This window comes from Cryptomeria japonica, unplaced genomic scaffold, assembly GCF_030272615.1.
Source record: "Cryptomeria japonica unplaced genomic scaffold, Sugi_1.0 HiC_scaffold_18, whole genome shotgun sequence".
Classification (NCBI taxonomy): domain Eukaryota; kingdom Viridiplantae; phylum Streptophyta; class Pinopsida; order Cupressales; family Cupressaceae; genus Cryptomeria; species Cryptomeria japonica.
In genome coordinates, this window is record NW_026728840.1 from 670,562 (window position 1) to 742,650 (window position 72,089).

The following is a 72,089-nucleotide window of genomic DNA, read 5'->3' on the forward strand; positions in this document are numbered from 1 at the left end:
GGAGGCCGATTAAGGACACCAGTATAGGAGGTCGACATCATTGGGAGATCTAGAAATTGGCAATTCATTTTGATTTTCATGTATATATGTAATTGAGCTGACATGTACATTCATTTTATAATTATATATGTAAGATGACATGAGTCATGAAAGATTGTAAGGGAATATAGCTCAGTTGATCAGATCATTTTGTATAATGAGATATATGTGAGGATATGATTGTAATGATTGTAATGAGAGGAATATTGTAATGCAAAGGTTATTCCGGTAAGGGTTTAGGGTTTCAAAACTAGAATAGTCATAACTTGAACTGAAACTCAATCAAGCATAGAAAATGTATTATATGAGTGCAATTTTATGTTTTCTTATTCAAAGTGACTGTAGTCAGTGAAACTCCTTTGTGTTGAGCAGTGTGCTCTAGGTTGTAAGCCTTCCTCCATGTGCAAGCCCCCATATTATGTAATATCTTTTCATATGGCCAGTGGATTAATATTGTGGGTCACAAATCCTACCGTGGTTTTTCCTCTTTGAGGTTTTCCACATATAATTCTATGTTATGGTATTCATTTGTGTGATTGGCTTATTGAATGCTTTATTTCTTTCAATTATATATGTACCGGTTTACTGGTTGGTGAATGCATGTTATAATAAGGTTAAAATTGAACATTCTAGTAGAACACTGATTCACCCCCCCTCTTAGTATTCTTGGACTCCAACATGGTGAATTTTTCATTGTAGACCTAATATTTTTTGTGGTTGAATCTTTGAGGTTTTGCAATAGTTAATCATTATCATTTTTCACCTCACACATTTTGGCACACTGAGTGGGACTCTTGTCTTGTTTTAACATCATTTTGTTATTCCCTTTAGTTTTGTTATCAAGTTGCATGATAAAGTTTTGAATTTCATGTCTGTGACATATTTTTCCACATCTATGTTTGGATCTTGCGTCTGGGTTCTTTGTTTCCACATCTGTGTTTCTGATTTGATTTTTTTGCAGTTTTTTATTTTGTTTTCGCGTTTGCAATCAAAATCCATGTGTGGGTTCTCTGTTTTTGCATTTTTTATTTTTGTCTTTTCATTTTGCAGGCTGTGATTCGGGATTTCGCGTCTATGTTTAGTATCTTTGTGTTTGCATTGGAATTTCATGTATGTGACTGGGTTAACCGCGTCTGTGTTTCTGCAATTAATTTTTGTTATCATCTTAGTTTTTTGCATTTAGATTCAATTTTCATTTGGATCTGGTTTTTTGTCCTAACCCCTTGCTTGGACAAACAAAGTAGTGCAGCTATTTAAAAAATCAAAAAATGTATTGTTGAAGCCCCGTTTTTCACATTTGGATTTGGATTTCCTATAATTAAACTAGCAAGTGTGCTTGCAGGTGGGGATGATTATCAGAAACTACTAATCATTTGTTGAAAGGGTAATTTTAGTGTGTGTCTTCGCATTTCAATTCTTATTCTAATTAGGCTCACACATTCATTGATCTTTTCTTTGTTGTTGAGGGTTAATTAACTTGCTTGAAGTGTATTGTGCCCTAGGAACATTTGTGTTTAGATTAGAACCCTAAAGGTGAAAACAAAATTTATCTTCTCCCCTCGCCTTCCATTGGACCATGGATGTAAGAGAAATTGTTATCTTTTTAGAGGGCATTCCTCCCATTTTAATTTTATTTATTGGCTTTTTGAGAATGTTGTTGGGTTACCATTCAAGAGATTTCGATTTGCATTTTGTTTTTTTTAAATTTGACTGGGAGATTGGTTGAAGATTGGACGGGTTGAAGTGTTGGATTGATGCTCTTCTTTGAATCTACCATTATTGGATTGTGATTTCCAGGTTGGCTTCTTCATCTTTCAAATTTGATTTTCAGAAAGAAATTTTTTGCATTGTGTTTGATCAAAGAGTGTCTCTTGGTTTTGTTAGGAATACTGTTTTGGGATTTGAATTGATATTTAAAGATTGAATTTGTTGTTGGGTAAAGATTTGGGAAAATTGATATTAGTATTGGATTAATTTGCAAAGTTTGGAAATGACGCTTGTTGTGAATGGTTCTCTATGTTTCTTCTTTCTCTATTAAATCCTACTTCCATCTTCCCATGATTTGGTTGAGTCTAATATTTGGATTGGTGTTTTGATTTCTCCTTTATTGTGCTTTTGCATCTTCCTTGTTATTAGGTCCAATCTGTGAATTTTGGGTCTCCTGTAGGTTGTCAGGAGTTTGGTTTGGTTCTCAGTGAATTATAGATTATGAATATCTCTTCCTTGTGAGAGTATTTATACATGTTAGAGGTTTGGAAAGCCTTTGTAATTATTCTTCTATCTTGTTATTGCATTGTTACAACTTCCTTTGTGATTTAGAAAACTAGATGTCTTACAGTGTACTTCTAAGTGCGTATACAATTGTGATTTGTGATTAAATTCTATTAGAGATTCTTTGAATACTTTATTAACTATTTTTATTATTATTCTCATCATTCCACACCTTTTGGGGGTGTTAGCAGATCAAATTGTAAGCCTAGGAACCAAACTGGGCTTTTTCATCAAGTTTTGAGTCCATTTTATGCTTGTTTTCTTCATTATTTAATATGAATTGTTTCAGAGGTCATATGTGCTTTTTTTGAGGTCATACATGCTAAAAAATTAATCATATGTGCAATTATGGGTTTCAGATGCACAATTATGCTTGCAGTTTACAAAATTTAGGGTTTCTAAGATCTGGGTTTTGTTAGTTTGATTTTGGGGTCCTTCTAGGGGATTTTTATGGTTTTTTTGAGTTTATCAGTGATGTGTATGAATTAATTTTTATTTTATTATGATTCTTTATGCTCCAGTGAGTGGTTTTGTGCCATACCATTGAGGCAGTTTCATAAGCGATGTATTGCTCCAACAAGCAGATGAATTCCCTTGTTGTTGAGGATTGATATTATGGCTCTAGTGGCATGTGTTTTGCCTAACTATTGAGGATTTGAAAAGGCTATGGATTAATCTTTGGATAATTTTATACTTTGACTCATTGATTTCTATGTGTTGGTGAAGGCTCTTGCCTTGTTTGTGGCTTTATGTATTCTATTATGATCAGTGTGTACTCAGTTATGTTATGAGTACTTAATGTTACTTGTGAGACTTCATTATGTGTTTATGATGTCATTTTTATTCATGTTGTACCCTAATTTCTTGGCATATGATAGGGGGAGTGGGATTTCATGTGATGATTGGGGTCAATTGAGATAGGTTACTTTGAACCTAGACTGGCAGGGCACATTGAAAGTTTTCCTTATAGAATCAAGTGATAACATTAACAATTAATTCATTGGGTTGGGATTAACATAATAAGATATTATTAATTGGTTTGAGGCCATTGAGATGGCAAACTAATCTCCCTTGTTCTTACATAGGTTGAGATGGCTCCACATGTCTATCGGGGATTAATTTTTTTACCCTTCTATGTGAGTAGCTTGTATGTATATCATGAGTAAGGATTACTCTTCTGTGTGAGGATTAATTTTTTTACCCTTCTATGTGAGTAGCTTGTATGAATACTATGGGTGTAGATTTACCTTCTTTGTGAGGATAGAACATAGTGGTGTGTCTATCATGGTTGTCAATGTTCCCTTCAATGTGAGGATAGCATATGATGACACTCCACTCCTACATATGACCATAATCCTTATACCTTTATTTGTGTTACACCTCTAGGAGAGAGTTTAATTTATTTATATTTATCCTTGTGAAGTGATTTGGTTATCTTACTCTTGTTTTTTACCCTTGTGATGTTATGTTAATTCCCTTGGTTGTAAGGTGTCAGCCTAGGTATTGAGTGAGAGTTGGAACCTCTTGTCATCTCCTAGCATGAGGGGTGGTTCCTATTTGGTTCCACATGGTTGGGTGGTTTGATGCCTTCTTCCATTGGGATGTTCTTCGTTGGTGTTAGCATGCGAGGGTTTGGATTCTATTGTTCTTAATTATGCGAGAATACTTGTAGCTGAATTCTATGTATTTGGAATAACTTTGTATTCATGATGGAATTGTAAATGTGAAAGAATATGGTGTACTCTTGTAATTATAATATCATGTAATATGATTTTGTAAGACTATGATTTGGAATGAAATAAGGGGATGTTACTTCATATGGTTTATGTTATGAAACATCTTTATGTATAGATTGACATGGACTTGTTATATGTAACCTAGATGGAGTCATGTGTTTAGAAATGTTAGTATTTGTTGTTATAATTCATGTACTTGCATATGATTAGTAATCTTGATGATATGTAATGTAATCCTTAGGAAATGATCTAATCCTATTTATGGAGATGTAGATGTGGATTCATATTGTGTTGCATGATTAGTGTAAAAAGAATAATTAGGAATATTTGGTTTGGTGCTATAAAATGAACTTAGAGATTGAGATGTTATTCATTAAGTAGTGACGTTGAGATACCCTAGAAGAATGGATGTTATGTTATCTTATTTCCTCTTGCATTATCATGTTATGATGTTGTATGCATTGTTGTAAATAGTAAATGATGTAATTGGTATGTATATATTAGATAATTATAGTTGCATATGTTGTTAGTATATGTTTTTTTTTTAAAAATCTCTCTATTACAGTTAGATTATGTTTATTTGTCTAGGGTATTTGGGCGGGCATTACATGTCCTTTCGTCAAGATTCATAATTTCCTTTTGTTAAGCTAATATTTGATAAATGAATAGAAAACCCAATGAAACCTTATAAAATAAACTAATTAGACCCTAAAAATATCAACAAATGTAAAATGCATCAAATACAACCCTCTCCAATAAATAGATCCATTCTAGGTGCCAAAACATCCAAGTAATTGACCAGATAGTGAAAACATTGAAATCTAAATTAATTCTACCTAGGAATTTTTTTGGAAAAAGGAACCTCAAATCTAGATAGAGAATTGAACCACCTTTCCAAAGATATCTTATTTACATAAAAAGAGTCCAATTGGTAAAGATATAGCCCCAGAAGCATGAAACAAATGATTTGACTTTTTAGACCTAGTATCAAAAATTAAAACTAAATCTAACAAAAAAACTAGAACCATTAGATTAGCGTTGTAACCAAAGTTTTTATGATATCTCATTTGCATGATTTCAACTTTGTTTTCCCATCTTATGGCCAAAAACCACATCTAGATTAACATAAGGCTAAGCCAGATCAAACGAAGCATGCTTCAAACCACAAGATAAAAGGGTGTACCCAAATTATATGGAACACACTTATTACCATTGGATAGAAAGTATTGAACTCTAATCAGATGTAGTATGCTTCAGACTATTGGATAAAAGGATGAACCCTATGAAATACCTTTTAGATTGCTAGATAAAAGGGTGAACCCTCTTCAAATAGAGGATGCTTCAGACTACTGGTCAAAAGGATGCACCCTCAAAAAAAGTTCATATGTTTCAATGATTTGAAAGACATTTTAGGGTTCTTGGACCTTCAAACTATAGTGGTAATGTTCATTTGAGCCTACTGTGCATATAAAAATCACTCAAGATTGGATTCCTTAAGAATATGGACATGAACTTGAAAGAATTGAAGCTTTGATTCTATGTAGAAGAATTGATGATACAACTACATGAGCCAAGAATCATATATAGAAAACACACGTCACACAAAAGAGAACAAGAAAAGATAATGTGCTCAATAAAAACCTAAGAATTATTATGTATTGCACAAAAGAATATATGATTACAATGAATGAATGTATCTTTATAAAAAGATGAATGAAAACCTAGATGCAAAACCTTACTGCAAGATTAAATTAGCTAGCGCCAAATGTCACAATCATAATGAATGGGACAACTTAAGCTATTATTAGCATTATTTAATAAAAGAAAAAGAACCTAAGTTTAGCTTAAGTGAGTAAAGTAATTAAATAAAATAATTAATTAAATTATTAGATAAAGTCTCGCACTCCAATAATCATCCCCTTCTTCTAATGTTAACTAAAGAATTTTTATTATTTAATTAATTTATCATTGTCGCCAATAATTCATGTAATTATTTAATTGATTGACACCCTTCTATGGATAAATAAATTATCTAATTTATTCAACTATTTACATTATCCCATTCTTCCAAGTAAATAAATAAAATGCATATTTTATTTATTTTCCAAGCTTTGCACACAAAATTAAATAATTTTATTTATTTAATTTTAATTTCTCACTACCAACCACTTGTCCACTTCTTTTTTTCACCACTTCTCCACTTTGCTTTCCATCTTTGGTCACTCATTTTCTCTAAGTGATCTTGACCATCAAATCTCTTCAAGGATGAATTCAAACTAGACTATTGATCAATCTCTGTCCATTTCTATAAATTTTAAATATTTCCATCACTTACTTAACCATAAATTATGAGATTTTCTTTTATCTTTCTAAAATTTATGCTTGCAATTTTGAGAGCAATATTCATCAATTTCAAAGAAGACTCATAAACAATTGAGAGAAGTATTATGGCATAGGAAATAACATAGCTTGTTTCTTGTTTTCTTATTTTCTTGCAATCTAGTTTTGTTATTCATTGGTAGACTAGATTTTGGCATAGATCTGAAGGTTTTGTGGTTGCCTTAGGATAGATCTGGGTAAGTGCACAAAGATGGTGGCCAAAAAGGGGGGTATAAGTGGACACTTTTTTTCTGAAATTGGGTGAACCTAAACTTGGAGGAAAAATTTGAAAGTCATCCACTCAAGATATGAAGATAATCAAAGAACAAATATTGTATTAATATGAATCTAGTTTCCAAACTACTAAACTTTTTCAAAATTGGATAAGATTAAGGGGGTCAAATCCTTTGCACACGAAAAATAGACCCTGATTTTTTTTAAAAACATAACATAGTGTCTGACGTGCGCATAAAAAAAGTCATAGTTAGATTTAGTATTTTGAAAAATCCTTTGGCAAAAAGATAGTTAAGAGTGAGCACTAGAAGATGTGTATTTTTTGTAATTTTTTGTTGAGGAATTTTTTTTTATGATTTTTCTAATTGAGTACATCTTGAAAATTAGGTACCTATTCATGTGTGAAACATAAGCTGCACTAAAAAAATTGAAAATACAATTTTTTTTTAAAATTGTAAATAATCAAGTGCACTACAATAAAATATAAAGTTTGCAAAATTTGGATAAGTATATCAAAAGTTATTAAAAAAATGGTGCACCTATGTCTGTGAGAACTATGGAGACACTAGTAAAAGAAATTCAATAATAATATTTATTGTTGTTCAAATTTAACAAAAATTATATGGTTAGAAAGCTTAGAAGATGGGTGAAAATATGGTGGAAATTTTAGAAATACCCACTTGATAAAGTGTAAACCTAATGATGACAAAGTTGAGAAACCAAGTTGATAAAATAAAACACGTCAAAAAGGAGGGAAATGGAGGGAAATCAAACTTTCAAACCATAGCTTTGTCATCCAGGCCTATTTCCAAGCCTAAACAGTCAAAAGCGTGTACGGGGTAGCTATGGTATAAAAAGCGCGTACGGGGGTACTTATGGTGTAAGAAGCGTGTATGCTCTATCTTAACTATAAACAACACGTATGCGCTATGTTTACTATAAAAAACGCGTACACGTTACATTTGTTTAAATTTTGGGAGTGTGTATGATATGATATTGTATATATAATTTGTGTATATACATATAATATATAATTTTTTTATATAATATATAAATATATAATATATAATATTTATATGTATATGTATATATATATATATAATATATTAAGTATTTATACATACATATGTGTGTAGGTAAGTGTATTGTCTCCCTCTCTCCCCTTCTCCCTTCCTCCATACCCCATCCCTCTCTCTCTTCTTCTCTCCCTCCCTTTCTCCATACCCCACTGCAACTGTGTCTGCACTTCTATAGAAGTAAGTGAATTTATTTCTTGTTTGCAACTTCCTCTTTGATTTTTACCATGTATGCTCTCCTAGGAAAAATGACTGATGGATTTGTGTGTGTATATTGAATAGGAGGAAGAAGGGTCTGAAATTGAACCACGGGTGCATTATCGTGACAAACAAAGAAACCTGCAGCAATATTCTTCTTGAATGTATTTTTAATGAGCAAAGAAGATGTGGAAAATAGTGTCAACAAATAAAAATGATGATTCATACTACCTGCAATATGTTTTTTAGAAGGAAACAACTGGTAGGAAGAGAAAGAGGGAGAGTAACACAAATGATGTCACAGAGAATGATAGTGGTGGGTATGTGAGAGTTTGCATACTGTTACACAATGCCTGTCATCTAAATAAATTGAAGTTTTTTGTAAGCATGAAAGTGGTAGTATATGATGATCATCACTTGTCAAAAGGCCTGGAAGGGTACATACCCATGAAAGAAATCAAGTGTGTAATTCCTATAGTCATAGTCGAGATCAGTCCTATAGCCTTGAAAATTTAAGAGCATCATATGTTTTAGAAAGATAGTACTCTTAGGGTTAGGTCAATCTCTTACACTTGCCTTTTAGCAAAGCCTCATTGTTTGTTCGCCTAGAGTCTCTCTTATGCTAACAATGGTCTAACTTAGCTATATCAAAACTAAACTACTGATGTCCTATTGTATGATGTTCTATTCATAACTTTAAATAATATATCATTTATTAATCAAGAAAATTGTATGACATAATTTATAAACAGTTATGGGGAGGCTCCTCCAATATATATTCATTTGTTTGCATATAGATGAGGTGATAAGAAGATTTACAAGGTGGTCAATTTTTATTTATTTTTTAATAAAGAAGATAGGATATAAAGTAGAACGTTTGAAGAAGATGAATGTATTGATTTATTTGGATTGTGTGGATATATTTGTTGGATAATCTTTATGGGTCATATGGTGTACTAAGGGGTCATATGGTGTCTTATAACTCCTTAGGACTCCATATGACCCCTTAGGACTCCATACGGTGTCGTTATGGGTCCTATGGTGTTATATGACCCCTTAGGTGTCATTAGAGGTCATATTGTTTCCTAAGAGGTCATATGGTGTCCTATGACCCCTTAGGACACCATATGACCCCTTAAGACATCATACGACCCATAATGACACCATATGGTGTCCTAAGGGGTCATGGGATGTCATATGCCCCTCAAGACACCATACAACCCATAACAACACCATATTGTGTTCTATGACCCCTTAGGACACTATTTAGTGTCATTATAGGTCCTATGGTGTGCTAAGGGATCATATAGTGTCCCATGACCCCTTAGGACACCCTATGACCCCTTAGATGTTGTTAGGGGTCATATTGTGTTGTAAGGGTCATATGGTGTCCTATGACCCCTTAGGACACCATATAGTGTCGTTATGTGTCTTATGGTGTCCTATGACCCCTAGAACACCTTATGACCCCTTAGGACACCATATGGTGTTGTTAGGGGTTATATGGTCTCCTACAACCCCTTAGGACACCATTTGACCCCTTAGGATTCTATATGGTGTCGTTATGGGTCGTATGATGTCCTAAGACGTCATATAGTATTTTATGACCCCTTAGGACACCATTTGGTGTCATTATGGGCCGTATAGTGTGCTAAGGGGTTATATGGTGTCCTATGACCCCTTAGGACTCCATATGACCTCTTATGTATCGTTATGGGTCATATGATGTCCTAAGGAGTCATATGGTGTCCTATGACCCCTTAGGACACATGAATGGATCCTTAGGATACCATATGACCCTTAAGAATACCATATGACCTTGGAGAGGGAGAGAAGGGGAGGAGAGGGATGGAATGGGAGAGAGATGCACCTAAGAGAGGAGAGTGAGAGAGATAGATAGAGATTGAGAGGGAGAGGAGGGAGAGGAAAGAGATAAATCAGAGAAAGAGAGATGGAGAGAGAGAGAGGGGGGAGACATAGAGATAGAGAAAGGGAAAGGGAGGGGGAGAGAGAGATGGAGAGAGAGAAGGAAATAGAGGAAGAGATAGAGATAGAGAGAGACATAGAGAAGAGGACTCAAAGAGAGAGAGAGAGAGAGAGAGAGAGAGAGAGAGAGAGAGAGAGAGAGAGAGAGAGAGAGAGAGAGAGATACCTATGAGAGGGGGAGAGAGAGAGACCTAAGAAGTGGAGGGAGGGAATGTGTGTGTGTGTGAGAGAGAGAGAGAGTCTAAGTGAGAGGGAGGAAGGGATGGAAGGAGAGTACAAGAGACTAGAGAGAGAGAGGTGTGAAGAGAGGGAGAGAGGGAGAGAGTGAGAAAGATAGGTAAGGAGAAAAGGAGAGAGGGAGGGGGAGGAGAGAGGAAGAGAATGAGAGAGAGATACAACTGAGATAAGGGGAGAGTGAGATAGAGAGGAAGAGAATGAGAGAGAGATACACCTGAGATAAGGGGAGAGTGAGATAGAGAGATAGAGGATGAGAGGGAGAGACTTCAAAGATAAAGAATGGGGGTGAGAGAGAGAGAGACTTAAGTGAAAAATAGAGACTTGATTCTCTCCCCTTCTCCCTTCCTCCCTTCCTCCATACCCCATCCCTCTCTCTCTCCCATCCCCTCTCTCTTCCTCTCCATCTCTCTCTCTCCCTCTACCTCTCTCTCCCTCTCTCCCCTTCTCTCTTCCTCCATACCCCTTCTTCTCTCCCTTGGCCCCCCTCTCTCTCTCTCTCTCTCCCTCCCTCTCTCTCTCTCCCTCTCTCCCTCCCTCTACCTCTCTCTCCTCTCTCTCTCCCTCCCTCTCTCTCTCTCTCCCTCTCTCCCTCTCTCTACCTCTCTCTACCCCTCTCCCCTTCTCCCTTCCTCCATACCCCTTCTTCTCTCCCTCCCTCCCTCCCCCCCCCTCTCCTCTCTCCCTCCCCCCTTCTCTCCCCCCTCTCCCTCTCCCTCTCTCTCCCTCCCTCCCTCTCTCCCTCTCTCTCTCTCCCTCTCTCTCTCTCTCCCTCTCTCCCTCCCTCCCTTTTCCTTCACATTTTCTTTACTACAAATAGCACGCATGGGTTACTGAGCCTATTAGTTTTCTACCTTGCCATAATATTTTTTAGGCATAGGAGCGCATACGCACTACTTATTACTTGTAAGCACATACAGGGTACTGATCCTATTAGTTCATTGCCCTTCCATAACATTTTTAAGGTGTAGGAGTGAGTACATACTAATTATTAGTACAGGGTGAAAAAAAATACCGTTGGGCTTGCCAACATTTTAGGGACTAACAACGCACATGTGGTTATTTATATAGCACGTACATGGTACTTAGACATAGTTTTATTTTCCCAAGAGCCTCAATAACCTCAAAAGAAGTTTTGAGGTCGTTGAAGGCCCCACTGCAACTGTGTATGCACTTCTATCATTGTTTTATACATAGAAGTAAGTGAATTTTTTGTTTTTGCATGATTTCAAATGATTGAATTGTTATTCTTATTAGTTTTGTCAATATTATTGTGATTGTTTAATAGTTTTGATTCAAAAAAATAATGATAAGATGCATATTTATAGTTATTTGTTTGTTTATGAACTTTTGTTTACATATATATGTAATATGATTCTATTTAGGAAAACTGATATCAACCATGAGAAAGAACAAGCGAGGAACAATGGAACTGTAGCGTCATAAATTGTACGCACTTGCTGGGGTGGTACAATTTCACACCTAGTTTAGCACCCGCCTTGGCGCATTTTGCATTTTGCATTGCATTTCCCCTTTGGCACTTAATTAATCAAATTAATTAGGTCTAAGGTTCTATTTTATCATTTCCCACATCATAAAGTTGGGCCCTTTCATTAAAGTGTGCCCCTTTCATTTTATTCCTCTAATACATCATTTAATCAAAAACCCTAATTAGGTCCTATTTTGAACTTGGGGGCTTGATTTCGGGGGTCAAAACATCTCGAAATCACCTGTAACTTCGGGATTCTCTCTAAAATCATCATATCTGACAGCCCTGAAAATTTGGTGAAAAGTTGTCGAGACCATGGCGCCCGGTGCACATGGTCCCCGACATTTTTCCCAAAATTTTGGGAGCACGATCCAATCATAAAATAAAGCTTAACCCCAAGAAATTGGTGGGATATTCAATCTCTAGGTTGGCCAAAATATGAATTTTTGATCTAGGGTTTCCTACATAAGAGCTCTCTTTCTTCATTTGAAAGGATCCGGATTTTGGCTTTCAAGGACCTTCTATGCAGCGAAAGAGCAGATCTTTGAAGACTTCAACAACATTCAACATCCTTCTATCAAGCATTTATCAATTTCATTCATTCATTTAGGGCTTGGAAGACATTGAAGAACAATAGGAGATTACCGACTGAAGATTGGCTTGTACCCCTCCCTTGAGGGTTGGGTATGATTTCATGTTGTTTTCATGTCTTTGCATAAGCTTCAATATATCCTTTATTCATGCTTTAGATCACTTTGCATCTTGATTTGGAGCATTTACATTATCATTTACAACCAATTAGGGTTTACTTTCTAGGTTGCTCTAGTTTGCTTTCCTGCATTTTAGGACCTTGCACACACACTAGGTCTGCACACACAATACATTTTACAATACAACTTGGCTATTCGTGGAGGTGGAAATCACCGAAGTGGGGGTTTGACTAAGGCAAAACCCTATATAGCCACCCACCACACCTTTTCAGATATAAGTGTAGGTTTCGGGACTCGGACGACGCCGCAAGTTGCAGATCCGGAAGAAGCAGGCCAAGACAGAACTCCATACCAAATTTCAGAGCAAAAGACTAGGACAAGGGCGTGGGGCACCCTGGTCCTGCCAGGACAGGGGTGCTGGGCGCCCTGGTCCCTGGGACAGGGGCGCTGGGCGCCCTGGTCCTCCTGACAGACAGCATTTTCAGCATTTTCGACAGCTTTCCAGGTTGCAAAACAGTAGTTTTCGGAGCAGTTTCAGGGGCAGAATCAGGACAGTGGCGCCCGCGCCCCCGTCCTGAACATTTTCAGTCAGATTTTAACTCCGGGTACGCATTTGCATTCTTGTCTTGTCCTTGTGTTTACAGCTTTCCATCATTTAAGTTCAATTCTGTAATCTTGTTATTAGTTCATACTTGCACTTTGGGGTTAGGGATTGAACTTGCATTATTTCATCTTTCAATTACAACAAAGGAATAGAAATCCTAATAGGTAGCCCGTGGCTCTCTCTTCCATGAAAAGAAGTAGCCAATTGTGTGATACCTCTAGGCTCTTTCGTATTCCACAAGTGTGTGGTTGAAAGTGAGATTAGGGCCTATTTGCTTAGTGTCACTTTTTCTCCCACACATTTTTGGTGAACCCGACGTGAGCTCCAATCTTCTCTAATTCTGATTTATGTTTTCAAATTTGAGTGTTTATGCTATTTCAAATTCAAATTTGTATTTACAAGTTTTAATTTCTTGCAAGATTCAAAAATCTAGAGGAAATTTTTGCTAAAACCCTAATTTTTCAATTCAAAGTTGAACTTGTGGATAGCTTAATTGGGATCAATAATTTTAAATCTGATTTAGGAACTCATTTGAATCATAAATTTCATTTTATAAATCTACATTCTAAGTGCTTGCATGTGTTATCATTTGAAAGAGGAAAATTGTTGTCATGATGCATTCATTCCATAGATGTGATAATGGGTTAGCTTCCCTTGTTTCAATTTTTCCTTCTTCTAAAGAACCTCCCCCTATCTATAACAACATTTTAGTGCCTAAAAGAGTTTCTACCAATCCCTTTGAGACTCTCCCATGCTCTAAGGATGAAGTCTTTAAGAGTGATCTTGATAATTCTCCTAAAATGTGCCCTTCCTATTTAGCTATCCTAGAGGAAGAGAATGATATCATAAACACCTTTCTTAATGTTACTTTACCTTCCCTACATGATGCCTCTTTAAGTGAAAAGGTATTGATGGACATTGAATTATTTTCTCCTAAAGTTGGTCCTTCCAATGGGGGCATGTTAGTGCAACAAGAGGTTATGAACACTTCTTTCAAAGATCTCCTTCCTAAGCATGAATCTTTGGAGAAATATGTTCATGTTCCTCCTAAAAAACACTCCCTTCATGAGGATCCTTTTGTGCAAGAAGATGACATTATCCCTACATTTCCTAGTGATGGCATTTCCTTTTCCAACAAAATTCCCACTAGAGATGATGAATTAATGATAAATGCTTACCCTTCTCCTAAAGTTTGTCTTACCCATAAGCATCCCTTAGAGAAGGAAGATGAAATAATAAGCAATTTCCTTAAATCTCTCTCCCATAAAGATCATATTGAAAATATTTTGAGGAAAGAGGATGAGTTTAACACATCTATTGATGCTCTCCCTCCTAAGGATGAGGAATTAATAAACAATGTTATCTCCTCTCCCGAAATTGACAATACTTCAAACATTCCTTTCAACAACCTCACTATTTGGGATGAACCATTAGAAGAAGGTGTAGATTATTCTCTCTCCCTTGATAGTTTCTCACCTTCCTTGAATATCAATTATTCTCCCTCTAAAAAAGCATCTCCCTCTCCTCAACTTGGTTCTACTCATAAGGATACCCTAGTTCAAAGCAAGATGGTTAACATCTCTTTCAAAGATCTCCCTCTCAAAAGTGAGACTTTAGAGAGTAATGTTGATCCTTCTCCTAGAGAGTTTATTCCCCATGTAGGTCATTTGATGATAGAGGATGATATGACCTTTCCTCTTCCTACTAGAATATCAATGCCTATCCCTTGTCTCTCTCCTAAAATTGATAAAATTTTAGTGCAAGAGAAGACTATCAAAAATTCTTCCAACACTTTTTTTCATTCCTCTAAACCATCCTCAATCAATTTGATACATGTGAATGAGACACCTAACAAACCTCTCTTCACTGTCCAAGGTGCTTGTCCTTCTCAAAATTCTCAACCTTTAAATAAGCCTATCTTAGTGGTTCAAGGTGGTTATGCTAATGATTCTTTTTGCACTCCTAAGAAACCTATTATTACTGTGCAAGGAGGTTATTCTTCTAAGAGCCCTTATGAGTATGCTAAGCAACTGACTAGAGAGAGTTATCATGCGGTTGCTCATACCTATAACACAAGAAACAATAGGCAACCTAATCCTCCTCCAGTTAGCCCAACTTCGCTTCCTCCTTCCCAACCTATTCTTCCTCAAGCTCCTCGTATTTCACAAGTTCTTTGTAAGGAATATGATCTCATAGAACAACTTAAAGCTACCCCTGCTAAGATATCCCTATGGGACTTGATTCAAACTTCTTCCGCTCATCATGGAATGTTACAAGATGCCTTGAAAGATTTGAATGTTCCTCCACCGAATATATCTAGTAATATAGCATCTTTAGTTAACTCTGTGATGAATCCTAAAGCTCAAATTGTGTTCACACAAGATGAGTTGCCTACTAGTGAAATTCAACATCAATATGATCCCTTGATGATTGTGGTTATCATAAATGACACTGCTATAAGACGAACACTAGTAGATAATGGCTCTGGCCTTAATGTATGTAGCATTAATCTATTGCATAAGATGAATGTGGATACATCCCTTATTGAGCCTGACTCTCGTCCCATTCGAGGCTTTGATAATGTGGCTAAGTCTTCATTAGGTATTATCACCTTACCCATCACAGTGGGACCTGTTACTTTGCCTACTCCTATCCATGTTATGTCGGGAAATCTAACATACAACTTGTTATTAGGGAGACCTTGGATTCACAGTATGCAAGCTGTCCCCTCTACATTGCATAAACAAGTTAAATTTATTTATAACAATAAGACATATACCTTGATAGGTGATACTAATCTTCAGGCTTGTTTGCAAACATCTACTTCCAAAGGGAGTTCTTCTAAATCTTCCTCTTCTAATGACAACTCTTTAAACAAGATACCTATGGATGAATCATCACCCTCTGATAATCAAAATTCTTTGGATGAGTCTAAAGCTCCTGAAGAAGATTCTTCTCGAATTGAATCTACACATGAAAAGGCTTTTGATCCTGAGAAGGTTCTCGCAGAAGATGATTGGGGATCTCTTGACTTTAATCCCACCTTTGTAGGTGAGTATAGGGTTCCTCCTAGAGATCTTAAAGGTAAAAAGAAGGAAGAAACTAGAGATCAATCAATCTTACCTGAACCTATGAGCAATAATTTTGTGGCCACCTCTCAAACTTCTTCTCCTCACACCTCTAATTATGAAGAGTTTGATTCTTTGTCTTATGAAAAACCACCCTCTCTTCCTGAAATGGCTGATCGTTATGGTCGTGGTTTTCGCATTTTTGCTAAGGATGGGTATCATGGAAATGGTTGTGGCGCTCATGAACAAGGGATGAAGGTTCCTCTAGAGACTAATTTTCACAATTATGCCTTTGGACTTGGCTACAATCCCTGCAAACACACTAAAGCATCTAAAAGACCATCTCTCAATGTGAATGCTATATTTAGTAGTGATGATGATCTCACTTCAACTAAATCATCTTCTACTTCTATCAACTCTCATTCCCCTCATAAGGAAATCTTGGCGATGAACAAATCTCTTTATGATTCCCCTCAAATTTCTAGATCCACTTATGAATCTTTATCTCCTATTCATCACAAAGTCCTTTCCTCTAGGGATAAGGCTCTAATAAATTACACTCATCTTTCTTCTAAGATTTCTCGTAACTGTCCTTCTTCAATTTTTATCATTTTATACATGTTTTTGATCTCACTTATAGTTGAGCATTTAGCATGTCATATTCAAATACCTCATTCAATCTATCATGTCTTTAAATAACATTAATGGCTATTATGTTGCTCATCATTATGTGACATTGGTAGCTCATTTACTGGGGGCTCATTGTCATTCATGATGGTACAATTTCAAGTGCAATCATATTTTTTTTGAAGCAACATAATAGCCTAATTTTCTTGTTCCTATGGGGACAAGAGTGATTTCATACATCTCTTCTTTTGCTTATGTCCAAATCTCTCCCTAGAAGATTGTATAAGCCCTTCTCATTATCCTTATCTTTGGGAGGCAATGATCTTTCCTTATTTTTATCTAAGGATCCACTTTTTTTTCCTATTTCGTGGATGGTGTGAACTTTATTACTTGATGTTATTCCTTGTATGCATTTGTTGTTGTTTGTTCAAGGATTCTCTCTTACAAGAGGTGTAAGTCCTTAACTACAACCTCTTTTGCACTTGGTAAAATACATCCATAATGAATTCACTCTCCTAATTGGGTTAAAAAGAGCGTCATCCTTCATTAAGAATCACTTTCACCTCGCAAAAGAAGGAAGTATTGCATTCTTATTCTCTTCTTTGTCTTATTCTAGAAGATGTTATATTTGTCTAAGACAATTCCTCTTGGGTATAGGTGTCTTTTGTACAAAGATCTCTTCTCCTCTAAGGATCTCCTTTGCACATACTACAAGATATCCCTTTTCAACTATCTTATCCTTGCTTAAAGAGTGCAAAAACTCCCTTGCTTGGATCTATGACATTGTTGCATTTTTTTGGGGTATCTTCTTTTGTGATGAAGGTAGGTATCCTTGTTCTACTTTGCTTATGACATAAACATTACACTTTTTGAGCAATGGGTCATTCTCGGAACCAGAGCACAGACTCTTAGAGCGAGATGTCTCCATTTTTCTTTTATCCAAGGTGATTATTCTCGGAACCAGAGCACAGACTCTTAGAGCGAGATGTCACGCTTTTGTACTATACATATACAGGTTGTAGCATACTCGGGCATAGACTCCTATGAGATGCTTCTAACCTCACTTACACACACATGCACGAGGTTGAGTGGAACTAGCAGCATAAGGCTAGACTTTCTCACTCTCCTCCCTTACATGGATCACCTAGACAGACTCTAGGGGCTAGTATTCCATGTCCTTTTCCCATGGATCACCTAGAAAAAATCTAGGGGCGAGAAGTCCATGTTTTCTCTCTCACTATCCTTCTCATGGATCACCAATGTGTGTATTCATGCTTTTTTCCTTTCTTTTCTTCTCTTTGCATTTTGTTTCCATTTACATCCTTCATCTTGTGTTAGAGAACTCTCAAATCCTCACACTCTTTGTTGTGTTGGAATTGAGATTTAGTACTCTTTCTTACCAAATGATTCTCCATTAGTTTTTGATCTCATATCAAATCTTCTTGTGAGCATTTGTCATCAATATTCTTTAACAATTCGAAGTGGTAAACATGATACCCTATTTCAACTCACTAAAATTAGCAAGCCGAAACAGGGGGGGCATATAGCTACCCTCGAATTTTCATCACCTTCCTTAGTAAGCATTAGGTGATTTTGTGATCTAACGTGTGTTTTGTAGGGTGCGGTTCCTAACTGTGTACTGTAGATACCGCTGGGGGCTTCGTTCGACAGACTTATGGATATATCCTTTTTCAAATAATGTTTACTTTTCTGTACTTTAGCTTGCATATGTACATAGTGTTCATATGACCGCTAAAGTGGGGGCTAAATGTAGCGTCGTAAATTGTACGCACTTGCTAGGGTGGTACAATTTCACACCTAGTTTAGCACCCGCCTTGGCGCATTTTGCATTTTGCATTGCATTTCCCCTTTGGCACTTAATTATTCAAATTAATTAGGTCTAAGGTTCTATTTTATCATTTCCCACATCATAAAGTTGGGCCCTTTCATTAAAGTGTGCCCCTTTCATTTTATTCCTCTAATACATCATTTAATCAAAAACCCTAATTAGGTCCTATTTTGAACTTGGGGGCTTGATTTCGGGGGTCAAAACATCTCGAAATCACCTGTAACTTTGAGATTCTCTCTAAAATCATCATATCTGACGGCCCTGAAAATTTGGTGAAAAGTTGTCGGGACCATGGCGCCCGGTGCACATGGTCCCAGACATTTTTCCCGAAATTTTGGGAGCACGATCCAATCATAAAATAAAGCTTAACCCCAAGAAGTTGGCGGGATATTCAATCTCTAGGTCGGCCAAAATATGAATTTTTGATCTAGGGTTTCCTACATAAGAGCTCTCTTTCTTCATTTGAAAGGATCCGGATTTTGGCTTTCAAGGACCTTCTATGCAGCGAAAGAGCAAATCTTTGAAGACTTCAACAACATTCAACATCCTTCTATCAAGCATTTATCAATTTCATTCATTCATTTAGGGCTTGGAAGACATTGAAGAACAATAGGAGATTACCGACTGAAGATTGGCTTGTACCCCTCCCTTGAGGGTTGGGTATGATTTCATGTTGTTTTCATGTCTTTGCATAAGCTTCAATATATCCTTTATTCATGCTTTAGATCACTTTGCATCTTGATTTGGAGCATTTACATTATCATTTACAACCAATTAGGGTTTACTTTCTAGGTTGCTCTAGTTTGCTTTCCTGCATTTTAGGACCTTGCACACACACTAGGTCTGCACACACAATACATTTTACAATACAACTTGGCTATTCGTGGAGGTGGAAATCAACGAAGCGGGGGTTTGACTAAGGCAAAACCCTATATAGCCGCCCACCACACCTTTTCAGATATAAGTGCAGGTTTCGGGACTCGGACGACGCTGCAAGTTGCAGATCCGGAAGAAGCAGGCCGAGACAGAACTCCATACCAAATTTCAGAGCAAAAGACCAGGACACGGGCGTGGGGCGCCCTGGTCCTGCCAGGACAGGGGCACTGGGTGCCCTGGTCCCTGGGACAGGGGCGCTGGGCGCCCTGGTCCTCCTGACAGACAACATTTTCAGCATTTTCGACAGCTTTCCAGGTTGCAAAAAAGCAGTTTCCGGAGCAGTTTCAGGGGCAGAATCAGGACAGTGGCGCCCGTGCCCCTGTCCCAAACATTTTCAGTCAGATTTACCTCTGGGTATGCATTTGCATTCTTGTCTTGTCCTTGTGTTTACAACTTTCCATCATTTAAGTTCAATTTTGTAATCTTGTTATTAGTTCATACTTGCACTTTGGGGTTAGGGATTGAACTTGCATTATTTCATATTTCAATTACAACAAAGGAATAGAAATCCTAATAGGTAGCCCGTGGCTCTCTCTTCCACGAAAAGAAGTAGCCAATTGTGTGATACCTCTAGGCTCTTTCGTATTCCACAAGTGTGTGGTTGAAAGTGAGATTAGGGCCTATTTTCTTAGTGTCACTTTTTCTCCCACACAGGAACAATGAGAGGCTGAAAATGAAAGACAAAGGCAGCGTATGAAGAAATTACGTGACATAAGAACAATGGGAGAAGAAGGTATGTCATCCTCAACATCTCAATTCGATTTACCAAATGAACATAATGCACCTAATGCAATTCAAGAAGAGACTTTTGATTTACCATATGAACCTAATGCAATTCAAGAAGATACCACATTGAATAATCAATTAAATGATGAACATACACCTTCTCTATTTGATGAATTGAATGTACACAATGCACCAATGTAAACACCTCCTAGAATCATTTGTAGGAATCCAAAGTATCTAATTGACATTGATGAGAATATATTGAAGCCAATGCTCGATAAAATGAATGAACGAACTTGTAGGAGAATGGTTAAAAGAATATGGTAAAACTATTTTGAAAACTTAAATCAAACTGTAAGATGTCAAAAAATTGTTCAAGTGATTAAAAATTTGAATTTAAGAGAGAATAAAAATTCTAGGCCTAAGATCATCTTAAAGTAACAATGAAAGAACTATTGTGAGAAATCTATTTGATGCATATCAATCTATTGGTTCAAAATCACGTACTAAAGATTCTAATGCTACTCGATGTGTTATTATATCAACCATAATGAGCAAGAAAATAAAAAAAGATCGTTTGATAAGAAAAACAAGTAAGTCATTAAATGTTAGTAGAACAACATTACGTAAAGCATTACAAAGGCAAGAAAAAATCGAGGAACCTAACAATAATTCTCTTTGGGAATTCTCGGGTAGACTACCACACAAAGACAAGGTTTTTGTTGATGCACTAAGAACATTAATTGAAAATTTTTGGCATGACAACACGAGTTTCGCCCAACCAAAGAGATGTTCTTAGAAGGAGAATCTGGTCTAAAAATCATGAGCCACATGCCAAACACTATTTGGATATGACTCAAACAAAATTTTATGAAAGTTTCCTCAAATAAGAAATTCTCAAAGATTTTTTGAAATGATAAAAACTTTTTATATTAAGATTAATCATGTACGCACCACATGTTGTAGGATGCATATTGAATTTTCCATGCACTATGATATTTTTTCATCATATTTGTTCTACTTTGCACACTAATGATGTTTTGCAGGAATGCAATATACAAGCACCTCCTAAGTCAGTAAGAGAATTTATTTCAAGTGTGCTATGTAATAGACATGATGGTTGCATTTATTATAAGATGCCTTGTTTGGAAGGTTTTTGTGCTATATGTGGTGGTTTGCAACATTTACCAAGATGTGTACATTTGGAGAGCACACATGAAATTCGTAGGAAACTAGTTTCTTTTGGAAAATACAAGACAACCACATATGGAGTTAAAGATGGAAAAGATTTGAAGAGATGTGAGCTAGTGAAAAATGATATGTGTAGCTGAATTTATGAAAATGTTTCAAGAGAAACTAGTTTATCAGTACATAATGCATACACATAGAGCTCGATGGTTAGATGAGAAATTCAAGTTATGTAAGGACACATTTCCTCTTGGCACCATTGTCTCTATCATTGATTTTGCTGAAAATTATACACTACAACCTCAAAATGAAGTGCAGTCTATGTATTATCATTCTACACAAGTTTCTATTTTTATACACATAACATTCATGCATGCAGATGATAGCACAAAGGAGGATAGAAAGGTTGTAAGAGAGTATCACTTCTACATAAGTGATGATCATATTCATTCATTGGAGTTTACACAAGGATGCTTTAAAGTTTTCTATTATAATTAAAAGGAAAGAAACATACAATACAACCGACACTTAATATGGTCAGATAATTGCACTGCACAATTCAAGAATGCAAGGATATTTTATTGGTTGACAAGGATGCATATGAAAAGTAGTGTACAACATTTTTAGAATTTCACTGAGGCTAGACATGGTAAGGGAGAGCACGATGGTGTAGTAGCATGTGTAAAAAGAGCCCTAGGTAGAGAAGAATTGAAGTATGAAGGTGGTGCTGAGTTGATAGATGCAGAAACAATCATGTGATGGTGTAAGTCTATGATGGGTCCAAGTAATCCAGGTACTTAAATGGTTCATAGATATTTTTGGTTGATCACTGAATCTAAAATTGAAAACTATCTAGATTATTGTATAGTTACAGGATCGAGTGACATGCACTCATTTATGAGTTCAAATGCAAGTTCACTAGTAATTTATATGAGACAGATGGTATGTTTTTTCTCTTCGTGCATGTGTTGTTTGTGAGAAGAATATGAATCACAATAGTGGGTTGACAAATGGCCTTGTAGAAAATTGGTTCCCATTGATACATATCAAATTCCTAAAGCACTACAATTGAGCCAGATGGAGATGTCAATGGATTTTGACCATGTATCCGACGTAGTGGATTCAAGTGATTTTTTGAGTTAATTATTTTGCAAGTATTCTTTTTGGTTCATTTTGTTGTACATCACACTTTATTCTTGGTATTACTTATCACTTTATAAAATGCAGGTCATGTGTATGCAGTTGTTGCAGAAGAGAACAATGAAGAAGGAACATATTACTATTTGTATCATTGTGTTGAGCCTAAAAGAAAATTGACAACCACAATCATTGATGTAGAGGGTATTGAGTACCCAATAGGGTCTGTTATCATGATAGGAACATGGCTTAGGAGATACCCTATCAAGAATTCTGATGTTTGGTTGTTCGAGGACTTTGAAACACACAAACATATTCTTCATTTCTTTAACCTTGTTGTTGCAAAAAATATTCATTTGATGAAGTATCTTGGTAGACCTCATAACAAGATTTTATGGAAATTTTGTGACTCTGACCATGAGCAAATACTTGACACAATACAGGTTAGAGCCGATCCTGAAGGCTGATTCTATGGTTCAGAGTAGAATGATTTTGAGAATTTTGTATATATCATCGACGAATTGTTCTATATTCATTTTTTGTATATATAAATGCCCATAAGATAATTTTTACATGTTTAGGGGCATAATTTTGTATATTTAAATGGCAATGAATTGATTTGTACATATTTAGATGCCAAATTTTGTATATTAAAATAGTGATGAGCTGAATCACACTTATTGTAATGCCAAATTTTGTATAAAAGCCCATGAGATGATTTGTAAGACATTTTTTTGTATATTCAAAAACCCAAGAGCTAATTTGACCATATTTAGAGGCAAATTTTTGAATAATATGTGATAATGTTTTGTGACTGTTTTTTGTGTCTATGTTTTGTGACTGTGTTTTGAGTTTATGTGATGTGATAAGGTCAATCATGAGCATTCTTTATTCTTGTATAATCATGGAGAATTATTTGAGCCATTATCAGGTCATATGAGTCATAGATTGAGTCTAGATACAATTTGAGCAAAAATTGTCAAAAAAGTTGTCAAGCAACTTGTACATCGCGTCGGTAGGGTATGACTCTCAATGTTCTGGCACTTTGGGATGCATGAGAGGCACATTCCTAGTGTAAACCTGCCCACCCAGATGCGCTTGTGACATCAGTTTGTGCACATCACGAACTGTATTAATTCTAGCCTATCTTGCAACTTTGCATTGCATGCAACTGATGGTTTTTGTAGTAGACAAAAAATGCTACCAATTGAAAATAGCTCTGATTCATCAAAAACCAAGATAGGCCATTGTAGAGGAGCCTCATATGACCCCACAGGTTTAAACAGATTGATCATATGTGTCCTAGATTGGAAGAAACAACCCGTCAAAGTTTAACAATTTTTTGGACTCAGGGCACTTGAGAGATCGCATCGATAGGGTATGACTCTCAACATTCCGATGCTTTGAGATACACGAGAGGATCATACCTAGCGTAAACCTACCCACCTAGACATGCTCATGTTGTTGGTTTTTGCACATGATGAACCAAATCAATTCTACCCTATCTTGCAACTTTGCATTGCATGCAACTGACGGTTTTTGCAACAGGCAAAAAAATGCTACCAATTGAAAAGGGCTCCGAGTCATCAAAAACCAAGATATCCCATTTTAGAGAAGCCTCATGTGACCCTACATGTTCAAATGAATTGATCATATGTGTCCTGGATTGGAAGAAACAATCTGTCAAAGTTTGATAATTTTTTGGACTTAGGGCACTTGAGAGATCGCGTCAGAAAGGTATGACTCTTGATGTTCTGACACTTTGGGATGCACGAGAGGAGAATACCTAGCATAAACCTACCCACTCATATGTGCTCATGATGTCAGTTTGTACACACGATGAACCAAATCAATTCTATCCTATCTTGCAACTTTGCATTACATGCAACTGACAGTTTTTGCAACAAGCGGAAAATTCTACCAATTGAAAATGGCTCCGAGTCGTCAAAAAATGAGATAGGAAATTGTAGAGGAGCCTCATGCGACCCCATAGGTTCAAAAGAATCAATCATATGTGTCCTAGATTGGAAGAAACAATTTATCAAAGTTTGACAATTTTTTGGACTCAGGGCACTTGAGAGATCGTGTCGGTAGGGTATGACTCTCGACGTTTCGACACTTTGGGATGCATGAGAGGAGCATGCCTAGCATAAACCTTCCCACCTGGACGTGCTCGTTATGTCAGTTTGTTCACACGAGAACAAAAATTTGACCATTGCGAGCGTGAGGGTGCTCTAGCACCACACACATATAATTATTTATATTCATATTGTCGATTTTTGTTGTTTATATTCATATTGTTGATTACATAGGCAAATATTCATTTAAATTTATAAAAGGGAAGCCACCAAATACAACGAATACACAATAATGAACTGAATACAAGGAGTTTTGTAGGGTTAATTCGATGTTTTTAGAAATTTTATCAAATCATATTCCACGATTGCAATGTTTTATATCATAGATTTTTGTTGTTTATATTCATATTGTTGATTACATAGGCAAATGATCAATTAACTTTATAAAAGGAAAACCATGAAATACAACAAATACACAATAATGAACTCAGTTTACATTTATTGGATCGAATATCAGCATTTATATATATCAAAAAAAGTCATGTCTGCCAAGTCAATACAAGTATTACAAAAAAGTGGCCTATGCCATATCCAAATCGATATACAATAAAAATGTAGAATATATATACATGTATTGGTCATTCTATGACCATAAATAACACTATATGATCCTAAACTTGTGGTGGATCATCAAAATCGAGCCTCTTCGATGCAGTACGCGGCTCTATAGATGACTGCAAAACAACAATTCAAAAGCCAAGTTAGAATTCCTTTGTAGAAAATAGTTCACAATTAACAACATAACTATGCATTTAACTATAATTCCTTTGCAATTGAAATGTATAGTACCTCATCGGTTGATCTCAGAGCTAATGTCTTCACTCTCCTCTCCTTGTCACTCTTAGGAGTTTTCTTGAAGACAAACTTAAAAGGATCGACGTTATGGTCGAACCACAAAGGGGTCTATTGTAGATTAAATGTACAATTAATACAATGTACTAACATAAATACATCAAAAACACTTAAAAGCTATAATATAGAGAACAATGATGTACTAGTGCTTGAGATGCTTCTCCAATGGATTGAGGATGGCTCACCATCGATGGAGAAACTATCACTATTACCTATACAAAAAAATATCAAAGATTAAATACAATTAATATAATGATAAGTATTGTAGGTTAAAAATAATTAATGTAATATATCAAACAAAAGTGTACTTGACCCTGAGATGCTTCTCCAGTGCATGGAAGAGGGCTTGCCATTGATGAAGCAGCTATGGATATTTCCTGTATGAAAAAATTATAAGATTATAATTAATCACAAGTTCACATATACATGTGCATATAATCATGAAATCAAGAAAATAAAGTAGAGATACATACCTCCGCCCTCTCTTGATCCATAGGAAAATTAGGTGCATTCAAAAAATCCACATAGCTCAATAGTTGTTGTACATGTAAAATACACAAAAAAACACTAATCAATCTACAAACCCCAACTAAGACTTGGTTTCAACATTTTCATGAATTGCACAACTAAAAATGTGTTCAATTACCTACTTCCCACATTTTGGCATCTTCGAGGAATTCTTTTTCTTAGGATGAGGCCTAGACGTAGAGGGGGTACCCTAAAAAAACAAAATTAACATGAGATATTCGTATAGATAATATATTAAACATAATTTAAAAATCTAAAATGAAATGACTTGCATATTCCATCAAACAATACATTAAAAATGTTGTACAAAATATGATACCGTATATAGCCTTGTAGGCCAAAATTGATTGCTGAGAGCATGATGTCATCAATTTGGGACATTTGGTCCCCTCTCAACACCTACAAACCAAAAATTAGACCAAGCATTAAAAATAGTTAGTATATCTTGTAATTTTTTTGAATTCAAAGTGTACTATTCTATTTTAACATGTTACAAAATTTATACCTCAGGCATCGAAGTTGCAGTTGTAGTAACTACGAGAGGAGTATGGGATACCGCTGCTGCACTCTGAAATGCATATTATTTGTCTCAATTTAAATTGATGTATAAATGAAAATTCATTTATGTAATTACAAATTTAAAGTGACTGATAAATAAAATGTTATGAATTCAAATCAACACACCTGTGTCTGTCATTGATGGGCAAACACCATGTCCATCAACTCCTCTCTCAGTGCCAAATCCTCAGTCGTGTGGGCCTAACATATACTCCCACAAATCATGCATGAATGAGATGTGGATCCATCTGCAGTGACCATGTCATCCTTCCCTGAGCATATCCTCGAGAAACTGACACACATATGCTGAATGGGCTCTCTGTCACCACCTGGAGCAACTAATGGCTCATCATCTAGTACAATAGGATGTGCTAATGACATCTCATGTTGGATGATGGCACCAGTCAATGTTGTGGCTGCCTAAAGAGTCTGTAGCTCCATCGACTCTTTCATCTCTACTAGGACAGCTTGATGCACCTTGGATTTGGGTGCTAGGGGGCGACGACTCTCCAAGGCTACTCGCCTACGGGCTCCAGGTCTATCTTGGGAAGAGCTTCCACCCCTACCATGGAACTCTCTAAAGTCAAAATAGTTTGGCTGCACATTGAGGACAAACTCACATTATACTTTTCTCAAAAAATACAATGACCCCTCATAATTATTACAAGATGGATCAACAAACCATCCACCACCTCTGCCAAAAAAGATTCTTCATCTGCACATTGGTACACCAATGTATGGGAAACCTTTTTGCATTAAGAGGTAACGACTCACTAGTTTTAAGATCAACAAAAAGGGCACATATTTGTTGTTTACTGATAGTTTTGTTTTTCAGTCCCTCATATGATAACCCATCAACATAGTATTGACGACACCTATCCCTAAAGTTTCCCCATTTTATAATTTGTGTGGAAATGGTTGTGGCACCACTAGCTAATGTTTCTAGGCTAGTGGCGAGGGATTTATGATGCTCAAGTTTAGATGTTTTCAATTTATCAATCAGTCTATTTATTTTAGAAGTGTTTTGCCCTAACTGATTAATCAATTGCTCTTGTGTTTCAGGTGTATGGTCAAAAGGAGGAATTGGGGGTGTATCTTGTGGGTTTTCGGGAAGTGCAATTTGTTGTTCTTGTTGTGGATTATCAGAATCTAGTTTTTGAAACAAAAAATAAAAAAACTAATCAAAATTAACGAAATTAAATTCAAAAAGTAAAACAAATTGAATAAATGGGAAAGAAAGACAAAAATTAAGAAAAACTAACCTTGATCCATAGTGTTTGGAGGAGAAATGAGGCACCTCATTTGCAGTTTTGTGGAGGAAATGGGGAAAAAATGCCATGGTCATGAGAAAATAAGACCCAGTTATTTTTTTAAAACTTTTTTTGACAGTACGTGGTTCTTTAGGGCTTATGAGTGCGTACACACTCACTTTCCTAAAAGAAGCATGTATGTGCTACCTTTTTTTAGGCTCAGGAACAACGGACCTAAGTGCGTACGCGGTGATTTCAAATTTTATAATAGTGTATGCACTGCTTATTTTTTCATGTTTTTTTTGGGTGGTGTCCACTTTTCTAAGCACCATCTTTGTGCACATACCCATCTAGGTGTCTAGAATTTCTAGACATACACGAGTTACTTAAATATGACTTGGAGTTAAAATAGTTTACTTTTGTTATTTATAGTCAACTAGGAAGTGATAAGAATTTAGTTAGTCTACAGAGACTAAATAATTATGATTTAATTAAACACAAAAAATCTTATAATTATAATTGAATCTACTTATAGGTCTTATAGCACCGTTCATGACTAGCCAAAGGTGTATCATGACAATCTCTCAATATCTTCTCCTTAATTTTGAATCTTGGTACCAATAATATCATGTTTTTGTAGCTAATAAATCCCATAAAATATAGTGTATCTATCATCCTCCACCAAATCATCCAATACAATAGAAGCAAATTAATCTTTGACATACTCTGAAATTTAAAAAAATATTCTAATCAACAAAAATCATGGGCAAAGAACATAGAGTGGGCTTCATAGAAAATATATTACCAACTACATATTTTCCCTTTTGTATAGTCAATTTTAAAGCCATATACATGCGATTAATTAACCCACTTTTATTGGTGTTCATTCAAATCCTTTCGATTTAAGAAATTGAGGCTATTATGATCTCTCTTCACCATAAACTTTCTACACACAAGAGACTATCTAAAATTATCAAGAGGATGCATAATTGGCAACATTTCCTTATAATAAAATGAAAACCATTCTCTAACTTAATTTTCTACTGTCAAATGATTGGATGTCTTATTAAAGTTATAAAGGTCCCTCCACCTTCTCCAGATGTATCACACTCAACTACAAAAGGTAGAGAAAAATAATGAATTACAAGCACCAAGCATGAGCTGATTACCTCCTTGAATTTGTCAAATATTTTTTATGCTTCCTTGGTGAAAGAAAAGGCTCCCTTCTTACTCAAATAAGTAAATGTGGGAGAAAGTTTATATTTGTGAAAGAAAAGGCTCCCTTCTACACAATCTAAAGAATCCTCTTAACAAAGTGAGATTTGTCAATGGTGGCCAGTCTATGATTGCTTGAATCTTTTATTGGTCCACCTAAACTCCCTTATAACTTATTGGATGTCTAAAGTGAAAAAAATTATTCAATACAAACTCATAGTTGGACAAATTATCATAAAAAATTGATGCTCCAAGATACCCAAAATAATGTGTAAATACACTAGGCATTATTTATATGTATTACTGTAGATTGGTATATCATGAAGAAACATCAAAATAATTTTTGAGAGTTGCCTATTGAATACCTTATTCATGCATTATTGGTAAGTTTCTAGAGAATTGGTGAGGAAAAATGGAATTACTCATCATTCAAAATATCCATTTTAGAATAAAAAAGTTGTCTTCTTCATGTCTTCTCTCCCCATGTGAATGTGATGGTAGTCCTATCTCAAACTAGTCTTAAAAAGTTATATAGCTCCATATAATTCATCTATAAGCTCATTTATTCATGGGAAGGTATATTTATTCTCAATGGTTTTATTATTTAGTGCTCTATAATCCATACACATTCTTAGTGTGCCATCTTTCTTCTTTACTAGCACTATTGATGATGCAAATGCACTAGAGATAGTTCTAGTTTTTATCCAAAGTCCAAAATTTCACTATTAGTATTTTCTATCTCTTTATTGTAACCTTTTGTATGACAATATGAAATTATTATAATATGTTTGGCACCCTTTTCTAACTCAATTACATGCTCAAAACCTCTATCTAGAATTATTCCTAGAGGCATTTAATTGGAAAATACACTATGCTTATCATGAATTGTTTGAATTTCAAACAAGAATTTACCTTATCCCTTAGAAGATATTTTTGGATGGATTATTATACCCACTGCTATGATACTTTTACTAACTAAAAGTTCCTCTCGATCTTCTTTGCAATCATTACTCTAGGAGTTCCATTTGATAGACCCTTAAAAAAACTTCCTTTCCATTGCATTGAAATTCAAACTCCATGGTTTGGTAGTTTCGATAGTGTCCTATAATAGAGTACACTCATTAGACATATAATACAATATCAGTTTCTCCAATACCAAGAAAATATAAATTATCGCATGCTTCATAATCACCCATATTTAACTTAAGTTGTTGAATCACATGGTTGCAATGCATTGTGAATCCATTTGACATAGTGACATTAAAACCTTCAAACTCTTATGTTTTTATCCCTCTTTTTATCACAAAGACTTCATCAATAAAGTTGTGGTTGGAACTACTGTCAATTAGAATAGTTAATCTTTGTCCAACTAGAACTCCCCAGACTCCAAAAGGGTTCTATCTAAGAGCTCTAAATAAGGTTTCTAAAGAGTCCTCCTTATTGATTTCTTTTTCTTCCCCTTTAAGAGTGTCAAAAAATTCCTCATTATCATCTGATTCAAGATCTCAAACAACTTCAATCAGGTGCACTTTCCATTTTACCATACATCTATGGCCTAGCTCACTTTCTATTTCATCGTCAACATTCTTACTAAATGTGTTTGGAACATTATTTTTCCTCCTAATCTCACTTTCTATTTCATCGTCAACATTCTTACTAAATGTGTTTGGAACATTATTTTGTGCAGTGATTGGGAATTTCTTCTTTTACAAATTTCTTTTGTTTTTTCATAGAGTAGAAAGTGTAATCTAACTGGAGCCATAGGTTTAATTGGCATGGAAGTCTCCAATTGCACACTTCTTTTGATATCTTCTTTTAAAGTAGAAGGTCTAAAGTCTTTAACCAAACCTCTTAAGGGTTTTTCAAGTCCTTCATAAAAAATATTTAAAATTCTTTCATCTGATATATTGGGCACCATAATGGATTTTTTTTGTAATTCTTTTACATATTCATTGATTGTTTGTTTCCTTTAACATTGATAACTCCCTAAACAATTATTCTTCATCCTTGAGTTAAATATATCTTAAAGACTTTGGATAAACTAATAAAAGTTACTTAATTATGTCCTTGAGTAGCCATTCGGTGATACCACCAATCATAACCAACACCTTGAAGGTACAAAGTTTCATATTGAATACAATCTTTCCCCTTTATGTTGACATGTTATTACTCCCATCAAAGTTTAGAGCTGATAGTTTATTTTATTTTATTTTTATCTATTTCACACTTGAATCCCAGTCTCTCTTATAACCATATCTTGGTAGCAAAATATTCATAAGTTCCTTATATTCTCTAAATGGAACCAAATTTTTGAATTCTTCATCTAGACTATAATAGGTGGCTCTCATAGCAACCAAATATCCTATATAGTTTCCTCCAAAGAATTAGTAGCTTGAATTATTATGGGTAATTTGCAGGAAGGAAAATAGTTTATGATGTTTTTGTAGAGTGTTTCTTTGAATCCTTGGAACCCTCTTAATAACTTCATCTATACTATGTAGACACTAATCCTTGCAATTTCTCTGCCACAAGCTTCATGACCTCTTTAGTTTTAAATAGAGTATTTTTAGTCTTCTTTTGATTTTCTTGGATATGAAGTAGAGTCTATTTGTGTAGTTGTTCAATATCAAACATTTTCCATTTCCTTTATATTTCTTCTTCACTTTCTTTTGAAGATGAACTTCTTACAAATTGATTCTTCTCACGTCCCAAATATCTCTTTTCTCTACCACTAAGCCACACACATAGAATTGATGAAACCGTTAGGTTGACAAGACCACTTGGAAACCTTGAATATCCCAACCGAAATTCTCCTTCTCCTCTATTTTAAATCCATTGAAGAATAAACATAATCTTTACGATAAATTACAAATGAAGATTGAAATTGTTGAAGCCAAACCATGCATTTTCAAAACCAATTTGAGTGCCCGAATCCAATTCCCAATAAGAGGGATAATCATGCACGTGAAGGAAATGTGATGTTTGTGGGACGTTATCATAACACCATTTTGATCAGCCAATGAGTTGTCATATCCTTCATAACTGTTAAATGCCATAAGATGCCATTAGTAAGCCATGAGAAACTCTCTAGATTCCCATGTCCAAATGAGGGGAATATTAATCTAATATATTTTCATAATAAATCATATTTATTCCATAAACAATAAGGTATCATGTTTATTATTATTTCGTAGGCTGTGATATGATTCTAATTCATTATTTTCAAATTGTTGGGCTTACTATATTTAGTAAGTGATTTCTTTTTAAAAAGGGACATGACATTTTAAACCATTCGGGTGACAATTATTAAATTATAGGTAATTTAGTTAATGCGAATAAATTATGTTTATCATCTCTTTTCATAATCCTTAGAATTTTGTAAAGATGAAATTAAATTTCAAATTTATTGTCTTAAGAATCTACAATTTTAGTGTATTTTCATCCAATAATTATTATACTCAATGAAATGCATAATGTTAAAACATTTTATTAAGAAGAATGTATTGGGATTCATCTATGCTTTAATATCTTACCTGCATATTCTTTGAGAATTCACATCTATATCTAATATTAAAACTATTTTTAAAATTGATTGATTTTGTACGTGTTGTTAGGTTCCTTATAATTATTAATATATAAATGAATAAAAAATTGTAGGATCTATGATTATTATGAATGATTAAAATAAATTTGAAAGAGTGGGAGATGGTATGGTTTTCCACTTAAGAATCTTTAAATAAATCTTAAGAAAAATCCTTAATGTGATTGATTTTCTCAATCAATAATCTCCTCCTTTCTTGAATTATATTAATTATTGAATAATTTAAAAGTAGCAATCATCTTAAAAATTAATGTAAAATTTTTATTTATTTCTTTCAACTTGCTACTTATATTTATCATGAAATTTAAGGTTTCATGTATAGTATGTATTATCTCCCATATTTTTAATATTAACTTGATATTTATATTTTACAAGGAGAGGGTTGGCAGAAGAATTTATCTTTCCTTTTATCTTTATATTGAATGAGTACGTAATACATGGAAATATTTATAATTATTGTTATTAGGTTCATAATGAAAGTCATTATAAGATGAGAGAATAATCCATAATTTGGCTTTTTATGATAGAATTGCACTTTGTGGTATGTGTTATTTCTTCATAATATTATTTTAAATTACTTTTATAATTTATTTTAGTAATCAAAATAATAAATTAAATTAATTTTTTAATGATTAGTTTTATTTATAGATATCCACACAAATTTTAAGTACTTATAATTGAGAAACTTTCACATCTTTGATATTCATCTATTGCATAGTTCAGTATACTTTAGAGAAAAATGTGCATTCTACATTGCTTTCCCATTGAATATCTATAAAAATAATCATTTCCAATAACTTGAGATTGTGATAAAATCTAAAAAAGCCTCATTTATTTTCATGATAAACAATTTTTATTTTAATGAATTTATTCAAATATTAAATAAAAGATATATAACTTTACATAGATTATTTGATGACTTTAAGAAAATAAAGGTCCTCTTAAACAAAAATATTTTAACTCCCCCAAAAAGAAATAACCAAAAAAATTTCTAATTAATTAAATTTTTCATATGTAAAATTTATGCTCTCTATAGTGGAAAATTACTAGATATTTGTTAAGAATAAAATCTCACAGTATTTTTCATTCAATTTTATTTCTACTTATCTATATGTATAGTCAATCAACAATAATGTTTGGCATAACATTATACATCACCTTTAAATATCTCAAATTGTTTCTAACTAATTTCTTACTTACATAATCTCACAATTGAAAAAATTCATATAATAAAACTTACAAGATGAAATTTAAATAGGAAATAGTAGTAAAAAAATCAACAATAATTGACAATTGTGTAACTAGGACATAAATATAGAGCTAAGATGTAGATGATGAATCTCCTGTAGTATTTTTTGGACCACTTGTGCTCTCAAGAAAAGGTGAAATATCTATAGGAAATTGGAAATCCCTAGGAGTTCCAAGAAATGAACTTGATATTTTTTCCAATCTCTTAACTACCTCCATCATATTTGGGCATTGTTGTGGTAGCTCCCTTGTGCAAATCAGTCCCACTTGTATAGATTGGGCAAGGCATTCCAATACCAATGGTATATCATTTTCTTTAACATTTATAAGTAGGTTTTTGTCCACCACTTCTGTTAGTCTACTTGGAAAATTCATGCTTGCCCATTTTGATAGAGTGATACCTTCTACAAATATGTCATCTGTAGGTCTCCTCCTTGTCAACAACTCTAGAAGTAGAATTCCATAGCTATATACATCTCCTTTTGTTGAGATATTTCCACCCATTCCATACTCTACAATACAATACAATACAATATAATACAATAAGTATTAATTCTTGAGACAATTCAAACATCAATTATGATAATAAAAAATATTAAAATATATACCTGGTGCAATGTAGCCAATGGATCCCTTGAGTGAACTTGTAAAAGTCAATGAATCTATTGAATTCCCAAATATGATTTTAGCAATGCCAAAGTCTGCTATACATGGAGTAACATCATCCCCCAGTAACACATTATTAGGTTTTAGGTCACAATGAATGACTTGCACAAAGCAATGATGATGTAGATATTCCATTCCTTGTGCTATCTCCTTTGCTATTCTTAATCGATCATTCAATTTTAATCGACATTCATCTCCTCCCTCAGGATATAGCAATCTCTCTAAACTTCCATTTGACATGAATGGAAGAATCAAAGCTTTAAAATCACTAGTGGAACATGTTGATATGATTTTGATGACATTGCGGTGCCTAACTCTTTTTAACACATTACATTCTCTATTAAAACTTTGGAGAACATTTTCATCTTCTAAATTGAGGACTTTAACAGCAATATTTGTACCATCATTGAGAATCCCTCTATAAACAGATCCAAAACTCCCAACCCCTAATAGATTGGTCTGATCAAAGCCACCAGTTGCATCCACAAGTTCATCAAAGGAAATTATTCTAGGCCCAATGTTGAGTTCAAGTGTATTCTCCTTTTTGTGTCTCATATAGAAAATTACCAATATAAAAGACATGATGAAGATTGTAGTGCCAATCACAATAGGTAATATTACCTTTTTGGATATTGAGCCTTGCTTATGTTTGGAACTAGAGCATGACGGCAATTTAATCCAACTACCACAAAGGCCAACATTTCCTAAAAATGCTGACTCATCAACTACTCCAAAAGCTCCTCCCTTTGGAACCTCTCCTATTAATTTATTTGAAGAGAGATTGATATGTTGAAGCATTATCATTTCTTGTAAATCCATTGGGATTGCACCTGACAAATTATTGTTAGAGAGATCAATGTCCTGAAGATTTTTTAATTTTTTGAGTGATGCTGGAATTGCACCATCAAATGAATTCCATGAAAGATTCAAATATTGCAATTCTATGCAATTTGATAATGGAGCTAGAATCTCACCTGAGAAGTTGTTGTGAGACACATCTATAGCTTGGACCATTACCATTTTACTCACTTCTAGAAGAGAACCTTGTAAGAAATTGCTTGAAATATTGAAATAAAATTGGAGATTTGGAAAACTTGCCCATCCATGAGGTAGATTTCCTTCCAGTTTATTGTGAGCCAAGTCCAACTTTTCTAAAGTGATGCATCTCCCTAAACTAGCAGGTATTTTCCCTGATAGTTGATTGTGATGAAGAACAAGATATCTTAATTGTGGAAGATCACCAAGACTCTCTGGAATTTTCCCTGAAATCATGTTTCCACTCAAAGATAACAAACCAAGTCTTTTTGCATATCCCAAACTTTTTGGAATTCTCCCATATAAGTTGTTTTTGTCAAGATACAATGTCTCAAGATTTGAAAGTTTGCTGAGTGTGGATGGAATAGTCCCACTAAAGTAATTGCTGCTTAAGTTTAGCATTGTCAACTTTGTAAGGTTCCCAATACCACTTGGTATGATTCCCTCAATTTTATTGGAGTCTAATGCCAAATATGAGATTTGGCTAGATAGTTGACTAATAGAAGGGGGTAAAATTCCAGTGAGATAATTAGTAGACAAATCTAAGGATTCTAGGTTTGAGCAATTAATCAATGCTATTAGAAAAGACAAGCCACTAATTTCACTCACAAGATGATTTCTTGCTAAATCAAGCCATTCAAGCTGGAGTAATTTGCCAAATTCCATGGGCACCATGCCACTTAGTTCGTTAGTAGCTAATTCAACTTCTTGAAGTTGTGTACAATTAAACAGGGAGCTTGGTATTTTTCCTGTAAGGTTATTTCCCCACAAGTACAACAATTGCAACTCTGATAATTTGCCAAATTGCCAAGGAATGTGGCCACTTAATGGATTATCATATAATGCTAATATTTGAATAAGAGTACAATTAGAAAGAGTGGTGGGAATCATGCCTGTCAAATTATTAGTGTTAAGAGAGAGAAGTCTTAATTGAGTAAGCATACCCAATTCAACGGGGATACTACCATGAATTCCAGTTTGTGCCATATCCAAGCTAATTAACGAGGTCAAATTTCCTATAAAAGATGGGATTGTGGTTATTAGCGGGTTTACATCTAACCAAAGCGTCTCTAAATGTGAAAGAAGGCCAAGCTCAGGGGGAATTTTGCCACTCAAATTGTTAAAAGATAGACTGAGAAATTGTAAAGAACGGCAATCTCCTAAAGTGGGTGGAATGAAACCTTCTATTTTATTTTTAGACAAATTAAGTTTTCTAAGACGAAATAGCCTTCCTAATTGGGAAGGAATTTGACCCTCAAAACTGTTATTCCAGAGATAAAGTACCCTAAGAAAAGAGAGATTGCCAAGGAAAGGAGAGATGGGACCCTCTAAAGACATACCTGTGAGATTCAAAGAAACAACGCGCTGATGACGAGTTGAACAAGCAACTCCTGTCCAGTTACAGAAGGAGTGAGCCGGAGACCAATTGAACAAGGAATTGTAGAGGTCAAGAAAGAGGGAATGCTTAAAAGACAGAAGAGCTGCTTCATCAGAATGATTAGAAGGCGAGGAATGTGAGACAGGGAGTACCAATAAAAGGAAGAGCAGGAGACAAACCATCTTCATCTTCATCTTCACCTTGATTTGTATTTCACCCTTATAGAGGTTTTTCCTATCGAGTTATGTTCTTCCTTGGTGTGATGGGCGTCCTTATATAGCCAAAACTAAAAGGCGAAGTTGAACTCAAATTGCGCACTAGGCACCTTGACTAAGATTTCTTCAGTGTCGTGTCGTGAGTGTCGTGTCGTGAGTGAATATCTGACAATCAGAGGCCATCTGCACTAGTCAAAAGTCTTTGTTTTTGCCGGCCATTTGGATAACAAAGTCTACGCTGGTAACGACTATTGCTCTTACGCAAAAGAAAAGTGGTGAAGGCAACGATCGTTCTCGCACGGCAAAACAGTTGTTACCTTCACCACTGCAAAACTTACCTCCACTTACATAGAAAACTGGGAGGAAGTAATCCTCTTTCATATTAAACTCGGAGGAAAGTAAGCCTTTTTCATAGAAAAGAATGGAAGAGGAGGTGCACAAAACTCCCTTTTTTAATATAGCCAAAAAAATATATATTGCAAAAGTTAAAAGCAGGGAGAATTTTATATTTTAAAATAGTTGGCAGTATAGGTCTATTATAAAAAAGTATTACATTATTGTTTGGGAAAATAAGGAGTCTATATGGTTAGTTTAGGATAATCTAATAAGATACATACATAAAAACATAAATTAATATAAGCTAGTAACTATTCATTGTCATAGTGTTATTTTGAAAAAAAAAATAACATAGAAGTATTTAGTGTGATAATTTAAGAATGATACAAATTGATGAATATTTTGAATGTAACTTTTTAGTCTAGTGAGTGGCTTTGTTTCTTTGCTTGGTAGATGTATTATTAGAGAATAGGTTTGTAGTTCTAAAATAAATTATTGACAACAATCTATTTCCTTCATACATGTACACTAGCAATAGAGTAATTGCATTCCCTAATTTGAAATTTTATTTCATCACACATGTGCACACCATATTTGAATTTGATCCATTGAAAAGTATACTTACTTAAATGCATCATCAATTGTGCACTTTACAACCAAACTTGTACTTTATTAACTTAACCTTGTCATTCTCTACTAGGGAAACTCCTAATAGTGCATTAAGTATGTAACCTTCACGATAGTTCAGGTTACAGGTCCTCGTGTGTGGAGAGGGGTGGCGAGGCCCCTCCTGCTGAACTTTGAAATTGAAAAATTGATTTCACTCACATAGGTGTACCCCCAAAAATGAAAATTTTAAAGTGTTATTTGAATTTAAGTTTTCATTTATACATGCACACCTAATCTCCTACTATGTCAAATTTCTTGAAATGCATTGATGTGATATTCCTTCTCATATTGAATGGAACTAGAAAATATTTCAAAAGCTACAAAGATACATAAAATGATAACAAAGATGAAGAAAAAATGACAAGGTACAAATGTTATATGACTTTTAGTTGGGAAAACAACAAATTATTCTATCTAAATATTGACACATAGTAAAAAATTTGCATGGATATAACAATATTTAACTATTATCACCGAAAAATAGCCCTTTTAAGGCCCAAAATCCCTAAAAACAACCTTATTAAAGCCAAAAAACCTGAGAAAGACTCCTCCAAGAAAATTAGATCACCATAGACCTTGACTTACGTGACTCTGAGAAGGAAGAGGAGAGGATGCATGAGAAGGATTTAAGAAGGAGGGTAGCTCTAGGGAGAGAAGGTCAGTCTATCTCCTAGCCAAAGATAAAAGGGTTAAAATTGAAATCAAAGTGACCACTCATGAATTTGCTGAGGAATTTACCCCAGAAGATGATGAAGCTTCCTCTAATGAGAATACTGATGAGGAGGAGTTTCATGTGGAAGAAGAACAACATGAGGAGAACTACAAAGAGGAAATGAAAGAGGAAAGTGGATCTTCAGAGGACAGGGAGGATTCTGAACTAGTTTCCTTTCCCTATAACTCTTTGGATGATGTAGATATGGTGCCCTACTCTCAGGATTCACCCTTTGGTGTGGAGAAGGACAACACTAGGAAGTCACATATCTAATTGATCGAACTACAAGTAAGGGTTATGAACCTTGAAGCAAAAATTGAAGAGTATAGGCAGGGATACTATCAAATGGGTAATTCCTTAAGTTCTATGTGTGCCATTACTGATGGCATAATGAGGAAAGATGCCTTGGGATTTGTCTATGGATAGAGCAGAATGAAGAAGAAAGTTAGGAAGCTGTCGAAGTAAGGAAAACTAGACGAGGAAGACAAGAATAAGGACACAATTCCTCTGGAGATCTGGAATGAATAGGTGCACAGATTGGAGCGGAACTAGAACCTCATTAGGGAAGATTAAGTAGTTTATGTTTTCCTTTTTTTTTCTCTATGATGATGTCTAGTATAGTTAGGCATATTTGTTATAATGATTTTCTTATGAATAGGCTTGCATGTCATATGAATCAGACTTTTATTAAAACTATCTGATTTGTTAAGTTTATGAACTCTTTATGTTTAGTTATTCGTAGTTATATTTTGGATAGATGGTGGTTGGATCAGAACAATATGTTCGTTTATGTGTATATGATTATTTTTTTTTACTTCTAAGAGAGGTTGGTGTGGTTTTGTTGTTCTAGTTGTTTTATGTTGAATTTTTTGATGATACTCTCTGATTTTGTTGTTTTGTAAGGGTTGAAGGCCCTCTCCCTGCTTACGTAATAAAAAACAATATTTAACTAGTATAATCCAAAATGATCATAAATATTCCAAATTAATTACTATAATTTTATGAAGTAACTAATGAATGTATTGTAATCATTAGAAAGTGTTGCTAAAAATATAAAAAATTGGAATTGGTTTAACACAATATCCCCCCAAAGTTCTTTCTTACTAACATTATGGATGTGAAAGCTTAAAATATTTAATAATATCCATTATGTTTTCTATTTTTAGATTTCCTTATAGATAATATTAATCTGCACTTAATGTCAAAACATATAATTGTCATGATAAATTAGAAAGATATATTTAGGCCTTTGAATTTTAAATTCCTATATTAGTATTTATTGAATGTACATTAGTATTACATTCCAAATAGTTACCTGCTATAGTATTAGTTGACAAGCCCGTAGCACATAATGATATTTAGTTGTATCATGCCATATAAAAGTTCTAGTAATCAATTTAAAATTTAGTGGATTAATATGAGAAAAAATTGAAGATGATTCACGTAAACTATGCTTTAACTCATTTTTTTACCTTTTATAAAGTCTATATTTTTATTTAAATAATGTATATCTTTGACGGTCTTAGAAATTTGATTATTCAACTCAAAAGTTGGTTCTTTTTCTCCATAAAATGCTTGAAATAGAGCACTAAATTTATGGTCTCTCTAGGATCAAGTTTGTACTAGTAGACTCATCCTTTGAGATTGAATTCAACCCCACATAATGTGTACCTCTACTCTTGTACCTTCTTAGTTCACTTATGTATACTATACTTTTTATATTAGTATGAAGACACAATATTGAATAATACATTGTAAAGGTTCCTATGGTGTTGTAAGGAGAGGTGTCCTCCTAGGTCAAGCCACAAAAATATATGTAAAAGACTATTTGAAAATCAATCAAGCACCTTATAATTGTTAATGCACATTTGTTGACTCATTTAGTATATTAATGTTGGCATTATAACAAACAAGGGAGAATGTTGGCATTCCAATTACAATGAGAGATTGTTGATATTTCAATAAGGATATTGAGAAGGTTGTTGATGACTATGGATATAACTGATTAAGGATATTTACTGTCTTAATATTATTATTTTATCATTGATGTCAAGAAATTGATTTTCTGACTTAGTATGATGTTGCCATATCTTAAGAAGTATGATTTGATGAGTATAAAGATGTCGGTAAAAGACACAGAAAGAATGTGAAGAATAAGGGGAGGAATAAGTAATTCAATGGGCAACTATTACTGAGTTAGACAATGATGAGATCATGATGTTTAGATTGTTTTGATATCCTTCATATGCTATTGTTTGTAAGGTTTATACTATACTATGTTACCGAGCAAAGAACCTAGTTGGTAAACCCTAAGGAACCTAGTCGGTAAACCCTAAGGTTATCGCTATCGGTTAATGAAGGCAGAATGTCTACCAAGTGAAGTTTAGTATTTACTGAGTTGCAACCGAGTAATAACAAAATGCATTGAATGAATAAAAGCATTATTTAATGAAGGAAGTTGATGAGTTGGAGTTGATTAAATGATTGGTAAGCCGTGTATGAAGTTTGTTAAGAATATATGGCAATGAAAGATCGGCTAGAAGATCTATAGCTCAGATTGAACCACAATACCCTAGCACAAGTTCCAAGGAGAAAATGCAAGTTCCAAGGTGGGGTAAAACATTTTCAAATCGAAGGATACATTAAACCTAGTCAAGATTGAAGATCTGATGGCTATGATTGATCATGGGAAATATGATCAAGGAGATTAAGCAGTTGAAAGATTGTTTATAAATAGGAAATTGTTGATAAACAAAGTATGCGGGCAAGTGTATGCATAGGGATGCTACATAGAGATTACCAAGCACAGAAGCTTGAAGACTTGTTTTGATAACAGAGTATAGAGCCCAGCAGAGGGACAAGATAAGTCCTATGAGTTGATTGTATTGAGTAAATAAGAATCCACTTCAGCATTTTTAGATGTGAAGTTGCAGACATATTTTTATTACTGTTATTTTGTGAAGTAGCAGAAAATCTCTTAACTGAGTGGACTTAACAGTCTTATTTGTAAAACCCTCTAGCAAGCTGACATTCTTATTGAGTGTTTGAAATCCTTTAACAAGGTCACTTCTAACAAGGTGAAGATCCTAACAGATCTGAGGGAAATCCCTTAACCAGGTCACATCTAGCAATGTGTTTGTAATCTTTAGCAGGATTTGCTTTTAACCGAGCATACTCTAGAAGAGTATATTTCTTAGTGGGTCCGAAATCCCACAATGGTTTTTCCCTATTTGGGTTTCCATGTTAAATCCGGTGTTATATGTTTGTGATCTTATTTGTTTATGGGTCTGCATGCTTTACTATTTTTCTGATGAGGTTACCGAGGTTGAATCTGTTGTTTTTATTGAAGATTAAGTTTGAATGATTCACCCCCCCCCCTCTCATATTGTTAGCTTGGCATCTATACTAATCATATTAGTATCAGATCTATCAATTGGTATCAGAGCTTTGGACTCCAGAAGAAAAGTTTGAAGGTACTTGAGTTAAAGATCCAAAGATGTATAAGAGGGATGCACTGAAGTTGAACAAGTCAAGTTTCTCTACATGGTAGAAAAGGATGAAGCCGCACTTATCAGGAATTGGAGAGTATGTTGTCTATTATCTGGAGAATGATTTCATCACACCGAGCACCTATCCATTGACAATGGAAGAGATAAAGGCAAAGTAAGAACATATCCAAGCAATGATTGAAATAACATCTGCATTGACCGACTCAGAGTTTAATGATCTAGAAGGATGTATTGATGCTAAAGCAATGTGGACTAAGCTCATATCTGTGTATGGCGGTGATGAACATGTTAGAAGAGCAAAAGTGGATAGTCTAAGAGGACAACTTGAATCTATGAGAATGAATGAAGGTGAGAACATAACCCAATATAGTACAAGACTAAAGGAGATTTTCAATCAAATCAAAGGAGCAGGAGGAACTATTGAAGAAAAGGATGTAACAAGTAAGTTGTTAAGAACCCTTCTACCTGCCTATGCAATCTGAGTCTCTGCAATCAATGAATTGAGGTCTGTACCCAATATGTCAGTTTCTTTAGATGCTACTATTGGTAAGCTACATGCATTTGAGTTAAGTAACTTTGATAATAGTGGATCATTGGTAAATAAAGTTGAGTCTGCATTCAGTTCTTTTCATATTGATGAATCTGATGATTACAATGATAGAAAGTATAAGTACTCTGAAGGGAATCATAGTGGAGCAAGTGGAAGATTTCGCAAAAACATGGAGGAGGTACACAAACTGTATGAGGAAATCAGAAAGCAAGAAGAGTTTGAAGCACTATTGGCCAGAAGGCTACCGAGAGGAAAAGGTAAGTATAAAGGAAAGCTACCTTTGAAATGTTTCAATTGTGATAGAATTGGACACATGGCTTCTAACTGTCCTGACAAAGAATATACTAAAAAGAGAGATTACCGAGATGAAAGACAGAAAGATAATCATTACAGAGGACACCGAGACTTCAGAAGAAGAGATAAAAAGACATGCCTAATAGCTGATGAGGAATCTAATAATGATAAATCAGATGAAACTGATACAAAGGAAGTTGTTTATGTGGCTATCAAAGATGGATCAGATGAAGAAAGGTATGAAGAAAAAGCTTTAATATCTCTTATAAATACTAATGATTCTTGGATCATAGATAGTGGATGCTCACATCACATGACAGGTGATAAACACAAGTTTGTTAAATTAGATGATTATGATGGAGGCTATGTAAGATTTGGTAATGATGCACCATGTCCGGTAAGAAGTAAAGGATCCATAACACTTCTTGACAATGCTAAATGTAATGATGTTTATTGGGTTGAAGGTTTGAAATACAATTTGTTGAGTGTAGCACAGCTAAACAACACAGGTTACTGAATAGAGTTTGAAAAAGGAATTGTCAAAGTTCATGACAAGCATGGAAAGTTAGCTGCTACTGGGACACAAACAAGAGGTAATACATTTCACCTTGACTCAACTTGGAATAAATGTCTATATGCAAAGATAGATGATACCTGGTTATGGCATAAAAGGTTTTGTCATGTTAATTTTGATAATCTGATCAAAATAAGTAAGAAGCACCGAGTAAGAGTTCTACCGAGTCTTGAAAAACCTGAGAATGCTATGTACCGAGGATGCTAGATGGGAAAGATGACAAGATCAAGCTTTACAAGTAAGTCCTACACTTCTAAGGGAATTTTAGATCTTATGCATACTGATCTTTGTGGTCCTATGAAAGTTCAGAGTTATTATGGTGATAGATATTTCATATTATTTGTGGATGATTACTCAAGGATGATGTCAGTAATGTTTTTAAAAGAAAAATCAAAAGCTTTTCAAATGTTTAAATGGTACAAGGCAAGAGTTGAAAATGAAACAGGAAGACAACTGAAATGTCTTAGATCAGATAGAGGAGGAGAGTTTACTTTTGATGAGTTCAACTTATTCTGCAATGATCATGGTATAAAAAGACAAGTCTTTGCACCGAGAACTCCACAGTAGAATGGGATAGCTGAGAGAAGAAATAGATCTATTGTGGATTGTGCCAGAACCCAGATGATTGAAAAGAAAGTTCCACAAACATTTTGGAGAGAAGCAATAAGCACAACATTTTACACACTGAACTGAGTAAAACTAAAGAAAGGAACTTTGAAGACACCTTATGAAATCTGGTATGACAAGAAACCTAATGTAAGCTATTTTAAAATCTTTGGAAGTAGATGCTATGTACACAAAGATGATAGAAATGGCAAGTTTGATCAGGAAAGTGAAGAAGGAACATTTCTAGGTTATTCTTCTAGAAGCAAAGCATTTAAATGTTTGATCAAATCATCTAACAAAATAGTAGAAAGTGCAAATGTGAAAATTGATGAATTTGCAGAAAGAAATGATGAACGAAACTCCAAAGAACCAGAAGATTATGAAAGATTTGTATATGTTCAACTGAGAAGTCCTACTGAGAAGACTGCTGAAGAAAATGAAGAGAATATCCAGTTACTGAGTGATGAAGAAGATCATACAGAGCCTACCGAGCCTATATTAGCCAAGTATGTCAGAAGGAATCATGCACCAAGTCAGATTATAGGAGATAAGAATGATCTAGTGATGACAAGGAACAAACTGAGACAGAACACATGTTTGATATCTGAATTTGAGCCGAGAATAGTGAAAGAGGCATTTAACAGTGAAGATTGGATAAATGCTATGACAGTAGAGATTGATCAGATCAAGAAGAATGACACATGGACACTGGTCCCAAGACCGAAGGACAAAAATGTAATCGGTACAAAGTGGATCTTCAGAAACAAGCTGAATGAAAAAGGAGAGGTCATTCAGAACAAAGCAAGACTAGTTTGCAAAGGTTATGCTCAAGAAGAAGGAATTGATTATGGTGAGACTTTTGCACCTGTGGCAAGACTTGAAGGAGTAAGAACATTGTTGGCATATGTTGCTTACAAAAATTTTAAGGTATATTAAATGGATGTCAAATCTACATTTCTGAATGGTATATTTGTTGGCATTATGAGAACTGGCATGAGCCTTATGTAAATTGGCATGAAGACATAATGATATTGTATGTTGTCATTGATGTCAATATGAGACATAGTGTGAACCGGCACATGAGATAAGAGAAGAAAGAGATACCGGCATATGTGTGAATGGGTATATGCCTAAATGAAGTGACACATTTGTTCAAAGTGAACCGGCATGCAGTTATGGGAACCAACACATGGAAGCACTATATGACTACTAGTTGGTAAGGCAGCTTCCACTTTGGGGTTTCCGGTTGGAGTATCTCAAGTCTATGTGACTCAATCAGTGATCTTTGTGTGATGAGTCAGTAGTATGATGGAGGATAGATCATTTTGCCACGTAAGCTCTATGCACGTGAAGGATCTTGCATGAAGAAGACTATTCCTATCTACCTCAGGAATGTGCAAAGTCAGTCAAATTGTGATAACGCGTGATGGGTTATCAGCCGCCATGAAAACGATGGATAATGGACAATGGAGAATGTCTTGAGATCGACTCAAGACTAGTGCATTCAATGCAGTATGTTTCAATGGTCAGGATCGAACCGTTTGAATTGCTCAACCTAACAGGTTTAGGGTTTAGGGTTTTTGCTACTGACCTGTATGTTCCCTATAAGGTCAATGTTAGGTTTCTGTCTAAAAGTTGTTGGCAAAAAGTTGTGAGTGTGTATCCAACGAAAGTGATACAAGATTCTTGCCAGACCATAGGAGAAAAGAGATACCTGCAAAGTGTATGTGCAGAAGGAAAAGAGGAGCCTAAACAGATATGTATTAGTATTAAATACTATTAATAGATCATTGTAATACCTGTTGATCTCTAACCACTTCAATAGTTGCAAAATCCCCTAACAAGGTAGCCTTAACTGGCTTGATTCAAAATCCCTTAAATCGGGTGGTCTTAACCGGCTTGCTATAAATCCCTTAACCGGGTAACTTGAAGCTAATGAGTTCTGAGAAGCTAGAGAAGCTTAGGAGATCCTTTCAGCTATTGAGTTCTTAAAATCCTCTAACAAGGTGACCCTATCGGGTTTAACCCTTAACCGCGTATCCCTTAACCGGGTGATCCCTAATAGGATCGGTTCCTACCAGAACCTATTGTAATGTTCTTAACCGGACAAGGCTCCTAATAAGGCGGACTTCTAAAGAGTTCAAAAAGCAGCTTGTGGGTATTCATCCCCACCGTGGTTTTTCCCAGTTGGGTTTCCACGTGAAAAATATGTGCGTCATGTGAAATGCTTTTGTCTTGTGATGCTTTGTTTTATCTGTTAAGCGCATGAAGTTTCTATGTTTTATGCCTATCTATAAAACACATTGAACTAGTTGTTGTGAAGATTTGATGGTTAGATCTACTAGTTCATGCATGAGGATATTATGATAATGTGGTATTGAGCTAAGAGAAAAGCTTAGTAAGTGATCGGTTCATGACTGTTTGAGTTATTCTAGATGCTACCGGTTGCACTCTGTTTTTACCGGTATCTATGTTTATCAGTCATTGTGAGTATTTTCTGTCAAACTGGTTTTGGACCACATTTTGTGTCTATACTAATTCTTCCCCCCCTCTCAGTACCGGTTTGGTACTAGTTGTTCATCATTAAGTTATCAATATTAGAAGAAGAAGTTTTCATTGAACAACCTGAAGGATTTGTTGAAGGAGAAAATAATGATCAGGTATGTAAATTGAACAAAGCTTTATATGGTCTGAAACAAGCACCTAGAGCATGGTATGAGAGATTGCACTCATATTTGATCAAAATTGGTTTTATAAGAACAAGTGAAAACAACAACATGTACATGAAGAATGATGAAAATGGAATGTTGATCTCAGCCATATTTGTTGATGATATTATCTTTTGGGGAAATGACTCTCTATGCAAGAACTTTGGAAATGAAATGAGCAAAGAATTTGAGATGTCATTAATTGGTGAGATAAAGTATTTTATAGGTCTGCAGATATTGCAAATGAAGGATGAGATTTTCATTACCCAATCCAAGTACATAAAGGAAATCTTGAAGAAATTTGGAATGGAGGATTCAAAACTAGTAAGCACTCCTATGACTACCAACTATAAACTATCAAAGAATGATGAATCTGCATATGTTGATGAGACACTTTACCGATCTATGATTGGAAAGTTGCAATATGTTGTTCACAGCAGGCCAGATATAGCACATGCAGTCGGTATAGTTGCAAGGTTCTCTACAGATCCCAAGGAAACACACATGACAGCAATCAAAAGAATTTCCAGATACTTGAAAGGCATTGAAGATTATGGCTTAGTATATCGGAAAGGAAATGTTTTTAATTTAAAGGTTTATACTGATGCTGATTGGGTAGGCAACATTGATGACAGGAAAAGCACAAGTGGAGGAGCTTTCTTTTTAGGAGAAAGACTAGTGAGTTGGCTTAGCAAGAAACAAGGATGCGTTTCACAGTCAACAGCAGAAGCTGAATATGTTGCTGCAGCACTGAATTGCACCAATATAGCATGGATCAAACAATTGTTGGAAGGCATAAATGAGCAAGTTCCCGAGCCAGTAACTATATTCTGTGATAACACTAGTGCCATTAACATTTCAAAGAATCCTATTATGCACTCTGAGACAAAGCACATCTCTATCAAATATCATTATCTTAGAGAAGAAATTCAAGAGAAGAAAGTGGTATTGGAGTATGTTAGCACAAAGGAATAAATAGCAGATATCTTCACCAAGCCACTGCCAAAGGACACTTTTGAGTATCTCAAAAGTTAGTTAGGGGTCCTACCCCTATCTTCCATTCACTAACCAAGTTTGGTGAAAGCATCAATTCGATGACTCTACAGAATATCTTTTAGGAGTTGATGCTGATTTACACACTTTACGAGGTTTTCTAAAGATGTGCAGGAAACAAAAATAGGGAATAGGAATTGAAGATAAAATGCTCTAACCGAGACTAAATTGATACATAACAGCAAGGAATTCACTTCTCAACAGAAGAAATTATTTTTTAAGTTCTTTTCATATTTGGCATTGTTGTCAAAGGGGGAGAAGACTAATGTATGGGGGAGAGGTCTACAGTCTGAAGGAGAAGACTACATTTCAGAACCAGGGAGAAGACTAATGATAGAGGAAGAGGATTTCAGCATTACAACAGTCTAAATCAGAATCAATAAAGTCAAATCAATTAGTTTTATCATCAATGCCAAAGGGGGAGATTGTTGGCATTATAACAAACAAGGGAGAATGTTGGCATTCCAATTACAATGAGAGATTGTTGATATTTCAATAAGGATATTGAGAAGGTTGTTGATGACTATGGATATAACTGATTAAGGATATTTACTGTCTTAATATTATTATTTTGTCATTGATGTCAAGAAATTGATTTTCTGACTTAGTATGATGTTGCCATATCTTAAGAAGTATGATTTGATGAGTATAAAGATGTCAGTAAAAGACATAGAAAGAATGTGAAGAATAAGGGGAGGAATAAGTTATTCAATAGGCAACTATTATCGAGTTAGACAATGATGAGATCATGATGTTTAGATTGTTTTGATATCCTTCATATGCTATTGTTTGTAAGGTTTATACTATACTATGTTACTGAGCAAATAACCTAGTCGATAAACCCTAAGGAACCTAGTTGGTAAACCCTAAGGTTATCGCTATCGGTTAATGAAGGCAGAATGTCTACCAAGTGAAGTTTAGTATTTACCGAGTTGCAACTGAGTAATAACAGAATGCATTGAATGAATAAAAGCATTATTTAATGAAGGAAGCTGATGAGCTAGAGTTGATTAAATGATTGGTAAGCCATGTATGAAGTTTGTTAAGAATCTATGGCAATGAAAGATCGGCAGGAAGACCTACAGCTCAGATTGAACTACAATACCCTAGCACAAGTTCCAAGGCAGGGTAAAACATTTTCAGATCGAAGGATACATTGAACCTAGTCAAGATTGAAGATCTGATGGCTATGGGAAATGTGATCAAGGAGATTAAGTGGTTGAAAGATTGTTTATAAATAGGAAACTGTTGATAAACAATGTATGCAGGCAAGTGTATGCACATGGATGCTACATAGAGATTACCAAGCACAGAAGCTTGAAGACCTATTTTGATAACAGAGTATAGAGCCTAGCAGAGGGACAAGATAAGTCCTATGAATTGATTGTATTGAGCAAATAAGAATCTGCTTCAGCATTTTTAGATGTGAAGTTGCAAACATATTTTTATTACTGTTATTTTGTGAAGTAGCAGAAAATCTCTTAACCGAGTGGACCTAATAGTCTTATTTGTAAAACCCTCTAGCAAGGTGACATTCTTATTGACTGTTTGAAATCCTTTAACAAGGTCACTTCTAACAAGGTGAAGATCCTAATAGATCTGAGGGAAATCCCTTAACCGGGTCACATCTAGCAATGTGTTTGTAATCTTGAACATGATTTGCTTTTAACCGAGCATACTCTAGAAGAGTATATTTCTTAGTGGATCCAAAATCCCATAGTGGTTTTTCCCCATTTGGGTTTCCACGTTAAATTTGGTGTTATATGTTTGTGATCTTATCTGTTTATGGGTCTGCATGCTTTACTATTTTTCTGATAAGGTTACCGAGGTTGAATCTGTTGTTTTTATTGAAGATTAAGTTTGAATGATTCACCCCCCCCCCCTCTCATATTGTTAGCTTGGCATCTATACTAATCATTTTAGTATTAGATCTATCAATTAAATCAAAATATTTTTCTATTCATTGGTCCATTAAGATTTTAGATTGAGAGAGAACTTGTGGATTTCAAAATTGTAAATTGAATGCCCTAAAATATTAGCAACTTTGGTTCATTATATTTTATAAAACTTATGTTCTTTGTCATTTAACACAAAAGTGTAATGGATGGCAATTTTCTATAATTTTAATTCAAAATTTGAAATTGAAAGAGTCCAGTCAATGACTATACAAATGACCCTATGTGGGAAAGCACCTAGATTTAGGTGGATAATGACTACAAATTAGGGTAGGTGTATGGATAGTATAATACATACTAGTAAGAACTCTTTGGTGTGCAATGTGAACACTAAAAAATTGTCGAAGGTTAATTAGGGAAAAATTTTGTCTTTTTTTTTCAATACTTTTATTTAATACATGAGGTCAATTTGTAGGACATTTAGAAAATTATTTTGTTTGCTCAACAAAGTTCTATTCCCATTTTTTCCGTAGTAGTTTTAGTTCCTTTTTTTTCTTGTTCCTATTCTCATAACCATTTGTTTCTACCATTTAAAAAGATTCTTTTATTTGCTCCTCTACTACACCAAATAAAAGAAAGAAAAGATTGTAGTCAAATGAAAGATAATAAATCTTGTAACATACAAAAACTAATACCGATTAAAAATAACTAATCTCTTTAAAAGGCATGGCGAATGAAAGAAAGTTGTATATCTTTACTCCTACATTTAATGTGGGTTCAAATGCGGTGGAAAAAGCCTATTTTAATACTATTTATGAAAAGGTAAAAGAAGAGATGATTTTTGATGGAGTGAAGCCCCAAACAACTAGACACTTGAAGCACATTACTAGGGTCGTGGCTATTCTAGCTCCAAAATAGACCTTGTGTATAGCGTGATAGCGATGTGTTAGTTAATCGCAACCGTTTATTACAAAATCGATGGTGTAAAACGCGTGACTAACACACGTGTTAGTCAATCCATTCTACTATTTTGGAGCCAAAATAGATGCGTCCCATTACTAGGAGATGGATTGTGTAAATATTTTAAATAATAGCCCTTTGTTTGAGAAAGAAGCCCCAAGATTTCAATAGTGGAAACTATGGGATATGACTAGATTCAACATGCAAGTTTTCACATGAAACGCTAAGCTATAGCAAATCAGGGGGTTATACATAACTTTATCTTTAAAGAATACATGTATTACGAAATTTCAAAAGACAATAACGAGCATATTAAAATAATATAAAATTTTATGTGAATGGGTTAAAAAATAGTTTAATAATAAATATGAATATAAAATGAAGGATGTTGAGATAAGTTTTATATAGCATATGATATTTATTCTTGAAATTTGTTCGACAATAAAATTAATTTTACTTTCTAAAATAAACAATTTTAAACACAATCAACACATTTTTGAAAAAAAAAAAAATTATAAAACAACTCAAGTAAATAAGTAAACTTATAAAATATAACTCTAACTAAATAAAAAATCAAATAATTCTTATATAATTTTAATTATTTTGAATACTTCTTGATTGTGTTTCATTCTTTTAGCATATATATAAATATCTTTAAAAAACTACACATCAAATTCATAATTAAAAAATATTACCTAAAAGTTAGGTGTTATTTTGTTTAGCATGCATATATGTTTAAATTTATTTTAAAATATTAATTGTATCATTTTTCAATTTATAATTATATTAAAAAAATGAACAAATATTACATTAAAAAACATCTAATAGTAATTAATATAGATACCTTAAATATTTTTTTCAAAAAGATATTGAAAGATATCCATTGCATCACATTAAAAAGGATAGCTATATCCATTTTGAATAAATATATATATAAAAGATAATAATGTAAGACAAGACTTCTTCTAAGCCAAGATTAATATAATTATTTTAAGAAAAAACTCTTCAAAATCAAAATAAATCAATCTTTGACCAAAGTATCCCTTTGTGTGCAATTTTTTCCTTGCAATTTACTATTCCCTCTCCAACCTTTTTCATGATTGGATATTTTAAAGAGCTCATGGTTTTAATTTCCACTATACTTCAAAATCACTTGGTCATAAATATTTAACAAATATTTATTGTATGGATTATGGAAGTGGCTCCCCAACATGTCCTTGGCCCAAAGTAGTTTGTAGGCTTGATCATGTTGTGTAGGAGTCTTGTAATCAAGTGACAACTAAATTAAAAAAAGGTAATAAAGTTAACAAAGATAATTGGATGCCCTTTGCATGCCTTGAGTGCTCATAGAGGCTAAAGATGGCTTAGGAAGACATGCCCACTCATGGAGCATTGGGACTTGTTTGACCATACATTCTCATTCATATGAGATGATGTCTAGTTTTGTTTGGTGTCATCCCTTTGTGCACACATGATGACACACCCTATACTTTCACTCTAGCATCCAAGTCCTAGTAGTTGAGTAGTAGCTGGAAGATATTCATGCCTTCTCTATTGATGTGGAGTAATTGATAATCATGAGATTGCCATGCATGACTAGTCTTGTCTGTTATGTGTTACCACGTATTGGAATGCCATATTATTTCATGCATTGATGCCTTATGTTTTGTATATTTGTATGAGTGTTGTATCTACTCAATTATATGAATGGATATATAATCGAGATGTATGGTATTTCTTCCCATTTGGGGGATGTTTACTCATTGATAATGTTTGACGTGTATATGTCATGTATGGTATGTATGTAAGCCTACCCCTATTGTTATTCATTGCTTGAGTGTTTTGGCCATGTGACTATGTCTATGACCTCCAGATTCCACATGGTCAAGTGGCAATGCTAGCCATCACTAGGGACCCAAGATCTTGGCTTCATGGATCAACATCTAGTTGTCCTATCCTTCTCTCTTCTCTTGCTTTCATGTTCTTTCTAAATCATGTAATGTAACATCATCGATATTTGAATCCAATCTACGTAAAGTTGAATAAATGCATATTGAGCCTCCTTCTTTAAGGATATTTTAATTAACTAATATTGTAATGGATTAGATTAGGTTTGGATGTGCTGGTGCTAGTATGGTGCAGGGCACCTATCACTCCAGGAAAATTTTGTTTTGTTCTTAAAGTCTTTTATGTGTCTTCCAAGTTGTAATTATGGACCAACCATTTGGGACTCCAGGAAGTCATGGTTGAGTTGTCCAAGCTTTTGTTGTGTTCAGGATGCTGGTATCCCAAAAGATGTAATGTTGATGATGGTCATAGGTGTACCACCCCAGAAAAGCATCATTATGTATTAGGGTACAATATATTGTTTTGAAGTCTCCTAGAATGCATTGAGGGCCTTTTGAGCCTTGGAATGTACTTTGGTGCAAAGTTGCATTATTAGGATGAAAAGATGTAAAAGTTACGAAGCAACATTTTGCAAAAGTTACATTTTTGGATGTTAGTGTTGAAAATTTGGTTCAATCAGCTAAATCATGAGAATATAAGCCAAAAAAAACTTCATTGTATGGGTTGGAGGATCTGGAATGCAAAAAATCAAGTTTTGTGTTTTAAAGAAATCTTGTCTTTTCACCGTTTTGATAGTTTTTCCTTGTTTTTGCTTCATTGTACGGTCTAGTATGGACTTGTCAGTAGAATCTCATTGTAGGGCATGTGATTTTGTTGAATAATCTTTCTAGAAAGGTATATTATCAATTCTAATTGTGTTTGGTTGTAGAGATCTAATCCATTCTCCATGACTAGGTTTAAAACCCTTGCAAAGTAGGGTTTAAGGGCAAAAATAGCTCTAACCTGAGCATCCATTGATGGAACTAGTTGTAATCATGTGGAATGATAGGTTAGGGTCTGTACATAATTTTAGAATAGGTTGTGTGTCCTTCCAGGCCTTGGTGGAGGAGCTACAATGAAACCCTATGCTCACAACTAGGAGTTGGTGAGTTAGGACAACAAAAGATGTGTGGTTTCAAAGCACAAGTGGATTGGTAGAAGACAAAATGACACGTGGTTGGAAAGCACTTTGAGTTACCTTGAAGAATCCCTAATTATATTTGGCAAATGTTTTGACTGGTGAACCTTTTCAAGAACAAATTTGTGAGTCACCCGGTAGGCCTAAACCCTTGAAAATAGGACAGTTTTGGTTCCCACATGTGTACGGAAAACCCAAATGTAATTCTTCAGCATTGTTTGTAACTCTGAAATAGGGAACTGTGGCCTTGTCTGGGAAAATTTCAAACTAAGTCTTGTAAACCACTAATGGAGAGCTAATTGTATTAGGCCTATTTGGAACCGGTAGAGACCAAGAGAGGTTAAGAAAGCTTGGCAATGGGTTTGAAGGTGCTTAAACCCCTAAAAGACATCAAAGTAATTATGTAAATGAATTTTGAACACATAGAACAAATTGGTGTATTGTGATCTTGTGCAAAGGGTATTGGAGCCTTAGGAGCAGTGTGTAGAGATTGAGGTGGCAACCTCAATAGGAAGAGTTTATTGTGTGAGATCAGTGGCTATACCTTGGAGGAAAGCCAAAGTGGATGAGACCTTGGAGGTATAAGTATAAAAACCCCTACCAAGTGCCATTGGATGGGCTTGAGGAGTTAGAGGGTTAAGTAAGACAAGTAAACCAAGAAGGTGAATAGGATTAGCTCCAAGACTCTCTGCATCAGAGTGGTATCAGAGCCACCCTTTTGAAACATTGGTGTATGTCATACTATGAGGAATCAATAGCATTTTCAAAGCCTCCAAAGGCAATGAATCCAGAAGCCAGCCGACAGATGGTGACAGAGATGCTAGAAGGATTAAAGGATCAGGAAGGAAGTAAAGGAAACAAAGATGTTAAGAAGGAGAAGGGGAAGGTTAAGATAGATTGGGAGATAAGACAAATGAAGAAGTGGAAGATGAGGAGGATCAGACAATAGTAGCAATTCCACAAGACCAAAATCTATTCTTGGATGCAGTCAAATCCATTTCCAAAGATAACTTGGATGGATTATCCACTTATGGAGGAAATCTCAATGGAGAGAAGATATTAGATTGGATAGAGGCATTAAATAATTCATTTTGATTACAAGGAGGTAGCAAGGGAGAAAAGAGTCAATGTGGCCAAGTCAAGATTGAGAGGATGAGCATTAGTTTGGTTGAACATGATGCAAGAAGAAAGGGTACAAGTTGGAAAGAAAAAGATAACCTCATGGGAGCGTAAGAAGATAAGGCTTAAGGATCAATTCCTACCAGGGGATTATGAAGTCCAAATCAACAAGAGACTGCAAAATTTGAAACAAATGGAGCTATATGTTAATGCATAAACTAAGGAATTCCACAAGCTAAGTTTGAGGGCTAGGAAGAATGAGAATGAAGTGGAGAAATTGGCCAGGTACATGAATGGACAGGCAAAATATACAAGATGAAATAAGCATCCTCATACCAGAAACTGTTCATAAGTGTTTTCAGTTGGCATTAAGGGTAGAGGAAAACAACAAAAGGAGAAATGAGCAAAATCAGAAACATAGAGGTGGTAAAAACTTCAGAGGTAGAGGAACCTTTGGTAGAGGGGAGAATGCTTCAAGAAATGAAGAACCTCAAAAGCAAGAAGGAAGTGGGGACTCCCAAAGAGGAACATATAGAGGACCCTATAGAGGAAGAAGCAATTTTAGGGGTAGGTTTGGAAGCTCAGGAAGAGGAAATATAGTCTTCACTGGTAGGTGTTATCACTGCAATCAAGTTGGACATACCATGAGTAGGTGCCCGAGAAAGGCCTTGAGTTCAACCAGCTCATACATGGGTGAAAGAAGGAATCAGTTAGTGCAAGAGGAGGATACTCAAAGTGAGACCTCTCTAATCAGAAAGGCAGGGCTAATGATAGATGGATAAAACTTAATGATGAGAAGAACAATGCTCAAGAAACCCCAAGATCAAGAGACACCACAAAGGAAAAGTTTATTTAGGACCACTTGTAAGTCAAATGGGAAATTTTTTAAGGTGATTGTGGATTCAGGCTCCACAAAGAATATTGTCTCAATTGAAATGGTGGATAAACTTAGACTGAAAAGATTGCCTCATCTCACTCCTTATAAGGTGTCATGGCTCAACTGGGGTCAACATGTCTTAGTTGAAGAACAAGCATGGGTGGACTTTGAAATTGGTGAGTACAAGGAAAAATTACTATGTGACATATTTCCTATGGATTCTTGTCATTTTCTTTTGGGTCGTCCATGACAATATGATGTGAAAGCTAGTCATGATGAAGAAAAGAACAACTATCTCATCACCAAGAATGGCAAGAAGTGTCAGATGGATCCATTACCTGATCCAAAGGAGGAAAAACAAGTAGGGTCAAGTGTTATGTTGCTAAGTGGTAAAGAGTTCCTTAAAGTATTGAAACAAGAAGGTAATCAAGGCCATTCTATAGTGATAAAGCCGAAAGATGAAGCTAAGGCAGACCCAATGAGTGAAGTGCCTCAAGAGGTGAAAGGTTTACTAAAGCAATATGCATAAGTCATAGGAGATTATATGTCTGATTCTTTGCCTCCAATGAGAGATATAAATCATCAAATAGACTTGATACCAGAGGCAAATTTGCCTAACAAAGCTACTTATAAAATGACACCTAGCCAATATGAAGAGATCGCCAAAAAACTGCAAGAACTCTTGGACAAGGTGTTTATTAAAAAGAGTTTGAGTCCATGTGTTGTTCCTACTGTATTATTTCCTAAGAAAGGAGGAAAATGGAGGATGTGCAATGACTCAAGAGCAACCAATATGATCACTATAAGGTACCGGTTTCCCATGCCAAGGATTGAGGACCTATTGGACAATCTAGGTGGAGCAAACTACTTCACAAAGGTGGACTTGAAGAATGGTTATCATCAGATAAGAATCAAACTTGGTGATGAATGGAAGACAACCTTTAGATCCAATGTAGGCCTAGCCTATATGAGTGGTTGTTGATGTCATTTGGTCTCGCCAATGCACCTAGTACCTTTCAAAGGCTCATGAATGAAGTCTTAGTTGAGTTTATTGGTAAATTTATTATAGTGTATCTTGATGACATTTTGGTCTTTAGTAGGTCCAAGGAGGAGCACCTTAAGCATGTGGAGATGCTCTTGAAGAAGTTGAAGGAGGCTCAACTCAAAATCAATCTTGAAAAATGTGAGTTCTTGAAAACAGAGTTAGTTTACCTTGGTTTTGTTATTTCACAAGGTTGCTTAAAGATGGATCCAAGTAAAGTAGAAGCAATACTAAATTGTCCTATACCTAGGGGAATAAGTGATGTTAGGAGTTTTCATGGAATGGAATCCTTTTATAGGAAGTTTGTGAGAAACTTTAGCCATGTTTGTGCTCCTATACTCAACACCATTAAAGGAGGAATTAAATGTCACTTTAACTGGACAAAGGAAGCCAACAAGGGATTTGAATTGTTGAAAGCTAAGATAGAAGAACTGCCAACCCTTAAATTGTCTGATTTCAGTCAGTTGTTTATAGTAGAGTGTGATGCAAGCCAAAGGGTAATAGGGGTAGTTTTGATGGAATTGAAATGCACTAAGGGGGGGTGAATCAGTGACACCAAAAATAAAACTACTTCAAACACTAACCAATAGATAAACTTAACAAAACTTTTAAACACAATACATGTAATCCAAAATGATATAACAACATCCATAATAAGTAAAACATCCACCATAACAAATGGGAAATTTTTTAAGGTGATTGTGGATTCAGGCTCCACAGAGAATATTGTCTCAATTGAAATGGTGGATAAACTTAGACTGAAAAGATTGCCTCATCTCACTCCTTATAAGGTGTCATGGCTCAACTGGGGTCAACATGTCTTAGTTGAAGAACAAGCATGGGTGGACTTTTAAATTGGTGAGTACAAGGAAAAATTACTATGTGACATATTTTCTATGGATTCTTGTCATTTTCTTTTGGGTCGTCCATGACAATATGATGTGAAAGCTAGTCATGATGAAGAAAAGAACAACTATCTCATCACCAAGAATGGCAAGAAGTGTCAGATGGATCCATTACCTGATCCAAAGGAGGAAAAACAAGTAGGGTCAAGTGTTATGTTGCTAAGTGGTAAAGAGTTCCTTAAAGTATTGAAACAAGAAGGTAATCAAGGCCATTCTATAGTGATAAAGCCGAAAGATGAAGCTAAGGCAGACCCAATGAGTGAAGTGCCTCAAGAGGTGAAAGGTTTACTAAAGCAATATGCATAAGTCATAGGAGATTATATGTCTGATTCTTTGCCTCCAATGAGAGATATAAATCATCAAATAGACTTGATACCAGAGGCAAATTTGCCTAACAAAGCTACTTATAAAATGACACCTAGCCAAAATGAAGAGATCGCCAAAAAAGTGCAAGAACTCTTGGACAAGGTGTTTATTAAAAAGAGTTTGAGTCCATGTGTTGTTCCTACTGTATTATTTCCTAAGAAAGGAGGAAAATGGAGGATGTGCAATGACTCAAGAGGAACCAATATGATCACTATAAGGTACCGGTTTCCCATGCCAAGGATTGAGGACCTATTGGACAATCTAGGTGGAGCAAACTACTTCACAAAGGTGGACTTGAAGAATGGTTATCATCAGATAAGAATCAAACTTGGTGATGAATGGAAGACAACCTTTAGAACCAATGTAGGCCTAGCCTATATGAGTGGTTGGTGATGTCATTTGGTCTCGCCAATGCACCTAGTACCTTTCAAAGGCTCATGAATGAAGTCTTAGTTGAGTTTATTGGTAAATTTATTATAGTGTATCTTGATGACATTTTGGTCTTTAGTAGGTCCAAGGAGGAGCACCTTAAGCATGTGGAGATGCTCTTGAAGAAGTTGAAGGAGGCTCAACTCAAAATCAACCTTGAAAAATGTGAGTTCTTGAAAACAGAGTTAGTTTACCTTGGTTTTGTTATTTCACAAGGTTGCTTAAAGATGGATCCAAGTAAAGTAGAAGCAATACTAAATTGTCCTATACCTAGGGGAATAAGTGATGTTAGGAGTTTTCATGGAATGGAATCCTTTTATAGGAAGTTTGTGAGAAACTTTAGCCATGTTTGTGCTCCTATACTCAACACCATTAAAGGAGGAATTAAATGTCACTTTAACTGGACAAAGGAAGCCAACAAGGGATTTGAATTGTTGAAAGCTAAGATAGAAGAACTGCCAACCCTTAAATTGTCTGATTTCAGTCAGTTGTTTATAGTAGAGTGTGATGCAAGCCAAAGGGTAATAGGGGTAGTTTTGATGGAATTGAAATGCACTAAGGGGGGGTGAATCAGTGACACCAAAAATAAAACTACTTCAAACACTAACCAATAGATAAACTTAACAAAACTTTTAAACACAATACATGTAATCCAAAATGATATAACAACATCCATAATAAGTAAAACATCCACCATAACACAAGTGTTTGTACGTGAAAAAACCTAAATATGTACAAACCACAGTGAGATGGAACTCACAAGTTAACTATATGCAATAATAGATAACTGGCCGGTTAGGGTCTACAAAGTGCTCTGCTAGGAGAGAATATTGTTAGAGATCCCAAAGCTTGATTAGAAGCTTATACCCTGTGATAGGTAGTACCTTGTTAGGAGTAACCTCGATGGAGGATTTCTGAATCCAAACTAATGGATCACCATGTTACAGGATTTGTACAAAGAAGCATGTTAGAGCTTACCCAGTTAGGGGATTTGAATTATGTTGTGATTGTTAGAAAACAACAAGATTGGTTTGACTTGTCTAAGTAGCACAACACTTGATTGATCAGATCCTTCTAAACATATTCAACACTGCTCTTCTGCATACTCTACAGCTTAACTCTTTTGACTTTTGTGCACAACATATCACTTTCACTCATGAAATAATTCATTGTAATGTCAATATATAGACATTAAGATTTCATGTCAGCCCAAAGAAATCATAACACAATTTCCTAGGTGCAGTGTATATGGTCAAGTGATCATAACTCATCACAAAAATACTACCAAAATTTGTCGATGGGATAACTCATCATGATTTGTGGTAACTCATCATGATTTGTGGTAACTCATCACAAAATCAACAAATATTGATTGGAACAATCAATACTGGTTAGAGTTAAATATATGAACTGTTATCCTTAAAAATTCAGATATAATCTCTGCTTGATCTTCATGTTGATGTTGACTAATGTGTATCCACTGGTTGTCTTCAATGCATATACCAGTTTGTCACAAAGTGCTGGTTAGAGATAAACCTCTTAGTATAACCTCTAGCATACTGGTTGTAGTATAAACAACTTGAAGTTATACCACTAGACAATATAAATATGTGTGTGTATGTGTTTCATCAATGAAAACATATGATGAATATATTACAATCATCATCAAGCCAACACCATTAAAGGAGGAATTAAATGTCACTTTAAGTGGACAAAGGAATCCAATAAGGGATTTGAATTGTTGAAAGCTAAGATAGTAGAGCTGCCAACCCTTAGATTGCCTGATTTCAGTTAGTTGTTCACAATAGAGTGTGATGCAAGTCAGAGGGCAATAGGGGCAGTTTTAAGCCAAGAAGGTCATCCTATAGCATTCTTCTCAGAGAAATTGAATGAATCTAAGTGAAGATACTCCACATATAACTTGGAGTTGTATGCCATGGTGCAAGCATTGAAGAAGTGGCGTCATTACTTGCTGCCCAAAGAGTTTGTAGTTTTTAGTGATAACCATGCCCTTAGTTTCCATAATGGCCAAGAGAAGTGGAATCAAAGACACCTAAAGTAGGTTGAATACCTACAATCCTACACCTTCACTAGCAAGAATAAAAAGGGTATTGCCAACAAGGTAGCTGATGCACTAAGTAGGAGAGTCATGACTTTGCAGGAGATACAATTGCAAAGTGTGGGATTGAATGAGTTACAAGACCTCTACAAGGATGATAAGGATTTTGCAGAGATATATACTGTTTGTTCTAATTTTTCTAACACCTCACATGTCTCTTATTCAAAATATATGATACAAGAGGGTTTGTTGTTCAAGGGACATCTTCTTTGCATTCCCCAATGTTCTATGAGACAAAATATTATCAACGAAAAGCATCAAGGAGGTCTAGGAGTTCTTTTTGGCATAGATAAAACTTTGGAGTAGGTTAGTAGGTTTTGCTATTGGCCCAAGTTGCAATTAGAAGTGAGAAGGTTTGTAGAACAATGTGCAATCTTTCAAAGAGAAAAGGGTACATCAAGTAATGCAGGTCTATACCAACCTTTGGTCATACCTCAAAGGCCTTGGGAATGTTTGAGTATGGATTTTGTGTTAGGATTACCAAGAACAACAAGAGGATTTGATAGTGTGTATGTGGTGGTAGATAGGTTCAGAAAAATGGCACATTTTATACCTTGCAATAGCACCAATGATGCCACCTACATTGCAGGACTCTTCTTCAAGGAGATAGTTAGAATTCATGACCTTCCAATCAGCATTGTTAGTGATAGGGATGTGAAGTTCTTAAGCCACTTTTGGAGGACACTTTGGAGGAAGTTGGGCATAAGATTATACTTTTCATCTACCTATCATCCTTAATCAAATGGACAGACAAAATTAGTCAATAGATCATTGGGTAATCTACTAAGATGCCTCACCAAACAACATGGGTAGACTTGGGATTTGGTACTTGGCTAGGCAGAATATGCATACAATGACTCAGTTAACCGAAGCACACGTAAAAGTCCCTTTGAGATAGTGTATGGATTTCATCCTAAGGGTATACTAGAGCTCAGAGATCTCATTTCAATGGCACCTAAGAGTGCACAAAGTGATAATTTTGCAGAAGGTATCAAAGAAGTGCATGATAAGGTAAGGCAGACCTTACAACAAAAGTCCGACCAGTATAAGGTGCATGCTGATAAAACAGGAAGGAATGTGCAATTTAAGGTTGGAGATTTGGTCCTAGCATACCTAAGGAAGGAGAGACTTCCAAAATGACAACCTACCAAGCTATTGATGAAGAAGATTGGACCTCTCAAGGTGGTGCACAAATATGGATAGAATACATATGAAGTTGAACTCCCTCCCACCTTGGGTATATCTTTAATGTATGTAATCTATATCCACACAAGGGAGAATCACAAACAAATCAGTTGGACATTTCATCATAGGCTAATGAAGATTGGGTGAGAGATTTGCCACCATGCCAACCGGTCAAGTTGGAAAGTATCTTGGACACCAAGGTGATAAAGAAGACAAGGAAAGGAGTTTACAAGCATTATCTTGTTAAGTTGGCAGGGTTACCTAAATCAGATGCTATGTGGATGTCAGAATTAGATATACTTCAGCATGGAGTGGAGATTGCAGACCTCTTAAGTCAAGGGACTTGAGTTCTTTATCCCAGGCGAGTATGGTGCAGGGCAACTATCACTCCAGGAAAATTTTGTTTTATTCTTAAGGTCTTCTATGTGTCTTTCAAGTTGTAATAATGGACCAACCATTTGGGACTCTAGGAAGTCATGGTTGAGTTGTCCAATCTTTTGTTAAGCTTTTGTTGTGTTCAAGATGTTGATATCCTAGAAGATGTAATGTTGATGATGGTCATAGGTGTACCACCATAGAACATAGTCATCATGTAATAGGGTATAATATATTGTTTTGAAGTCTCCTAGAATGCATTGAGGGCCTTTTGATCCTTGGAATGCACTTTAGTGCAAAGTTGCTTTATCAGGATGAAAAGATGTAAAAGTTGTTGAGCAACATTTTGCAAAAGTTGCATTTTTGGTTGTTGGCATTGAAAATTTTGTTCAACCAGATAAATCATGAGAATATAAGCCAAAAACAACTTCATTGTATGGGTTGGTGGATCTGGAATGCAAAAAATCAAGTTTTGTGTTTTAAAGAAATCTTGTCTTTTCACCGTTTTGATAGTTTTTCCTTGTTTTTGCTTCATTGTACGGTCTAGTACAAACTTGTTAATAGAATCTGATTGTAGGGCATGTAATTTTTTTGAATAATATTTCCAGCAAGGTAGATTAGTAATTCTAAGTGTGTTTGGTTGCAGAGCTCTAATTCATTCTCTGTGACTAGGTGTAAAACCCTTGCAAAGTAGGGTTTAAGGGAAAAAATGGCTCTAAACTGAGCATCCATTGATGGCACTAGTTATAGTCATGTGGAATGATATGTTAGGGTCTGTAATTAAGTTTATAATAGGCTATGTGTCCTTGCAGTCCTTGGTGGAGGAGCTACAATGAAACCCTAGGCTCACAACTAGGAGTTGGTGAGTTAGGACAACAGAAGATGTGTGGTTTCAAAGCACAAGTGGATTGGTAGAAGATAAAATGACACATGGTTGGAAATACCTTTTAGTTCCCTTGAATAATCCCTAATTAGCTTTGGCAGATGTTTTGACTAGCGAACCTTTTCAAGAACAAATTTCTGAGTCACTCGGTAAGCCTAAACCCTTGAAAATGGGATAGTTTTGTTTCCCACATGTGTACAAAAAACCCAGATGCAATTATTTAGTATTTTTTGTAACTCTAAAAAGGATACTCAAAACTGAAATTTATTTGTGGCCTTGTGTACGAAAATTTAAAACTAAGTCTTGAAAACCGCCAATGGAGGGCTAATTGTATTAGGCCTATTTGGAACTGGTAGAGACCAAGAGAGGTTAAGAAAGCTTGGTGATGGATTTAAAGTTGCTCAAAACCATAAAAGACATCAAAGACATTATGTAAATGCATTTTGAACACATAGAGCAAATTGGTGTATTGTGATCCTATGCAGAGGGTATTGGAGCCTTAGGAGCGGTGTGTAGAGATTGAGGTGGTAACCTCAATAGGAAGAGTTGATTATGTGAGATCAATGGCTATACCTTGGAAGAAAGACAAAGTGGATCAGACCTTAGAGGTCTAAGTAGAAAAACCCCTACCAAGTGCCATTGGATGAGTGTGAGGAGTTAGAGGGTTGAGTAAGACAAGTAAACCAAGAAGGTGAATAGGATTAGCTCCAAGACTCTCTGCATCAACCTACCTATGAAGCCATGAGCTAGGAGCACAATGATTTTGTATTAGTTATAAGCAATGTAATAAGACCCTATGGGTCCCTTTTGTAATTAAATGTCCTAGGAGTGTGACAAGTTTGTCAATGTTTGGATCAAATTGTCATCTAGGGTCTGGTAGAGGAAATTGAGTCAATAAGGGTCAAAATGGTCTAAATTTAGGGATCAAGTGACCACAAGTATATTTGAGTCATTTTTTATTTTTTAAAGTCAAATGTAATCATTTTGGGGGACTATGATAGTCTAGAGTCTAAGTTGGTCGAATCATACAAAAGTTGTCATATTGTCAATTTATTGTCATGACAACTTTGCACTTTTTGTAAATCGGGATTCTCCAACGGTCTGCCAGTTTGAAAAATAGTTGGAGGTGGTTATGGTCATTTGGGAAACACCTTTAAAGGCCTCAAACACTGAATAATGTATGTTGGGTATGTTGGTTGTGTTGGTTGATTTGGAAAGGAATTTGAAACACCAAGAACCATTGGAAACTCATAAAATCGTCTAATTTCTATTGATTGCATACTGAAGGTGGATTGGTAAAAATTCTCATGGCATAGATCATGTAATTAGATTGTCTTACCTTTTTTTTTCATTCAATGTGGGACCTTGAAGTGATCACTGCCCATTTCTACAAGTAAATCTTTACTGGGTAGCCTAAACCCTTAAACCCCTAGGGTTTGACTGCAATAATGGATTTTGGCCTATCAATCCTTAACTGCACTCTCTACCATTATAGGAGATGATAGGAAACTATATCATATTTTAGTACCAAAAGCCTTTAAGAGGATGGAATAGGGACAAGAGGATGGATAACTAACCCTAGGTTTGGCATCTCTATGTGACAGACCGGTTTGATGAGTGGAGTGCATGAGAATTGAGAGGTAGAGCATTGGGAAAAGGTTTTGAATGTAGTAGAAGAGTATTTTGGAGGTTTGCACAATATTTCATGGTCCATGGTGGTTTTCCATTAGGGGAACCAAACCATTTTGTGGAAGGCATTCAGTTAAATAGGTTTAAAAGCCCTATTAGGTCTGTTAGTGCAACACTGGTTGGAATATCTACAAGTTATTCTGGTACCAAAAACTAAGATATTGTTTAGAGCTCCCAAAAGGGTATCTGAAAACATAGTTTTTTTGTCTAGATCCTTAGGATGTCAAAAGTTATCACCTGATTCCTTCAAAAGGAGGCCTAATAGCAACCGGTTCAGGTTTGTGGGCGAATGAGTCAAGATTGATGTTCCGGTGGACCTAAACCATGAAATCCTATTTCATTTATGTTAAAGTGTCATGAGAATACCCCTCCAAGTATTTTTGTATTGAATTTGTTAGGTGGGCCATTCAAACCCTTAAGCCTAGTAGTAGCCCACTCATTGTTTGCAAGTGTGTGTGTAGTCACACAAGAAATCGAGAAGTGTTAGTTGTCTATAAGTGGACATAGTGGAGCCTTGGGTTTTCCAAGGTGGTTTTTGGTGTCATTCAACCATTGCTTGACTTGTTGTTGTGTTAGGATCTTTGGAATCAAGGATTACCAGTTGAGTCTATGAACCTTAGAAGTTGACTGCTTAATGGTTAACCTCCTTCTGGTTTTTTGCCTCCTCATCATATTGGTATCAGAGCAGGATTTTGAAGATCACTTGGGTGGTGTGGTCATAGTGTATGTCAAAGGAAGAGATTGAAATAGGGGCTGATAGAATGCCTCCTAAGAGTATGTCACAAGATGTGGTGAAGAAGTTGATTGAAGAGATGCTTGAGTCCAAGCTTGAAGAATTGAAAAAGACTAAGGATAAGGAAGATGGAAGTGACACTGATGAAGAAAGCAATAAAGAAGATGGGGAATCCTCTAAGAGGATAGAGGAGAGACCTGCAAATCAGAGGGCATTTGTAGATGCCTTGAGATCAATCAATAGGGACACCATTGATGGTTTGCCTATATATAGTGGAAGTATGGAAGCATAAGAGGTGATAGACTGGATTGAAGCATTGACTAGTCATTTTGAGTATAAAGAAATCCCTGAAGATAAGAGGGTTAAGTTGGCAAAAGCAAGGTTGAAGGGGTCTGATCTTACATGGTGGAACTATGTACAAGGAGAGAGAGCTAAGGAGGTAAATAGTATGATAACCTCCTAGGAAAGGATGAAAGCTAAAATCAAGGCACAATTCATGCCCATTCGCTATGAAGTGCAGATGTACATAAGACCATAGAACCTCAGACAGAGAGACCTTGATGTGAATGCATATACGGAGGAGTTTCATAAAATCAGTCTCAGATCAAAAAGACAAGAAGAAGAGTTAGAGAAAGTGGCCAAGTACTTGAACGGCCTAAGGATGAATATCCAAAATGAGATCAACATCTTAGCACCGAAGACAGTGAACAATTTTTTTCAATTGGCCCTAAGCGAAGAAGAGAAACTAAAGAGAAGAAGTGAGCAGAGTAACAAAGGTAAATGAGGGAGAAGTTTTAGAGGCAGAGGTAGTTTTGGAGGAAGAAGTCCTAACCAAAGGTCTAGTGGTGAGTCTAGCCAAGGACTAGAGCAAGTTGGGGACTCAAGTAGTAGAGGAGGCTACTGTGGGAGAAGACCTAATGGAAGAGGTGGGAAAAATGGATTAGGGAGAGGATCCAAGTTCTCTAGTATGAGATGCTATAACTGCAATCAGATTGGGTGCCTAGCCTACAAGTGTCCAGAGAAGGCCTCAACTTCTTATGATGGTGAGAGGAGAACCACATTGACTCAAGAAGATGCAAGGAGTGTGACATCTCCTAAAGTGAATTTGACATATGAGATGGGAGAGAAACTGATGATCAAGATGACACTGTGTAAGGAACCAGTGAAGACTGAGCCACCCCAAAGGAAGACTTTGTTTAGAATCAACTACAAGATTCAAGGTAAGGTTTTTAAATTTTTCATAGATTTAGGATCTACAGATAACATTGTATCTTTGGAAGAAGTAAATAAGTGGAACTTGGAAATAATACCCCATAGTTGTCCATATAGAGTCAGCTGGTTGAACAAAGGACAACACATACCCATCAATGAAAAAGCATGGGTAGAGTTCAGTATTAGGGGGTATAAGGATAAAATTTTGTGTTACATCCTTCCAATGGATGCTTGCCATCTCTTGCTTGGTAGAGCATGGAAGTTTGACAGAAAGGCTCATCATGATGGAGAAAAGAATGCTTACTCCTTCCAAAAATATGGTGTGACCTTTAGGATATAGTTAGTGGTAGAAGGGGATCCACAACATGTAGGATCTAGTGTGATGATGGTAGGAGAAAAAGAATTCCTTGATACACTAAAGGAGGGAGGTGGAGTAGGTTTTTCTTTGATTGTGAAGCCCAAGGAAGAAATGAAAAAGGGTGTGAGTGAGGTAGGACCTAAGGAGGTTAGGAAACTACTAGACCGGTACAAAGGAGTGGTTGCGGAAGATATACCTGATTCCCTGTCACCTATCAGAGATATTAGTCATCAGATTGACCTCATATCGAGAGAAATACTTCCTAACAAGGAAGCATATAAAATGACCCCACAACAAAATGAAGAGATAGCTAGGTAAATTCCATATCTCCTAGATAAAGGGTTGATCAGAAAGAGCCTTATCCCATGTGTAGTGCCTACTGTTTTAGCCCCAAAGAAGGATGGGAAATGGAGACTTTGTATTGATTCTAGGGCTATCAATAGGATAACCATCAGATATAGGTTTCCTATTCTAGGGATAGAGGAACTAATGGATTATTTAGGGGGAGCTACCTATTTCTCTAAACTTTATCTCAAGAGTGGGTACCACCAAATAAGGATAAAAGAGGGGGATGAATGGAAAATTGCATTTAAAAGCAATAAAGGGTTGTATGAATGGATTGTGATTCCTTTTGGTCTTTCAAATTCTCCTAGAACCTTTATGAGACTAATGAATGAAGTTTTGCAAGAGTTTATAGGGAAATTTGTGGTAGTCTACCTTGATGACATATTGGTGTTTAGCAAGAGCAAGGAGGAGCACTTGAAACACTTGGAGATAGTCTTGAAGCAACTGCAGAAGTAGAAGTTGATGGTAAATTTAGAAAAGTGTGACTTCATGAAGCAGGAACTGGTGTATTTAGGTTTTGTCATCCCTAAGGGCGACTTGAAGATGGATTCTTCCAAGGTAGAGGTTGTTCTAAACTGGCCTACACCTAAGACAGCTAGAGAGGTAAGAAGTTTTCATGGTTTGGCAACATTTTATAGGAAATTCATTAGAAAAAATAGTGCTATCTATGCACCTACGTTAGAAACCATCAAGGGTGGTGGTAAGGTGAATTTTGTATGGACCATAGAAGCAAATAAGAGTTTTGAGTGTTTAAAATAGAAAGTTGCCAAGTACCCAGTCCTAGTATTGCTAGATTTCTGATAAGGTCTTCACCATTGAATGTGACACAAGTAGTTTGGCTATAGGAGTAGTATTGAGCCAAGAGGGGAGGCTGGTGGCCTTTTTCAATGAAAAAATAAATGAAGCCAAGAGGAAGTATTCCTCATATAATTTAGAGTTGTATGCTATGGTACAAGCTCTAAAAAAATTTAGGCATTACTTTCTTCCTAAGGAGTTTATTGTGTATACTGACAATCATGCTCTTATTTTTTCTAATGGACAGGAGAAACTTAGTCATAGACATATGAAATTGGTTAAAAGTATTCAAGCGTACACCTTTATCATCAAGCACAAGAAAGGGGTAGCCAATAAAGTTGCAGATGCTCTAAGTAGGAGGGTGTTGATAGTACAAGAAGTACAGTTGCAAAGTATGGGTGTTGAAGCACTCACAGGATTGTATGAAGAGGACCAAGATTCTAAGGAAATATATAAGGTATGTTGTGAGTTTGCAAATGCTTTTCATGGAGAATTTTCTGAATATACGTTATAGGATGGTCTTTTGTTCAAAGGGTGTTAGTTATGTATCCCTAGATGTTCAATGAGGGATAATGTAGTAAAGGAGAAACATACTAGGGGTTTAGGAGGTCAATTTGGGTTAAATAAGACTTTGGACCTAGCTAGGAGATTTTACTTTTGGCCTAATATGCAAGTTGATATCAGAAAGTTTGTGGAGAGTTGTACTATGTGTTAGAGAGAAAAGGGGGTCTCAACCAATGCAGGATTGTACCAACCTTTGCCTATACCAAGTAGACCGTGGGAAAGTTTGAGTATGGACTTTGTGATGGTATTACCCAAGACAAAGACAATTCATGATAGTGTGTTTGTTATGGTAGAAAGGTTCAGTAAGATGGCTCACTTTATTCCTTGTAAAGCACAAATGATGCTAGCTATATTGCAGGATTGTTTTTCAAATAAATTGTTAGAATCCATGGGTTGCCTTTGAATATTGTATCTGACCAGGACAACAAGTTTGTTGGCCATTTTTGGAGAACCTTGTGGAAAAGATTGGGTACAAATTTGTCTTTTAGCTCAGCCTATCACCCTCAGACTGATGGCCAAACTAAAGTTGTGAATAGGTCACTGGGAAATCTTATTAGATGTTTGAAAAAGGATCATGGAAGTAGTTGGGATGTGGTGATACCTCAGGCATAGTATGCCTATAATAATTCAATAAACAGGAGCATAGGTCTGAGTCCTTTTGAGATTGTCTATGGTAGTCACCCAAGAGGAATTTTTGAATTGAGATATGTCCAAGGGTTGGACAAGAGGAGTGGACATGCTGATGAATTTGCAGAGGCTATGAAAGAGGCACATCAACAAGTCAGAGATACCTTACAATAGAACAGTGAAAGGTTAAAGCAAGAGTGGATTAGACAAGGAGAGATGTGCAGTATCAAGTGGGTGACATGGTAATGGTTCATCTTAGCAAGGACGGGTTGCCCAAAGGAAGCCATAGCAAAGTTAAGGATGCACACAATTGGACCTTGTAAAATTTTGGATAAATATGGTCCTAATGCTTACAAAATTGAACTCCCTAATGATGTTTCTATTTCACCTATAGTTAATGTTTCTAATCTAACATTGTATAGGAGTCCTACTGTAGACAAATGTGCAGGTGAATCTATTCAGGAAAGTGAAAAGTGGATAAAACACTTACCACCTAAAGAACTGCCTAAAATGGAGTGCATCTTGGATAGTAGGGAAGCTAAGAAAACAAGGCACACAACCTATTTTGACCACTTAGTTAAATGGAATGCCCTTCCCAACTCAAAAGCTACATGGATGTTGGAGGAAGATATCAAAAAGTCAGGTGGTGATTTGTCGCAGTTAGTCTATAAGAGGACTTGAGATAATTTTCACCTGGGGGGTATGGTGCAAGACCGCCTACCTATGAAGGCATGACCTAGGAGAACAATGATTTTCTATTAGTTAGAAGAAATGTAATAAGACCCTATGGGTCCTTTTTGTAATTCAATGTCCTAGGAGTGTGACAAGTTTGTCCATGTTTGGATCAAACTGTCATCTAGGGTTTGCTAGAGCAAATTGAGTCAATAAGGGTCAGAATGTTCTAAATTGAGGGATCAAGTGACCACAAATCTATTTGAGTCATTTTTTTTATTTTTTAAAGTCAAATGTAATCATTTTGGGGGACTATGATAGTCTAGAGTCTAAGTTGTTCATATCATGCAAAAGTTGTCATATTGTCAATTTGTTGTCATGACAATTTTGCACTTTTTGTAAATCGGGATTCTCCAATGGTTAGTCAGTTTGAAAAATAGGTGGAGGTGGTTATTGTTGGAAATGTGCCTCTAATTCACTTGACATGTTTGGGTTGATCGGGGTAGCCTACACCGATGGAACAACAAAGTGGAAGACTGCATCAGAGTTGTGTCAATGACCTAATGGAGCTATCTTAGGTGGTATGGGTTGTTATCGACTGTCATATGTTCCAGTTTGGTGCTACACTGATACTCAATGAAGTCTCTTTCAATGATCGGGCTGATATTGGTGATTGGGTCATCGAGATGGAAGCTATGCCAAAATCCTGATGAGTCCACTCTGTTCTGTCTTGGAGTGCTTCTCTTATTGAGATAGTAGTTTTGGGCATGAGTCGATGACCTGATGAGACCACTTTAGGTTATCGGGATAACAATGCAGATCGAAGTAACCTCCTAGTGTTGGTTCTGATGAGCCAATGAGGTCCGTTCTTGGTTATCGGAGGTCGGGGTAACTTTTCATGTGTCTTGCCAATGACCCGATGGAGTCACCTTCGGTGATTGGGTATCATTGGGCGATTGGCTCTACCGGATGAACACTATACCGATAACCCGATGGAGTCACCTTAGGCGATTGGGTATCATCGGGTGATCGGCTCTACCAGTTGAAGGTTATTTTGATGGCTAATGGAGCGAAGACCGACTATTGTGTGAGATTGAACCGAGATCCAAAAAGGTGAACACTCGGACATTAAGGATGAGACTATCGGTGTATATGAATATGAACCAACCCAACTTCCTGCTACATGTGGGATAACTGGTTTTTTCATGAATGCAAACCAATGCAGGTAGATAGTTAGACTTCAAGCCGTTGTTGCAATTGCTTAGATGAATGGTCAACTATTTTGTTATTTGAAGCCAAATGTGAACCGAATATATGGTGATGAGATATGATAGCTATTTGAGCAATCTGTAATTGCAGTTTTGACCCCGTGTGGTTTATTGTTTCATCTGGATTGATTGTTTGACAGAGTGAAAGGAAGTCTGCAGACTGAGCTTTATTGTATTTGACATACTAATAATAAAGTTATTTTCTGTTGGTGGTAGGTTTTTCTCCCGAAAGGGTTTTCCCACGTTAACTCTATGTATTCTATCTATGTGTTGTTTAATTGTGTATGCTCATGCTTGTGTCGTATTCTGTAAAAGTTGAAAAGTTGTAAACACTATTTGTTTTCCCCTACAAATAGACATTAGGGAAATGAATTTCCCCACTTGCTTTCCTTACAAGTGGTATCAAAGCTTGGCCCATTTTGTTATCCTTGTTGGGTAGGGTTGGTTTTTAAATGTCAATTCTG

At 35.5% G+C, this 72,089-nt stretch overlaps 1 protein-coding gene across 2 annotated transcripts; it reads right to left on the bottom strand.

The window, feature by feature from the left end:
• Positions 1-33,856: 33,856 nt before the first annotated feature.
• LOC131029124 (putative leucine-rich repeat receptor-like serine/threonine-protein kinase At2g24130) lies at positions 33,857-37,223 on the bottom strand. 2 transcript variants are annotated; one of them, XM_057959523.2, is made up of 3 exons: positions 37,109-37,223; positions 34,486-36,969; positions 33,857-34,389 (listed from the first exon to the last, which is right to left on the bottom strand). In XM_057959523.2, the coding sequence occupies exons 2-3, from the start codon at positions 36,914-36,916 to the stop codon at positions 33,950-33,952; spliced, it is 2,871 nt and encodes a 956-aa protein (XP_057815506.2). In that variant the 5' UTR covers positions 36,917-36,969; positions 37,109-37,223; the 3' UTR covers positions 33,857-33,949. The 2 variants fall into 2 exon arrangements, with proteins under 2 accessions (XP_057815506.2, XP_057815505.2); XM_057959522.2 differs by having other exon boundaries at positions 34,486-37,222.
• Positions 37,224-72,089: the final 34,866 nt, after the last annotated feature.

What these genes read in the sequence shown, in the direction of transcription:
- LOC131029124 (XM_057959522.2), bottom strand. Translation starts at nt 37,150, where the DNA reads ATGAAGATGAAGATGGTTTGTCTCCTGCTCTTCCTTTTATTGGTACTC. An exon ending in CATTGGCTACATTGCACCAG is followed by an intron (nt 34,390 to 34,485) that starts GTATATATTTTA and finishes ATTGTATTGTAG; the next exon opens with AGTATGGAATGGGTGGAAAT.